Genomic DNA, 72,089 nt, shown 5'->3' on the forward strand with positions numbered 1-72,089 from the left:
TATAATATTAATATTAATGTTAATCTAAGGGTTTATTATATTGGGTTTTATATTATGGTTTAATATTGTGATATTGGAATGGTACAAAAATCTATCCAACATGTCATTGTAACAAAAATTGTCTCAATATGACAATCAAATTTACAATCATTGTCACAATGTTACATTACATTGATATTTATTCAACTTCGCATGGTTACATTAAAAAGTTGGGGTTTAATATTAGAGATTTTTAATATTGGGTTTAAAATATTAAGGTTAAATATTAGATTTATAATATTAATCAATCTCACAATCATTGTCACAATATTTAAAATACCTTGGGTTACTCATATTAATCATAGGGTTTATATTCCTAGGGTTTGATATTAATCCCCTGGTTTTATATTTAATCAAATTTATAATCATTGTCATAATGTTACATTACATTGATATTTATTCAACGCCACATGGTTACATTACAAAGCTGGGTTTAATATTAGGTATAGGGTTTAAAATATTAAGGTTAAATATTAGGTTTATAATATTAATTAATCTCACAATCATTGTCACAATATTTAAAATGCCTTGGGTTTATGATATTAATCCAAGGGTTTTTTATTAGGGTTTAATACTCTGACATTCGAATGGTACAAAAATCTATCCAACGTTGTATTGTGACAATTTTTGTCTCAATATGATAATTAATCTCACAATTATTGTTGCAATGTTACATTACATTACATTGCAATTTGTTCAATGTTGCATTGCTATATAAGAAAATCGGGGTTTAATATTAAGTTTTAACTACTATTGATTTTTAATATTGGGTAGATAATATTAAGGTTTAATATTGGGTTTATAATTTATGATATTAGAGTTTAATATTAATACCTCGAGTTTTTAGTATTAATCCATTAGGTTTATAGTATTAATCCCTTAGATTTATTAATCCTTTGGGTTTATAATATCTATAATCCCTTAGGTATATAATATTAATCTAAGGTTTGATATATTAATGTTAGGGTTTATAATATTAATCCTAGGGTTTAATATTAATTTATTAGGTTTATAATCCCTTGAGATTATAATAATAATCTTAGGGTTTATATTCCTAAGGATATATTGGTTTTATTATTGCTTGGGTTTATAAGGGCTTATAATATTGATCCATTGAGTTTATTATATTAATAATCTTTTAGGTTTATTAACCCTTTGGGTTTATAATATTAATTCTGAGGGTTTATAAAATTAGTCACTTGGGTTTAATATTAATCCCATTGGTTTATTGATCCCTTAGGTTTATAATATTAATCCATCATCTTTATTAATTCCATTGTGTTTATTAATCCATTTTATTTATTAATCCATTGTGTTTGTGTTAATTCATTTTGTTTATAATACTAATCCTTTGGGTTTATAATATTAATCCTTTAGGCTTATTAATCATTTGGGCTTGTGGTTATAATATTAATCTCTCTCATTTATTAATAATAATAATCATTTGGTTTTATAATAATATTAATCACTTAATTTTTTGTTTATAATATTACTTTATTGGATTTATTTTTCCCTTGAATTTATAATATCTATCCCTTGGGTTTAATATTATTTCCTTGGGTTTATAATCCCTTTGATTTATTAAAAGCTTGAGTTTTTAATATTATAAGCACAATATTAAACCATAAAATTATAAACCCATGGGATTAATATTAAAAACCCAAGTGATTAATATTATAAACCGAGGGATAAATGTGGTTGACTATGATGGGGTTTAAAATATTAATCCCTTGGGTTTATAATATTAATCCCAAATGTTTATTAATCCCTTGGGTTTATAATATTAACAATACCTTGTGCTTATAATATCAATAATACCTTGGGTTTATTATATTAGTGATAGTATCAATAATATTATCATATATTTTTTTTGGTATGCGAGAGGAACCTAACAACTCGCCTAAACCTCTAGCGATCTAGAGTCTGTCCTCCTCTCTAGAAATCGAGTTGCAGCTCAGAGGATTTGAACCTTAGATCTCTCAGTTTTTACAAAATTCACATCACTTAAATCACCACCAATTGAGTAGCCTCTTAATACAATAATATTATCATATTATTAAATGTAATAGTAATTATTATAAATTATTATTATAATTTTGATCATAATTATAATAATATAACAATAATAATATGTTATAATATAGTTATAATAATAATAATAATATATTTATTAATATTAATATTAATATTAAGTTCATATAAATATTAAGTGTATATGATTGATATACCCATGTTAGGGTATATCAACAATATTCATTAATGTGGTTGTGCTAATTTTAATGTTTATATATATATATATATATATATATATATATATATATATATATGAAGTGTAATTATGCCTAATGGTTAATTTTAGGAGATTTGAATATAAAACCTCTTAAAACATAATACTTTATTTTCAAAATCATGACTAATTTAGCTACCAAAAAAAACTCAATATTAATATTAATTAATTAATGAATTTTCTATATAGTTAATAATTAGTGTTGTGTTCTATAAAATTTATGGAAAAGCATATGAAAAGTGACAATCACCACAAAATTTATGAAAGGTCATATGAAAGTGAAATCGAGACAAATATGGAGAGAGTCGTACAAGATTTGATGGCACATTTATTTTTAGATAGTAAAATACAAGGATTGGGGTAGACATACGGAAGTGCAAGATGACATATTCCATTTTTATCGTCAAAACCTACAAAGATTGAGGTAGTCTTAATAGGGGTTAAATTTGATGCCTGTATACACGTTTTTCGATTTTTTACCCATTAAATATTATTGGTTTCAAAATCTACATGTCATCCTTGACTTGCCAATAATTTAAAAAAAAATCATATTGACACATGAATTGAAAATTAACAAGTTTTAAATTATATATATATATATATATATATATATATATATATATACATGACAGACTACAGTGACACAACTACCCTCATTATCTCTCATGACTTCATCCTTAATGCCTCCAATCTTGATAGTCGATAGCATGAAAATGTTACATAGTTAAAGCTTACACGACGACGCAATAAATCTCAGCTTTAAGTCGTGAATGTCATCCCAACTTTCCATGTAGTATGAATTAATTGGGTTGGTGACCTCCCAGCTACCAATTATGTTCACAACTTCCAGTTCCAAGTTCCAAATTCTAATTATGTTCATTGTTCTCCTGAGTCTTGCTCACGCGGCTAGTTGGAGCCTGCAACTGCAAGTTATTGAACTTGATGTGAATTCTTGTGGGGAGTAGGGGCTTAGGTATTAGGCATAAGCACCACACTACCTAGATCTTGGAAGGATACAGAACCTGGAGGCTGGAACTCAGCAAATCACTCGCATAGTTTGAGAATAGGCATCTGCTTGGTGGTTCTTTGTTAGGTCCCTATACTACTAGTGTAACCCCTTATTGTTATTAGTACAACCCCCTTATTATATTTTTGTACCCATAGAAGCCCATTATTATTGTTATTATGATGATTATGCCATTACATTATTATTATTATGTCGGCTCTGATTATATTATGACCCCTTAGACTCCTATATATAGAAAGGAGGTCTTGTCATTTGTATCATCCAAGAATTATTCATTTGGGTAATGTAAAGGAGGTTTCCCCCTCGAAGAGGTTGAATTCAAAGGTGTTTATATTTAGTTTCTATCTTTTTGTGAGTTGGTTTCATAACATTTGGTATTAGAGCTTTGGATGCTAGGGTTTCGCTACCCCAAACAGGTCATCATGGCATTTTTTATATAACTTTTTCGCTACAAAGTTTTAGAAGCTAAAAAAAAACCATTTGAGAAGATATCGGTATGAACCTTGGGTCCAAATGTCATATATTGTCTCACTATAGTTTCCAAGATATGATCTAAGGAATTTAGGGTTTTTCCAAGCCCCACAATGTCATCGCAAACCGGTCATCGTGGAATTTTCTCTATAATTTTTTTTCTATGAAGGGTCAGACTCGGAAATTAAAGTCCATTTGAGCTGAAATCATAGTGAAGATCGGGTCCAAATCTCAGATCTTTTCTCACTATATTTTCGGAAATATAATCTGAGGGAGTTAGGATTTTTGCAAACTCCCGAATTACATTCTAAACAGGTGACCTTGGGAAAATCGTCATAACTTTCACTCTGAGAAACAAATTGGAATTTCATAAGAAGTTACAGAAAGAGGATAGACTATAGTTTTCTGTGTATATTTTTCAGATCCAAAGGTCAAAATAATGACACGTGGCTCGTCATACAATTTTTCTCTACTAAAACATTATATAATCATCTCATCTTAGGAGATTGGGCATAATGCTTTCATGGAGAATAAAATTCTTATCAAACTTGCAGGTTTAGAAAGAGGACTTAGAGGGCTACTACAGGATGCAATTTCAGAAGTTGGAGATCTAAAATTACCGAGTTACAGTTGTTTCAAGATAAAGTTCCTAAAATCAAGAAAAGATGATATGAGGAAGTTTGATGGTAAGGATCTGGTAAATTCGATACTACAGATGGAGAAATATTTTGATCTACATGAGGTTCAACTGTTACAAAAGGTACATATTGCATCTTTATATTTAGAACCAAATCAATTTTCATGGTATAAAGGATTTTGTTCTCATAAAGAACTTGTCACTTGGTCAATTTTCACGGAATAAATGATAGCACATTATGAGGATACAAAGTGTAACACCTTCTTTAGCCAATTGATAAATCTCGAACAAAAGGGTTCAATGGCAGAGCACATTGAGGACTTTCAAAAATTGAATATAAGGGTAAATGATATTCCAGAGAAGTAAAGGATTGATGTCTTCATAGGGACTTTAAAGGATAACATTCAACATGAGGTTCATCTTTGGGAACCTAATTCATTAGAGAAGACATTCAGGTTGGAAAGAAAAATAGAAAGCAAAATTATGGAAACAAGGAATCCCACCACTCACGACTATAATTATGGAAGTGTTTTTGCTCTTAGCCTTCCACAACCTACAAGGTTTACATGCCAACAATTGGAAGAAAAAAGAGAAAAAGGGCTTTGTTACAATTGTGATAGCAAATACACTAAAGGTCATAAGTGTGATGAGAAGAAATTATTTTACATAGATTATGAAGAGGAGGAAGAAAAGGATCAAGAAACATAAAAAGAAGAGGACATACAGAAGGAACCAACTCCAGATAAAGAAGAAATGAATCCGACCATATCTTGTAAAGCATTGGTAAGAATTACCACTCCTCAAACTCGCAAGATAGAAGGACATATCAAGAAGAAAAAGGTTCAATAAGTGAAAGATCACATCAAGAAAGAAGAAATGAATTCGACCATATCTTGTAATGCATTAGCCAAAATTATCATTCCTCAAACTATCAAGATAGAAGGACATATCAAGAAGAAAAATGTTCAAGAATTGAAAGATCACATCAAGCATCAAGAAATGAATCCAACCATATCTTGTAATGCATTGGAAGAAATTACGACTCCTCAAACTCTCAAGATAGAAGGAAATATCAAGAAGAAAAAGATTCAAGTAGTGAAAGATCACATTGAGAATCAACAACATGTTCTCCAATTTTTAAAGGATAATGCCACTTTGGTGGAGAATCGAATGAAACATCGGGAAAATCAACATTGCAATGAAAGAATTTTTGATGTAGGCAATTGGGTATTTTTATGACTACATCTCAAGCAAGCTATTTATGAGAAGGAAATGTTGGCAACACTACATGCACTTAAGAAATGGTGGCCTTACCTAATGGGAAGACACTTTAAGATAAAAATGGATCATGATAGTCTTAAATACTTTTTAGAACAAATATTATCTTTACAAGAATAGAAAAAACAGGTCACAAATATGTTGGGTTATTACTTTGAAATCATCTACAAAAAAGCAAAGAAAAATGTTGTTGCAGATGCACTCTCAAGAAAATATGAGGATGTGGAAGCATTATTTTGTTCTATTTCTATTATCCAGATTGGATAAACGAAGCAAGGGATGAATGGAAGAAAGATGAAGAAGCGTGACCACTCATTCAAAAGTTGCAGAAGATCCCAGTTCAAACAATATTGCCAGAACTTGACAAGGAAGGGAAAATCATATTGGAACCTGGAGCAGTCATAGAAACAAGAACCCGATAGCTATAAAATCAATCAATTTCAGAGTATCTCATCAGTGGAAGAACTTACCCTTTGAATATTCCACATGGGAGGACAAGAATTTTATACAGAAGCATCAAGAACTACTCAAGCATTGAGGACAACAATTTTTGAAGGAGAGGGGCATGTTAGGTCCCTATACTACTAGTGTAACCCCTTATTGTTATTAGTGCAAACCCCTTATTATATTGTTGTGCCCATAGAAGCCCACTATTATTATTATTTTGCCCTTACATTATTATTGTCATGTCGACTCTGATTATATTATGACGCCTTAAACTCCTATATATAGAAAGGAGGTATTTTCATTTGTATCATCCAAGAATTGTTCATTTGTGTAATGTAAATGAGGTTTCCCCCTCGAAGAGGCTGAATTCTAAGGCGTTTACATTTCTTTTCTATCTTTTTGTGAGATGGTTTTGTAACATTCTTAAGTTTCTTGCCGGTATATTCCACCAGAGGTAGGCGGTTTCTGTGAAGGAAGATCAAGAAATAAAGGGTTAACAGAATGTGAAGTATATATATGTCAAAATAGAACTCATCCAATTCTCCATAGAGGTGTGCGCTTGATCCTTTTGTGTTTTTGTTTGAAAATTCCCAGGTATATAATGCAATATTGAAATAGTGGCTCCATCGAATATATTTATAGTGACCACTTTTAAACTATTAACGAGATTTGATCAACGTGATTACAATATATGAACATAATTTATATTTCACATATTTGTAATTTAGTCACGTGATCTTCGCAAAATACTCTTCCTTCCATTATTCTTTGAACTTCTTGTGCTTGTTCGTGCCAAAATGTTTATCTACTATTTACATGGATTTAGTAAGACTCAACCCTCAACTGGGTTCTTTATGGACCTCCAGGGTCTTGGTTCCATCAATTTTTGCTTTCTCCACCTTGTTCTCATCATCCTAGTTTCCACTCCTGAAAGTCCTAATTTTACTACCAATCCATTCCATCACATAGTCTTTAGCACATAGCTCGCCACTACCATATTGTTTCCACCACCAATCCTTTCCCCAAGGCTGCTTATTTTTCAAATATTTTCAATTAGAGGGAGATGCTCTAAATTCTTTGCTCCTATCAAAGTTATTGATATTGTTAGTTCCAGCAAATGAAGGGAAATTTTTACACCAATCCTCACCCTCTGTCAGAATCGCTTTTCCATTCATCTGTAACCCAATTTCCTCATCCTCATTCCCCACTATTGACAACCTCATGCACCAGAGAATTATCCCTAAAATATTCAATTTTACTAGAGAAAGAATCTTGATGTTGCAACTATAATGCCAAAGCAAAGTCAACTTGAGATTCCTTGTCAACAGACCTTGGACTTGGACCATATCCATCTATAACGTTTACCATCTTCCTACTAGAGAAATTCCCAATGCTTCCCTCCCCATAGTCAACATCATTTGTTTTAGTATTTGTATATCTCATCTTTCCAACATCTTGGTTTTTATGAAGATCATAGCTTATATTAAAATCATGGTTTATGTTAAGGTCCTGACTTCTGCATTGAAACTCTTCACTTCGCCCAAGGTCCTAACTAAACAATGCAGGCCCATAGTCAGCATCACACGTAAGTCTGGCTAGCCCAAAATCAGGCAGTCTCGCATTGAAACGAGCATCCAAAAGAACAATGATGGGCTTTATATCACCACGAATAATGGGTGGATCACACTCAAGGTGCAAAAAGGCTAGCGCTTGGGTAATGTCTGGAATTATCTTAAACCTTGTTTCCCAATCCAACTTCGAAGGTGAATCATTCTTAAACACAACCTCCTGCAAGACTTTATTCTGCATATGTTCATACACCAACAATCTCATCTTCCTATCAGCATAGTAATCTAATAGAGAAATCACAAAATGAGACCTGAGCCCCCCGATGATCGACAATTCATTCTAAAATTTTCTTTCCCCTAGTAGAGAAGTGATATCCAACCTCTTGACTGCAATTTTCTTGCCATTCCTGAGAACCCCTCTGTAAACTACACTAAATCCTCCCTTCCCAAGCCTATCGCTCGAATTAAATGAGTAAGTAGATGCTTTCAGCTCACGGTATATGAATCTCTAAAGCCTGACAACGGTCAAATAATAAGGGTTGGTTTTGTTGCCATTCAAGTGATTGTACCTCAGGATCAACAACAACACCACTAGCCTCTGATATACAGATTAGAGCATGAACCACCTAACCTAAGACTTGAAGTGCTCTGATATACAAATCAGATCAGAGGATGAACAAATATTAATGATTCAATGAACAAATCAAAGTCAACGGGTGAAATTGAAAGAAATGGCGAAGCCATAACTGTCAAGGTCAACATAACTGTGAATCATATTGATGGATGCCTTGTGTTTCTTGTGCTAAGAGAACTTCCAGAACATACAAGTGACATGAACCGAGATTATACCATACTAGTCAAACATAGAAAAAGCTTTAAGTTGCTCCACTGTCACTCGCCAGAGAAGATGATATAAACATTGGCTACCATATCACAAGCTAACTCGATCTATAAAGTTCCAAGCTTTTCCATCAAACTAGGGGTGTTTCAAATCATTTTCTGTTACTTGTTAGAAAGCTCTCAGATGATTGTTAATAACTTGCAACACCATGCCAAAGGGGCATCCACCTATTGTTAGAAATTGTAATTTTTAATAATTGCATCAATATAAGCCAACTGCATTCAACATTTTAATATGGATATATATAATATGAATTTTGAAATTTGTTTCCCTAGTGTTATTTGTACAAGTTTGTCCACTAGCCTTATGCATATGAATTACACCCATATGAATCCAGTGATAGTAGGATAGCCTTTCTGTTGTACATAACACAGGGATAGTAGAATAGCCTTTCTGTTGTACATAACACAGGGATCGAATTTAATGAGAAAAAGGTTTGCTATTTCTTTCCCATACCGTTAAAATTGGTCAAGGTTCTTTCTAGAAACCATTAAAATGTGTATTGTAATTGTCAAAACCATCAAATTTACAGGGTTGTTCATTTTTGAAATTCCCAACCTGCATGTTAGTGCTCTTTTCTATATGACTTTCATGTTAAAATTCAAATAATTTGTGTACCAATTAATTTAATTTATAGTATCATATAATAAAATAACTTGACATGGAACGAAATGGTATATAAAGATATTTAGAACAAATATGTGCATACTTCAAGTTGATATCAAAATGAAAGTTGAAATCTACCATGTAAAAGTGAACAAACAAAATCCTATTATAATAATAGAAATGAAAACATAAAAAAAATATACTATAACAATTAAAATAATATAAGAACAAAATAAACTATTGTAAATTCATCTTAACTCCAATCCATTAAGTATTAAAAAGTTTAAAGCTACAGTTTCTTTTGTTAAGTGTGAAGCCAAATTCACGCAGAATTCTAGATCCTTTTAGATCAGATCTTTCTCCACCACCATTAGTTTCTAGATCATTCCATATCTCCATCTGAATCACATACAGGATTGTAGATCCTTCTTCTGCCTCTATAAATTTGTAATTTCTCTGGCCAAGGCTCAAGTCTGTTATGTAATGCAAGGTGATTTATGTTCTCCAGTGATTGTTTTATCTATTCCACTGTTTCTAATTGAGTAATCTTGTTGTTTCTCCATTTGTCTGTCTCTGTGAATTATTCTCTGCTTTTTCCATCTAAGTCTCTGAGTATGAATCCGCTGTGTGTTATGTATGCTCTGGTCTAACAACTGGTATCAGAGGTAGGGTTGAATATCCACTGTGCAAGCTGCTTAATGCCATTGCCTTGCTCTGGCAGCGTTCGATAAAACATTGGTTGTTACCCCTGGAGCTGTTGAAGGATCTGTCCAGGAAATAGCTGAGGAACGCTGGAACTAAAAGACAGTTGCTACAAGAAAAACAAGGTCGTGGATCTATGTTGAAACGTGTTGCTGGAGTTTGAAATGTGGAGATCCATGGAGCTTGGAGTTGAAACGTGATGTTCAAATTTTTTTTTTCACATCAAGCTTGCACGTATACGTCAAGTTTTTTCTCAAACCAACATATGTATGTGTGAAATGTGAAAAGGTTAAAACATTATATATGAAAATATATAATTATATGTTGGAATTTTGAAAAGTATATTTTAAAAGGAGTAGGAATTTTGAAAATGGTATTTTAAAAGGAGGAAGGTCATTATTACTAAATTTTAAAGAGTAATAATTAAAGTTTTATTTTTAAGTGGAGTTTTTTGTATTTTGGGGCGTGAATTTGATTGAAAATGGAGACAGCAGTTATAGATATGGAGAAGTTGAGTGGGGCTAATTTTGCCCTATGGAAATCACAGATGGAGGATATACTGATTTTAAAGGATCAATATTTGCCAATTGAGGGCACAACAAAGAAACCCTCATCGATGACAAATGAAGAGTGGAATAAGCTAGATAGAAAGGCGATTGCAACAATCCACCAATATTTAGCAAAGAATGTTTATTTCAATGTGTTTGGAGAAAAGACGGCTGAAGGATTATGGAAGAAGCTCCATGATCTATATGAGAAGAACACGGCATCAAACAAAGTGTTCTTGATGAAGAAGCTTTATAATCTCAAAATGAAGGAGGGTGCTTCAGTTGTTGAGCACTTGAATGCATTTAATATTATTACTAATCAACTTGCCTCTGTTAAAATCATTTTAGATGATGAAATTAGAGCCATATTGCTGATGTGTTCTATGCCAAACAGTTGGGAAAATTTAATTGTAGCTATGAGCACTTCAGCAACTACAGGGACCCTGAAGTTTGATGATGTCAGTAGCAGTTTAATGAATGAGGAGCTGTGACGCAAGTCAATTGTGGAAAACCAGGGAGGAAAGGCTCTAGCTCTCGCTGATCGTGGTAAGAGTATGGATCAAGGCCTGCAAGGGCGATCAAGATCGAGAGGCCGATCAAAATCAAGGAGAGGTAGGATCATCTGCTTTCATTGTGGCAAACCCGGGCACATGAAGAAAGAATGTCGAATCTGGAAGAAAGGACAAAAGGATCAGAGACCATCTAGTACAAATCACAAGTCATCCAACACAAATGAAGGTGAGACTACTGCTGTGGCCACAGATGGTGATGTGTTGTTTACTATTTCAGTAGATGATGCATGTGTATATACATATAGCAGTGGCTTTGATTGGATCCTTGAATCTGGGTCATCTCACCATGTAACCCCATGCAAATATAGTTTTGTTTCATATAATCCTGGTGATTATGGTAGAGTGAATTTAGGGAATAATCATTTTTACAGCATTGTTGGGGTGGGAGATGTCCAGATGAAGATCAAAGATGGACAAGATATATTGTTGAAACAGGTTAGGCATGTACCAGAAATGCGCATTAGTTTAATCTCTATGGGACGACTAGATGATGAAGGCTATTCGACAAGCTTTGGCAAATGAGGCTGGAAAATTAGAAAAGGTGCATTGGTCGTGGCCAAAGGACCCAAGACAGGAACATTATACACATTGAATACACAGATAGGAACCTTGCTGATATGCTCACTAAGATTCTACCACGAAATAAACATGAGTTATGTAGAGGCATGGTAGGACTCAGTGTGACTTGATGACTCTTATTTGGCTTCAAGTGGGAGAATGTTAAGTGTGAAGCCAAATTCACGTAGAATTCTAGATCCTTATAGATCAGATCTTTCTAGATCTCCAGGATTCTAGATCTTTCTCCACTGCGATTAGTTTCTAGATCATTCCAGATCTCCATTTGAATCACATACACGATTGTAGATCCTTCTTTTGCCTCTATAAATTTGTAATTTCTCTGTCCAAGGAAGGCAAGCCAAGGCTCAAGCCTGTTATGTAATGCAAAGTGATTTCTGTTCTCCAGTGATTTTTTTATCTATTCCACTATTTCTAATTGAGTAATCTTGTTGTTTCTCCATTTGTCTGTCTCTGTGAATTATTCTCTGCTTTTGCCATCTAAGTCTCTGAGTATGAATTCGTTGTGTGTTATGTATGCTCTAGTCTAACATATTTTGATCCTACATTCAAACTCCACATCACACACTAGGGATGTTGATGTGGCCATCCACATCAACACCATGTGGCTATGATAGCATATACAAAAATAAATATGAAAAGGACACGAAACTCCACATCACACATGAGGGATGTTAATGTGGCCATCCATGTCAACACCATGTGGCTATGATGGTATATAAAAAATAAATATGAAAAGGACACGAAGTGTAAGAATATGGTATTTTCATAGTGGAAAAGGTGAACAAGTCATTCTTGATGGAGCCGAAGACAAAAAATTGATAGCTACCTTGAATTATTAGACACTTGTAGAAGGAATCCTCGAACTTCATGTTAGCTCTAGTCTCACCATTGTTGCGAGGTAACCCGATTACTATCTTTCTCGTCAATTACTTCATACTATTTGGAAAATGGATAACTTAAATATTCCCTTTATAAGGAAATTCAAAACCACGATAACGCACCTCTGTTAAATAGAGAAGATTCTTAATTAAACTAAGATTGAGATGAATTTAAGATAATGATAGAATTGGAATTTAGAACACGAGTATGGTAAGAATTGACATTCAACAAAGAACATAAATAGATATTAAACCTTATTTGCAGAGCTTTTCACGTCATGAGATGATTTCATTCTGGTATTATGGGTCTATGAATGAAATGTATAAGGAAATTTAAGATAAAACAGTAAGTTGGTTTGAGCATGAATATTGGGGTCACTCCATATACCCAAACTATATACGAATGGATAAATTACTTCTAGTGAGTAAAATTAGTTTCCTAAATGGTACATAATTATGCCATAATGCGTTCCCCTTTGAAATCAACTCCTCCAATTGCCACCGTGTACTTGTTTGAGCCATTAGATCAGATGTTAGACGATTGAAACGTTCCAGACCGTTGGATATAGTTTAAGTTAGTTTCTTATATTCTTTCCGCACAGTTTTTTTTGCTGCTTCAAATCTCCCCGAGCAGGCCGCGTCTCTAGGCATCCCACTCTAGGATGGGGATATCACAACCTGTTTGTAATGCTGATCAATTTCTGGCTGATGATGCTGTAGGTGCAAGGAAGAGAAAAGGATCTCCATAATACCGCACAAAACCGATTTCACAGAGTGCAATATAAAATGAATCCCGAGAAATTTACACACAAAACAAATGAGGCTCTAGCCGCGGCTCGAGAGATCGCTACAGAATCTGGTCACGCCAAGTACACTCCTGTACATTTGGCCATAGCTCTTACCGAGGACGAAGGGGGTATTCTCCATCAAGCGATTTCATCTACTGCTACAGCTGGAGAGGAAACTGTGGAAGCAGTACAGAGAGTCCTTCGACAGGCCCTGAAGAAACTCCCATCCCAGGCCCTGAAGAAACTCCCATCCCAAGATCCTGCCCCCGACAGTATTCCTCCTAACATTGAAATAAGATACTGCATCAACCGTGCTCGGTATTTACAAAAGAGCAAGGGGGACACTCATTTGGCAGTAGATCATCTTATTCTTGGAGTGCTAAAACACTCCCAGGTTTCAGATTGCTTTACAGAGGCAGGTGTGAGGATAGAGAGAGTGAAATCTGAAGTGGAGAAGCTCAGAGGAGAGGGAAAAAAGGTAGATACTGCGTCTGGTGATACTAATTTTCAGGCCTTGAAAACATATGGCTGCGATTTGGTTGAAGATGCTGGGAAGCTTGATCCTGTCATTGGTAGAGATGAAGAAATTCAGAGAGTAGTTATAATTTTGTCTCGGAGGACCAAGAACAATCCTGTGCTCATTGGAGAGCCTGGTGTTGGAAAGACTGTTGTGGTGGAAGGGCTGGCACAAAGAATTGTTCGAGGGGATGTACCAAGGTAAGCTCTTTTGCAAGCACACAAATATATATTGTTTGCAAATTTTGGTTTGTAGGTTGCCTTCCCCAAATTTGGGGACTTTTGTGGGTCCGCACTGGTACAGTGTGTTGGGCGGGATTATCTTCAGAATGCAAGCTTGGTAGAGCCGCTAATTCATTTTGTTTTTCAAATGGTTTTAAACAGCAATTTGCTAGAAGTGAGATTGATAGCCTTGGATATGGGAGCTATAGTGGCTGGTGCCAAATACAGAGGTGAATTCGAAGAGCAACTTAAATCTGTATTGAAAGAGGTAGAAGAAGCTCAAGGAAAACTTATTCTCTTTATTGACGAAATACATTTGGTTCTGGGTGCCGGTAAGAGAAACCTATCTTGGTTACCTACGATTCAATTTTTTGATCTAGCAAATATTATACATGTTATTAGCCTTGATTGATTAAAGGTCCTTTTAAGTGATTGGTTTTAAGCTTTGGTTGTGAAGTAATCGTGTCGAATTGAATTTTGTTTTGTTTCCAGGGCGTACTGAGGGATCAATGGATGCTGCCAATTTATTTAAACCGATGCTTGCTCGGGGCCAACTTAGGTGCATTGGAGCAACTACTCTGGAAGAGTACCAGAAGTATGTGGAGAAAGATGTTGCATTTGAGCGACGATTCTAGCAAGTGAGTGCTTAGTCGAGTTGTTAGACGTATTAAATAGAATAAGCTTCTTCGGGTATTATTGTATTTTTGGAAGATGCGTCATGATTCAATGCTCCGGTGATGATGGAAACTGTGTATGCTTTAGATTAATCGTTCCAATTACTGAATGCAGAATGTAGAAATGAAGAGACATCTGAGGAGCAAGTTTTCAATCAACTACGGATTCTATATTAGTGCTGGATCTCTGATGGTATGTGTTTGTTTGGGTTGTTTTGTTATCATGTTTTCTCTGTTATTACCTGTTTCCTCTTATTTCCTGGGATTGCCCTTTAACCAGTTTTGAAAGTTATGGTCATATGTTTTGTATGTTAGAATGTGAAATGTGTATGAATGTTCAATGCCCAAGAATTTTGTAGTGCATACTTTTAAAATTACCTACCAGCTGGGTAGCTTAGAGTTTCTGCACAGAGAGAAGTGAGATGTCAATGTTTTACAGCTTGGGCATTGAATGAGGATTATGTGTAAACTAAAATACACACTTTTACCTTGACCCATGCCCTCATTGAACTACCATGATATGAGGTGCAATGCTTGTAGCTTCTAACTCTCATAGTTTGTCTTCCCATTTTCGTTCTCGAATCATTAAAAAATGAGTGAGATGGTTACTCAGTTGCCCTCTGTGTAGATCTCCCCTCTTCTAGCCGGCTAGCTAAATGTGGCCATGTTTTCCATATGGAGTGTTTGGATAAGTGGATCGACTATGAGAACTACAGTTGCCCTCTGTGTAGATCTCCCCTCTTCTAGACACAGGTTGGAATCATCATTATCAATGATTAGAAGTCTACTGATTGCTGTTAGTTGTTAATTTAAGTCTAGCAGGATAGATTCTATGTGAGAAATTTACAGTAAATTAATTATGTATAATAGACAGTTGGATTGGTTCTCATTTCTTCTTTCTTTAGGTTTTTATGGACATTTTGCTGGCCGAATGGAAAATGTCTTTTTAATAAAATGTATTGTGGATTTCCTGACCTCTTAATCTTTGTTCCGGACTTTGGTGACAAAGCAATTTTGCTACGTAGAGAAAGGTCATTATCTTTTATTTATTTTTTAGAAATCTTTTTATAAACAAAGATTGTGCAATTAGGCTACTTATCTAGACGATTGGTTTTATTGGGCAAGATTAGGCTGTGATTTTGTGGTAGATATGTGACAGTTTATCTCAATTAGCTCAGGTTCAAATGTCCTCCCCTATTCCAGTATATTAAGCATGACAATTAGCTCAGGTTCAGATCTCCTCTCGCATTCCAGTGTATAAGCATCACAATTAGTTCAGGTTCAAATCTCGTCCCCCATTCCAGTATATATGCTTTACCTGAGAATCCTGGGACAACGTTCCAGGGTTTCAATTCCACTCCAGTCACTTTGCCCGTTGGAATGACCAATCTGGGCCTATGCTGCAATCCTGGCAAGGAGAAATTTGGAGGAAACCTGAGAATCACCTGAGAATCCTGACATTAGCAATGTGAAACCCAAGTATTCCATTAGCAGTGAGGAATTTGGAGGAAACCTGAAAATCCTGGAGTCACGTCTTTGGTTTGATATTCACCCCAGACATTTTGTCTTTTGGATAGACCGATATTGGCCCATCCTCTTGTGTCCATTGCTCAAACCCAACCAAGCCCTAGTTTTCCATTATCAAGCAGAAATTTGGAGGAATGGGAGAAGAAGAGAAGAGGGTCACTGAGAAGGGGTGCTAAGAAGGAAATGTGGGCATCATCTATGTTTTCTGTTTTCACCTGAAAACCAGGGGATCAAGAAGGAGAAGCAAACATCCCAGGTTTTCAATTCCACTTCAGCCACTTTGCAGGTTTTCAATTCCACTTCAGCCACTTTGCCCGTTGGATAGACCAATCTGGGCAATGCCCAAACTCTAATTAGCCCTACTTTTCCATTAGGAAGGAGAAATTGGAGGAAACCTGAGAATCCTGGAATCACGTCCGAGGGTTTGAATCCCAGCCCAGGCACTTTTCCCATTGGATAGACGAATATTGGCCCATCCTCTTGTTTCCAATGCTCAAACTCTACTAAGACCTAGTTTTCCATTGGCAAGGAGAATTTGGAGGAATGGGAGAAGAGAAGAGTCACTTAGAAGGGGTGCTGAGAAGGAAATGTGATCTCTGTTTTCTGTTTTCACCTGAAATCTAGGGGATCAAGAGGAAAAAGCGAGCAGATCTTTATAGAGCTGAAAACCCAAGGAATTAAAAGGAAGATGCTCGCAGATCTTAACAGAGCTGTTAAGGAAGTCAACCACTATCCTCTCAATGTGGTTATTTGGTGCAAAAATAGCCGAGGTGCAACTACGTTACATTTAGTTACCAATTGAGACCATATTGAAGTACAACACTATTATTCTATTTATATTGTTTCTGCTCAGTAATTTCTTTATTTCTTTCATGGAGATGCATGACAGAGACTAAAATAATATCATGTTTATAGATTCGTGGGAGACCTTGTTAGGATCTATACCCTCCGAGGACACACATGCATCTTGTATTGAATTTATTCTGAACACTGATTTTGGATAAGTTGCAATTTGGTCAACCATTTTTTGAAAATCTATTTTCAACATGAAATCTATTTTCAACATGAAATCTATTTCTAATTGAAAGCTGAGATAAAAGTGTTGATCCAAGAGAAAAGCCCTGGTTTTGATTAAAATGGTTCTTACTATGGATGGTGGTATTGATTAAAACATACCAGTCAACCCATTTTAATATTATATTTACTAGCTTACCTTACTGTTATATTGATGTTGTATGATGCTTGATAGTTGCAAAATGACTTGAATTATTATATTTTCCAACTATACACCACCTCGATACACCAAATTTGTCTATTATATATGTGGACACTAGATGCACTAAACTGGATTATGTCTTTTTGTTCAGTGTACCCTTTTTAATCGATGTGTAACAGATACTTATTTTTTGGTTTCTTGGAAGAGTTTCTACAATTCCACAATTCCACATTAGCTGTGAAGATTAGTCGATGGTAAAATATAAGATTCAATATACTATGATTCTTCGGCCAACTTGTCATCCCAAGAGGTATTATGAGGTGTTCATGCCTGCTTGCCCTCTCCTCGATTGTGCTTGGAATTCCTTATCTTGTGGCATCCTTGTAGATGAAAGGCCCTCTCTCTGATTGTGCTTGGGATTCCTCATCTGATGGTGTATTGGTAGATGAGAAAGTAAATATATGGCAATACACAAGAATTCCTAATAAAAGAGAGTTAATATATGTCAATACAAAGGATCCGAAAGTGTTATGATCAAACTTCAAGTACTTGCAGCCTCGTTGGTTTGTTGTTTTTATGCTGTTAATAACAAAGTATGGCAGTTCACTTATGTGTTCTTCACATTCTGAAGTATTTAATCTGATGACATGTTCATGTCACTAATCTTAGATTTTCTATTGTGACACACTGTAAATAGTTTCTGCCTTTCTATATTGTTTAAATTTCACATCTTTTTAATGCATAATGCCCTCTGTAATTTGGTTCATTGAGAAGAAAGCATACGCCCATAATTTTTAGTGTTGTTTCATTCACTTGGCAGAGTACAAATTGATATAGTGGGTCATTGATGAGATGCCATTGCTTTTTTCATTTTCCTAATTAAGTAATAAGTTATGGAAGGCTCCATTCATAAACCATTTTTAAATCAGAAAGTAAAGTTATCCTATTCAGAACTTCGTTATATGGAAATTTTCATCAACAGAACAATACAAAAGAATATTATTTTTTATAATGTGTTGTAATGATAGTCTATTATGTGGACATGTGCTTTACTGGAGCTCCTGTTCTATTGAGATCATGAGGCAATATGCGTACACTGCTTGATCTTTTGTTTGAAAACAATGTCTTTTCCTTGGTGGCTGCGAAGGTTGCTTCTTATTGATTCAGTTCTTGAGATGCACTGACCCACCTTGTAGTGTAAGGGTTTCCCTTTTGCATTTTACATATTTGCACTAAACGTGAATGGTTTGAATGTATCTGTCTATTTTTCTACTTTGATTGAGTATCCAATCAGATAATGATATCAATACTTGAAAATTGTGGAAGACTATCTTCTGCATTTGCCCTGTCTATTGCGTGTCCTTTGACTGTATTTGGAATTTTTGAACGAATATATTGTGCATTGGCTCCAATGAGTAGAGCTTTGATGAAAGCAGTTGACTTATGTGTTCTTCACATTCTGAAGTATTTAATCTGATCTGTAATCGGGTTCATTGAGAAAAAAGCATACGCCCATAATTTTTAGTGTTGTTTCATTCACTTGGCAGAGTACAAATTGTATAGTGGGTCATTGATGAGATGCCATTGTTTTTTTCATTTTCCTATTTAAGTAATAAGTTATGAAAGGCTCCATTCATAAACCATTTTTAAATCAGAAGGTAAAGTTGTCCTATTCAGAACTTCGTTATATGGAAATTTTCATCAACATAACAATATGAAAGAATATTATTTTTGATAATGTGTTGTAATGATAGTCTATTATGTGGACATGTGCTTTACTGGAGCTCCTGTTCTATTAAGATCATGAGGCAATATTTGTACCCTACTTGATATTTTGTTTGAAAACAATGTCTTTTCCTTGGTGGCTACGAGGGTTGCTTCTTATTGGTTCAGTTCTTGAGATGCACTGACCCACCTTGTAGTGTAAGGGTTGCCCTTTTGCATTTTACATATTTGCACTAAACGTGAATAGTCTGAATGTATCTGTCTATTTTTCTACTTTGATTGAGTATCCAATCAGATAATGATATCAATACTTGAAAATTGTGGAAGACTATCTTCTGCGTTTGGTCTGTCTATTGTGTGTCCTTTGACTGTATTTGGAATTTGTGAACGAATATATTGTGCATTGGCTCCAATGAGTAGAGCTTTGACGAAATAATGTCACTGATGTTCATTAATTTCAGTTTGTATATTCAAATCTCAGACAACTTACATGCCACATAGTTTCAATTTCAAGATTTTCCTTCTATCGATTCTCGTTTCATTGAAGATGTTTGTTTGTTATTTTATATTATATTGAAAAAAAATAAATGCTAATTTTTTTTAATGGTTAAAAAATCAAGGCCAGTATGTATTTATATTAATTTATTTTCACGACTTTTTTTAGTATTTTTTTTCTGAATAGCAAGTGGTTTTTTTTTCCTTTATCAATGTATGCACAGATTTCTCCCACCTGGAACAGTGTACATAGTTATCCCACCCTAAACTGCAATAACATTTGTGTGCAGCTATTTACAAATTAGCAATGGAATTAAGAATTATGGCAAATTCATGGAATTTGATTTAGAAATATAAAAATTTATTAGAAATATTTAAAAATGGTATTAGAGAGTTTATTTTTATTTACTATTACACAAATCTGCACCCTCTACCACAAAATCCTTGCAAGGTATTGAGCTTAAGTGTAACATGGAAGAGTTGTCATTATCACCTAGAGATATACCTCCTTTCTGTTAAGTTTAGCCGAACTAAACTTCTATACATATGCAAAGTGTGAAATGTATATGGTTTATAGCATATCATCCATGAACAAAATATTTATCAGGCTAGAAACTGGTTTTGGTGTGCAAGTCCCTGGCTAATGTCATAGTATCCTTCCTCACTTTATTACTAACATTGTCAACGGTTTCAGTGCCATGCCGCATGGGCGATCTTTGGTTTGTGGCTGTTTTCTATGTGATATTTCAGGTGATCTTACTGCAGTGGCATAACTGGATGTCCCTATTTTGGGATTATTGTGTGTATCTTAACATTGCTGTTGGGATTATTTCTATGAAGAATTTTCAACTTCAAAAGAAGTCAAAATGGCACAAGTATTTTTTGTTTTAGGAATTCTCCAACATTTGTACCTCACTCTGCTGCAGTGGGATTATATTAGAATATCTGAAAACAAATATCTAAACATTTTAATACTCACAATAAATTCCATTGTAGACCTTGATATTCTCCCTATGTTTTAGACATTATCCTATGTTAAAATGTCTATTAAGTATCTAATAGAGATGCGAGGAAAGAATTACCGAGAGAAGTTGCAAGTGGGTTAATGTAATGGTTAGAAATTCACAAATTGCTTGTGGAGCTCCCAGGTCACCATGACATCATGGTTGCTGAAGGAGCACATAGTTACATTTGAGCATTTTTCTTTACTGGCTCGGACTCAAAATCAGACATATTAGAGCACGATTCTTACAATTCCTCTACTAATTACAGCAACCATCACTTTGGCAGTGGACTGTCTGCCCCTCCTCCTGCTTATTAGTCTTCTTTTATACATTAGGTATGTATGGTGCTTATCTTACCGTGGTCAAGCAAGTTGTGAAATGTATATGATTTATAACATATCATCCGTGAACAAAATATTTATCAGGCCAAAAACTGGTTTTGGTGTACAAGTCCCTGGCTAATGTCATAGTCTCAATAGTCACTGTATTAACTAAGTCTCATAGACACATCAGCGTTCACACTGGCTTTGACACCTTCAAACCTTACTATACTTCAATTCGTTCTATTATTATAATAAAGTATTATTGTGTGTACTATTCAATTTCTTTCTGGTAAAAATAGTACTGGAGTACATTCCATACATTGCAATTGCATACTGACCTCCCATCGTGGCGTTGTCCTTTCAACCTAAATATGGAGGAGATTAAGCCCTTTCATTGCTTCCACCGACAATGTGTGAAACCATCTAATTTCAACCTAACTCAACATAAATCTCAGGGTCATATATGCACTTCACGTGTACTGCTTGTAGTACCAGATTTCGGTTCCTTACTCCTTCTCTATCAATCTCATTTCAATAAATTGTAAATTACAGAGATTCATTGACTCAGTTTCAGAAAGGGTTTACCCTGCAGATTGGGCTCACATGAATAAATGAGACAGAGCAGGCTCAACTGGGGTGACCTTGCAACACATTCACAGGACTAATGGAGAAATCAAGAGTTTAGAGTAATGTGGATGTGTTCCCAGGTCGTCCTAGTCGAAACCTCCTCTTCTACTGCTGCTTTAATGGTGTCCTCTGCTTCTCTTCACTTCTTATCTCACAGCCAATATACTCAAAGGTAAGGACAAATACTATAACTGCAAGAAAGAAAGAAATAGAATCTGCAACAAGCAACAATTTTTAACAGTCTCTTTCATTTGTTTGTGATTCCTGCAGTCTCCCCTCTCTTTCATAACAGTGCTTTGTTTTCAGGTGAGAAAATGTTGTTTATAGGGGCTTATAGGGGAAACCATGGGCATTTTTATATATTCAGGAATCTGGCAAATAATAGCAAGGTTAATGGTTTGAACTTGCTCTTATTTTTAGGATTGCAAGATATTTTTAGATTCTAATAGTTTTTAAATGTGATTTTTTTGAAAGTTTTCTGGTTAAATTTGTCTAAAATCTGCTAGGGATTCATTGAAATCACATGCTGTCGAGGTGAACTCTTCACAAAGAAAGTGCCCCAGAGATTTTTGAGGGTGCTGAATCTATATATGCACTTAAAAAACTAGTTTAAACAACACGAATCAAGATTTGGCCACAAATTTTTTCACTAGGAAACTCCAAAAAATATCATTTAAAGAAATTGGCTCTACCTATTTGTTATGTAGAATGTGCATTTAATAGCGACCTTGGCCCTTATTTCTAAAAATATTCTTGTTTCTTTGATTGAGAAAATTGTATGTCACAACTGGCATAATTCAGGTGCAGTAAGTTGTTTGTTACTAAATCCTTCTATGCTATCAAAATCTACAAATACAATTACAGCCAAATTATTTGTTTATTTTCATGATCTTACAGAAATAAGGATGCAATATATGTTTATTGCTGAATCCAGCTATACCATCACAATCTACAGTTTTAATCAAATTGTTTCTTTGTTCCATGAAATTGTATATGAAACCCATAGTGCATAATCAGGGTGAAGTAGATATCTGTTACTGAGTCCATCAGTGCCAATCAGGCTCTACAAATTCAATCCATTTAATCATAAATTTCAACAAAAATTGGTCCACCATGTATGTGGATCAATCATTAGTCAGTAACCCTACTCCTTAGGAGCCAACGTGCTTTCAAGGGTTGCAGTTTAATGCACATGCTACATAGGAGATATGTGTTGCCATGGTGTTCAGCCATGGGATGTTTAGCTCACAACTTACTTTCTCTGCCAGCGGGCCATGGTGCCTTGTAATGGTACATTGATGCTTGAAGGCCTCATTCAATCAAATCTGCAGGGAAATATGGAAGGAGGAGTGGCAGCAATTTGACTGTCTGAGCTCGAGTCCTAAAATTGAAAAAATCTTGAAATTCGTCTTTCTCCGAAGAATTTTCAACTTCAAAAGAAGTCAAAATGGCACAAGTATTTTTTGTTTTAGGAATTCATACCATTTTATACTTTAATGTTTATTATTTTTGTTTTATTATTATTACTTGAATTTCTTCTTAACAAGTGGTTGTGTTTCTTTTCGTTTCAATGAAAGTATGGGCTCCAATGTTGGCTCTCTTATTATGGAGTATAATTCATCTTTGAAAATTTTTCAATTATTAAATTAGGTTAGTCAATTGCTTAAACTATTAAATTTATTTCAAAAGGTTTTTGTTACTTTATAAGTTAGACACTGGCTTGAAATATTAAACTTATTTCAGAATGTTTTTGTTACTTTATAGATAAGGCGTAGATTTTTTGGCTCTATGATGAAAATAATGAAGGGAAAATACATGTTAATCTATTACTTGTGCTCTTTGATGGAAGTTTTGTAATGCATGACTGAAAAATACACGGTGAGAGAAAAATGCATATTATGCTAATTGAGGAATGTTTTTCGCTTGTCAAACTTATAGTATTGAATTTAATACACTAACACTTTACAACAATGAACTAACAATATTCATGATGAAAATAGCAATATGGAATATTTATCTGCATAATGAAAAAGACAATATGGGAGATTCCAATCACGTTCCAAGGCATTTTTTAAAATGTGGATGTGACAAAAGGTTGTTGTGGAAGGTGTTGTTTGTATATGGAAAATTTCTTGATCATTGTGTATAATCCTAATGTTGATAGATATGTCTACTAACTAGTTTCAGTTAATGGGGCATTGATTTGAGCATTCAATATATTTTTTATTCTTTATCAAAGTATTCTTTTGTTGTATTTGTGTTCTTCAATTTATGCCTTACGGCGTTTCCTTTGCAACATCTGGTGCAAATGCTAGTTATCTTTGGCCTTTTCAGACATTACCCATTTGACTTCTCTACAGAGACATTGAATTTGCAATATGTTTATTGAAAAATATGAAATGTGGCCATGCAAACCTAGCATTTTGTTTCACTGTTGAGGTACAAAGCGTTAACCTGTCCACTTAGTTGTGGCTTGTCTCATCAGCATGGTATAAGTTTCAAAGGAACGAGGTCAGTGAGAATGGGTCTAAGTCCTGGGGAAATTTAGGTACCACCGAAATTTTGGTGGAATAGATACCTTTCCTTTAAGCCAAAGGAAGCATGTTCCATAAATCCACATCTCCATAGAAAAGGAGATATTTAGGTGTTAGTTTTACTGTTTTATGTTTATAATATTTCTTTAAGTAAAAATGTAAATTTTAATTATTTTGAAAGGAAGCATGTTCCATAACTCTACATCACCATAGAAAAGGAGATATTTAGGTGTTAGTTTTACTGTTTTAGGTTTATAATATTTCTTTAAGTAAAAATGTAAATTTTAATTATTTTGAATTGTATTTTTTAATATATAAATTGATTATTTTAAAAAATTATATTTTTGAAGATATAAATTGATTATCTTAAAAGAAATGTTTTACATTTTTTTTTCTTCAATATTTGGTAGAAATTTACAATTAAGATTTATATGTTGTCCCATATTTTTTGTTCGCATTCCAAAACAATTCAAAAATAACTAAATTTTATGTTTTGATTTTGGCCACAACAGGACAATGACCACAGTGTTGTTGCAATTTTTTTTTTCCAACCTACTCTCTCAGCGAATCACAATAAGTGCTCAAGAATGAGTAAGTCATTTTGTATATAACATTCTTTTATTTTTAATAAGTGAGCAAAAATTTATATTTATATGTCTTTAATACAATTTAAACCAGATAAAAACTTAGATTTTTTTTATTTGCTAAAACATTAGATGACTGAAATGGATAGAAGAAATAGACAATTTATTGTAAATATTGAAATGTTTTTAGAAATTATTAAGCATTATAAAGAATTAATAGGTATATTATTAAATGTTATAAAGAATAAATAGGTATATTCCCTCGTTAATATCCTTTCTTGAAATTAGTGCAAGATTAATTTTTTAATATGTTTTTAATTGATGAATTGAAATTCATATATACTAATTAATTTATTTTTATTATATAGGTATTATATATCAAAAACTGTATTCAAACAAGGGGAATCAACTTTCTATGAAAAATTTCTTTGGATGGTGTAGTACATATCAAGTTTAATTGCATTATAAAGAAGATCATGATTTTGATCTAAATGAAGATTTAGATGTTTTGTGGCATAATGAAGAATTTGATATCTTGGGGCATAATGAATAATGTGATGAAGAATTTCACGAGGGCAAACCTAACACCTAAAAGAAAAAACTATGAAAGTAAGAAGAGATGTTCGTGATCAGTGGAAAACTAAGTGTAAGTGGTTGAGAGGCCAAGCATGAAGGAAAAACATTTATGAAATGCATATATTGTGAAATGCATAAGGAAATGGGGCCATGGGAAACTGGGACTTGTTGCTCAACATTGCAACATGATTCTATAGTTGTTCATGCTAGTTCAAACATCTATACACTCTGAGAGAGAAAGTGGATATGTGGAAATGAGAAGAAATTGAAGCCTATTATATAACACATTACATGCATTAACGATATGAACAAATAAATGGTCATCACTACTATGAAATTAGTGTATTGGATGGTGCAAGAGGATCTAGCACTCTCAAAATATGAATCTCTTTGCTTGTTTACAATGTCCTTTTACACACCAAATACACCAAAGAATAGAGGTTATTCATCATATACAAATGACATCGCTGCAAAATAATTCCTTTTTTCTATATCTCAATATCTTGAAGAGCTACAAATTTCAAAAATGCTAGATAGCCCTTTTTTTTCATTGATGCTAGATGAAAGTACATATTGTAGCTTAGAAAAGCATCTTGTGGTTTATGCCACATTTTTAAACTCAAAAGGATTGGGGCCTCCAATTTCACAGTTTTTAAAGCTCATAAATGTTTGTGATGGAAGAGGGAAAACAACTTATGATGCAATCAAACATTTAATGGAATCAAGGGGTCTTTCAAAAGAAAGATTGATAGGAGTTTCCACAGATGGTGCTTCTTCAATGGTTGGTAATGAAAATGGTTTTATTACTTTCTTGAAGAAATATGTACCTAATCTTGTATGTGTTCATTGCATTGCTCATCATGAAGCTTTAGCCGCATCAGATGCTTCAAAAAGAATACATGAATTATTGTTTGTTGAGAAATTAGCAAATAAGATATATTCTTGGGTGCAAAATTCTACAAAAAGAAATAGTCAACTTATTGCTCTACGGGAACTTATGCAACTTGAAACTCTCCAAGATCTTCAAATCCATGGAGTTAGATGACTTTCAAGGGGACAAGTCATTGAAAGACGTGTTGTACTTATGCCTCTGATATTAACATTTTGGAAAAATGAAAGAAAAGACTCATGGTATGATAAGGCAAGGATCTTTTGAGTACAATTTTATTTACATATGTTTGTAGATATATTGTGTGAATTAAACAAGTTGAACAAGCAATTCCAGGAAGAGTGCATTGATGTTAACTCTTTAGGAGAAGCCATAGATGTTATTGTAAACACTTTAAAAATGTGTTTTTTAAGAAGTGACACATTTGGAGATGGCACATGTTATTTATCTTAATTTATAAATTCTTGTAAATTTGGCTTTCTAGAAATTTGTGATAAAGAAGGGCTTGTTCACAGGCATAAATTACGATTTGTAGTAATTCCACAAGCATATGATGATTGTGCTGATATACAAAAATAAGAATGGAAACCTTGTATTGAAGGTTCAGTAGAAAGTTGCAAAGAACTTGCAAAAGATTATGTTCAAGTTCTTGTAGGGAGTTTGAACGGAAGATTCCCCGATCTTGCATTTTTCAACTCAGCAAAGTTGTTTAGCCCTTGCCATTATTTAGAGGATGTTTATGGAAAAGAACGAAATTCAAAGCGTTGGATTGAAACGCTTTTTCAACACTTACAACATCCTTATTATGAAAGTGAATAAAACAAAACAACATTTGACTTTGAGGCTCGTTTGAAAGAGTTGCATCCATTTGTTGATACTTTCATGTTAATTATGAGGGATCAGCCATGAAAGATTTATGAAGAATTTTTTCGTGTTACAGGGTTGCATACAAATTTTCCTAACATCTGAAATTTATGGTAGGCAATACTTACTATTCTTGTAAATATAGTTGCTTGTGAGAGAGGATTCTCAAGACAAAACATAATAAAGGATGTCCGAAGAACAAAGCTATCATTCAGTGCATTGGATGCCTTGATGGAGTGTCCTAACTGGGCTTGATTCATCGATGGTGGAATGGGATAGGGTATATGACATCTGGAAAGATGCTAAAGAAAGAAGAATCTTAAATATTTAAAGTTGTTGCTTTTATGTTTATGTTTGTAATGGTGTTGTGTTTTGACAATTACCTCTTTTGGTGAAACTATCCAAAATTTAGTTTGTGTACATGTTGATATTGAATGTACTTTTTGAACATTTACATAGTTCATGCACATTATGTTTTTGGTTTGAAATTTATTTCACAACTATTGTTCTTGTAATGGGATTGACATCCAAGTGACTTAAATGGAAAACATGGTATGTGTTTCAATTTCTATTATGCAATTTTTTTTTTGTCTAAGTTAAGTTGCAACAATGTTTACATTCACTATTTTCATAGGAGAGTAATTATGAATATATATTTTTTCTTTTTATAATATTATTTCTTGTCATTTCTTAGAAATAAAAAAATTACAGATATGAAATATATATTTTCATCTATTTTCCCACTATTTCCATCTTAAAAATAAAAACTTGGAAAAATCACATAAAAGTTTCATCAACAAAAGTTTCAAATGAAAGGGAAACAATAAAACTTGAGTGTATTGGTACAACAAAAAATAAAATTGTGAAACAATTATAAAGAAACTTATACAAATAAATATTAAAAATCATATAATAAACAATTTAAAAATAAAACAGGGAAAAATTCCCTAACTAGGCAAGTGAAAGATGGCATATTCCATTTTTATCATGATAACTTCTAGAGATTGAGGTAGATGTATGCAAGTTGACATGATAGACCTACAGTGATTGAGGTAGATACATGCAAGTTGACGGTACGTTTCCTGTTGTAGTGGGAAACACCACAACTCTCGAGGGAGACATTGACTTATGTAGTTGATGCCACATTTGATCAGTGATGTAGACTTATAGAAGTTGATGCCACATTTTATTTTATTCGATTGAAAGGATCTGCAATTGTATGAGACATTATACATTATGGGGATTCGGGAACTCGTTTCATTATCTTTAAAGGATATGCAAGTGGAAGGGGCCACACTATATTATTGTAGACAGCACGATCTTCTGCAGGTCTGCGGGAGAATCTCCTTTGGGTTTGCAAGTAGGTCCTACTCGCCTGCTGTCACATGGGTTGTCTCCAGCAGTAACAACGCATTGGCAGGTTTTCCACACTATTTTTTTTCCAACGTAGTCTAAAGAGGTTGGATTTTGGTTTTTTTTTGAAAATTATATAAATTTAGTCAACAATATTTTGATAAATTTTGGTAGAGATTTTTGTAAATTTAAGTTATTATTGTTAAACTTTAAGATTTTGGGTGTCCTAGAAGTTTTGGATAATATTAAATCTATTTCTACTTTCAAAAACATGATTTAAAAAATATGATTTAAACATTGCTTCACCAAGATTTGGTGAAATTTTTTTGTCCGGATTCCGGCCAAAATTGACCGTCCAGGGAATTCCTCCCCTGGTTAGACTTCTATTTTTTCCATTTCTTTCTTTACCATCCTCTGAATTGATACCTGTTGGCCACGTGGTGTGGTGATTCTGGGCAGAGTAAGTTAATTAGGATACAAATTTGCTTAAAAATAGTGGAAAATTTGGTATGATTTTTGCTAATTTTTTGCAGAAATTTTGGTAAATTTGGGTTACCTCTGTCACATTACATGATTTTGGGTGCCCAGGTATTTTTGATGGTGCCGAATCCATTTCCACTATAAAAAACTATTTAAAGATTCTTGTGATCAGATTTTTTGAAAAAAAATCACAAACAATAATTTTATGAACAATTTGTGGCCTTGGTAAACAATGTCATGGTAATCTAAAATTTAAACACAAATTTAGTATGATTTTCAGAAAATTTTGCTAACTATACTCTGTCAAGCTTCAGGATTTGAAGTGCCCCACTATTCCTAATTTAGTAATTCTTAATAATACTAAATTGAATGCACATTTATTATTAATTTTTTTGAGAAATTTTCTACCGAAAATTTCACGGTACAATGACCTAATTACACCAAGCCATTGGGTAGAAGACGTATACTTGGTGGAATTAGTCCGAGTGGGATGTAGTTCCCCATATTTAAAAACAAATGGGATTTAGCTCTCGCCAAACAGTCTAGTTGAAAAAAACAGAGAATGCATCTAAACCTAGTCTCGTGCAGCCTAGGCTCATCCTAGTGACCCAAAAAAGACAGAATATAAACCGCGTGGAACATGATTGACAAGGTGGGGGGGGTGACCCAAAACAGAAAGAATATAAACCGCGTGGAACATGATTGACAAAGGGGTCCAGCACATCATCTTATTTTATTAATCGGAACACTAGATCTTTTTTCATTATAATCTTCGCAATAATTTCTTCTCGCTCCTCTGGTACCTGGCATATTGGTATATTGTATTGATCCAATCCCATCGCCCATCCACAGCTTCGGATCGCCTAATTTCTATTTCCATTTGTATCCAAGAAATTGGCAATAACATTATACAGTCCCCTCACCACCACCACCAGTTGCATCTTCGATTCCCCTAAATCACCCTTCAGGTTGAAGTTATGGAAGCTCGGTATTCTAGTGTTTCCTCCATGATTGCCTCCTCCTCCACCGCCCCTGATCCCAACAGCAGCGATTACGGTTATGATGTGTTTATCAGCCATTACGGCAAGGACACAAAGAAGACGCTGGCCAGCCATCTGTACTATTTGCTTAAGGCTTATGGATATAGAGCTTTTCTGGACGCGCAGGAAATGCGAACTGGATACCGCGTGGATGAACAATTAGAGGAAGTTATCAGATCAACGTCCTGCCATGTAGCTATCTTCTCGCCACATTATGCCGAATCAATGTGGTGTCTGGACGAGCTTAAGCTTATGTTACAGTCACGGGTTCCATTCATTCCGATCTTTTATCATGTCGAGCCAGCTGATCTTGTAAAGGAAGATGGAGTGTATGCCAAAGGTCTCCAAACACTCCAACAGAAGAAAAAGCATGACTCTAGCCAAGGAACGGAGGAGCCACGATTCGACGAGACTAGCCAAGGAACGGAGGAGCCACGATTCGACGAGACTGAATCAAAGAGTGGAGAGATGCTCTTTCCAGTGCTAAAAAAATAAGTGGGTTAGAACTGACGACCTTCAACGGGTGAGAATCCCAGTTCTCTGTGTGGATGCAATATATGACATGTATTTTTATCTGATACTTTACTTGATAGTTCGATTTATCTTCTTCTGAATAATTACTGATTCCTTTTATTTCTTGCTAATAACTAGCGATGAGGGTCGCCTGCTAGATAAGGTCGTTCAACTTGTGAAGGGAAAAGCTATGGCTAAAAGCATAGCGTTGCCTGTGGCCACATATCCCACGGGTTTGAAAGAGAAAGTTAAAGATTTTGACAGAAAGGTATTGTCGCAGAAGCACAGCGGAAAAGTTCAGATAGTCGGGATCACTGGCCAGGGTGGAGTTGGTAAGACAACTCTGGCCAAAGAGCTCTTCAATATAAATAGGTCAAAATACAATAAATGTGTGTTTTTATCCGATGTAAGAGAAAAGCATGCGAAAAGCTCGTTAGAAGGCTTACAGATGGAACTTCTCAGTCGCTTTTCTCGTTCGGAATTGTCTATAAAGGACATCAATGAAGGTATACAACAACAGCTTAAAAGGTACCTTTCTTCTTCTCAAATCTTACTAGTTTTGGATGACATAGATCACAGGGATCAGCTGGAGGCGCTTTTACCAGTTAAAGTTGAAGACATAAACCCAGATAGCTTGATTTTGATTACATCCCGGAAAGGGGATGTCCTTGCGAAGTCTGGAGTAGAAGAGCAATTAATTTATAAGCTAACGGGCCTCAAAACAGAACAATCCCGGGAACTCTTCTGTTCATATGCCTTTGGCAAACCCTGTCCAAATAAGGGTTTTGAATCTTTGGTAGATGATTTTGTAGAGTACTGCCAGGGACTGCCCTTATCCTTAAAAGTGATCGGGGCACATCTTTACGGAGAAAAGAACACATCGCACTGGAGAGCCGAACTGGATAAATTTCAGCGGAAACTTCCCAAAGACATAAAAGCGATCCTTAAGATCAGTTACGATGCACTGGAGAAGGAGGAAAAAGGCATATTCTTAGACATTGCATGCTTTTTTGTTGGACATAACAAGGAAATTGCAATAGAAACATGGATTGGATCAGGCTGGCATGGCTCGTTGGGTTTTCAGCGCCTGGAGAAAAGATGTCTCGTTGAAGTGGACAGCACAAATGAGATACATATGCATGATCATCTTCGCGACTTGGGAAGAGATATTGCCATGCGATCACACCCGCATCGTCTCTGGTGTCCGAAAGAGAACATTGCAGACCTCCGAAAGAAGTCATTAGTAAGTGCTGTTCTTTTTATACAATAAAAATCAGTGTTAATTTTTTAATTCATCATCATTTTCTAAGAATTAACAGGTGATAACCAGCATTTTTCAAGAATGGACAGGTAATATCCACGGCCGTCCGGGGAATTAGGCTGCTTCGGAGCGATGTGGAAGTTGCAATTCCGAATTTTCCTACGAATATGTTGGAAATTGTGGATACTGAAGATACTCTATTGGAACGCGTTTGCGGAACGACGGACTTCGGAGAGATCGTATGGGTCCGCTGGAACAAGTATCCCTACACTTTCCTACCTTCATGGATTTTAGCGCAGAAACTAAGGGTTCTACAGGTGTTTGGAGGAAAATTAGAGACCCTGTGGCGAGACGATTCTCAGGTAAATACAAGTTTGTGTTGCCATAGCTATTATAATATAATAATTTTAATTTTATAATTGGGTATTGAATTATCAAAGTTTTGGTTTATCATACATCAAACTGTTTTCTGCCCTGGCAATATCAAGTTTATAGCATATAAAGACGGCTCTTTCCCGCGTTCTGTGAACATCAAAATATGAAGACTGTAATCGTACCTTTTAGAATACTGTCTTTTTCGGTTTTGGGTTTAATTTATAAGCTGATTCCATTCTACATGCTTTTGATACACTGCAAAAAGATATCTTAGACATCCTTTTGATAGAAAGTCAGTAGTAAAGTTTGTGACGGTCAGATTGAGAACAAGATGATAAAGGGATAACAAAAATCTATGTATTCAATGGAAAAGATATGGAAAACCATAATTATTTTAAATATTTTGAATTATAATATTTTAAGGAAGTAGAGATGAAGTATGTATATCTAAATAAATTTTAATATTTAAAAAATAATTTTATATTTCATATTGAAAATATACATATTTTTATAAAATTATTATAATAAAGTTTATTATATTTATTAAGTGTATAAAGTTTATTATATTTATTAAATGTATAGTTAATTTCTATTACTTTTTTATTTATATATATATAATGATTGGTATATATTTACGTAATTTAGAAAAACTTAATTAAAATTTATAGTGTTTATAGTCCATGGAGTTTAGACGGTGGCACAGTGCTCTATTAAGACACTGTTGGAGAAAAAGGTCACTACACTCAGGTTAAGGGTTAGTATGGCCCATGCTCGGTGAGATCTTTGATGGTTTTAGATGCCCTTGGGTCAAGGCTACTCAAGTCAAAGTTAGACATGGCAATCATGCCACTCATGTTAAGAATCACATTACCTAATAAACAAACAAAAAAATATCCCGTTTATTAAATTTATTGGGTAGAATATTAAATAATTTTTTAATTATTTCAGATGAACTCAATAACATAAGGTGACGATAATGATTAACATACACATACCTATATGGTTTATGGGACCTTAAGAAGATAAAAGATTAATTAGAATCCTTTAACTTCTTATTTCTATTCTAAAAAAGAAGTGAGGGAAACACTCTCAAATTGCCATAGTTGTGTTGAGTCAAAACATCAATAAGCTTAGTAATGTGACAAATATTTTAGAAATTAGATCTAATGAGTATAAGATAGACAATCTGAGATAAGTGCTAATCATCTTCAACCATCTTGAGTCAAAACATCAATAAGCTTAGTAATATGACAAACATTTTAGAAATTAGATCTAATGAGTATAAGATAGAGAATCTGAGATAAGTGCTAATCATCTTCAACCATCCTAAGATTACACAGGTGACAAAATCTTATCTCCCATGCTATTTTGAGAATTAATCAAGTACCAAATTTACCTGAACTAGTTCTAGTATTGGCAATGTTCATTAGTTTTCTAGATTGAGGTTGAACACCTCCTTAGTTCGCTAATGAGCTAGCCAAGACTGAGCATCTTTATGTCACCCTTGCTCGAGTCTAATGAGAGTTTTGGAGTTAAAAGAAATTTTAAAAAACTTCTTCACATCCTTATTATATAACTTCATATATCTATATATATATGAGATACTTTGTTATAGCCATATTTTCAATGAAAAAAACACACATATAAATATATAAACATTTTTAAAAATTAAAAAATTTATATTTTTAAGAGATTAATGAAACACCCAAAATATTTAGGAATATCGGAAAATTATATATTTGACTTTAATTTTTAAATCTATGGTCAGTTTTTGGGTTTTTGGGATTAAATTGGTAATTCACCGTTTCAGTTATTTTTAAAAAATATACCTAAAATAATTAATATCATATATAATTTAATTTAATTATATATTTCTATGAATAATAATATTGATTTAATTTGAATTTATAAAAACATAAAGAAAAAATTAAAAGTAGAAAACAATTATAATCCATCACGAAATACTCAACAATAAAGTAATTAAAGTTATTGAGCACCTCAAACACAAAGCAATTGATATATGTTTGGATAAATATTATTAGATATGACTAAGAGACTCATCATTTAGAACAAGTACTCGCATAATACTTATTTAATTAAAACTTTAATAAAGGTTATACATAATATTCATGTAATTAAAATGTCCAAAAGAATCATAGCAATATAAGGCATATTTCTTCTATACTGAAAACATGTGAACATTTTGCAGGTACCTAAAGAGTTGCGGCAGCTAGAGATACATGCTCCGATATGCAATATCCCAAAGTCCATAGGGCAGCTGACACACCTCGAAAGGCTTGTTCTCGTCTCTCATTTGGAAGAACCGATCAGTCTCGAAGAATTGCCAGCGGAGTTTTGCGATCTGAAGTCGCTGAAGGCATTGGTTTTAACAAAATGTTCCAAAATCAAGTCATTACCAGAACTATTTGGTAACTTAACAAAGCTGGAACACATAAACCTCTCCTGTTGCCGCAATTTGGAGAGATTTCCAGATTCATTTGGGAAGTTAATCCGCCTTAAACATCTTGATTTGAGTGGTTGTTGGAAACTAACAATTTCCAGCATAACACTAAAATGTATAACGACACTTGAATACCTAAATCTTTCTGATTGTGAACAGATTCAAGTATTACCACCGCAAGTGGCAAATCAAAGATCCCTGAAACACTTAGATTTGAGAGGTACAAACTTGAAAGAATTACCAAGTTCTGTCGGAGGCCTAAGCAACTTGGAAACTCTGGAAGTAGGAAACCTTTTGCCGGAAACACTGCCGGCTTCTCTCAGCCAGTTAATGAAGTTGAACAAATTCGCGTCCTTCCGTTGCCCAGAATTGAAATGTTTGCCCCATTTTAGACACTTAACTGAGTTGATAGTATGGGATTGTCCAGTACGAGAACTGAACTTGAGTAACTTGGACTCTTGCATTGGGCTTCAGTACTTAGAATTGTTCCAGACAAAGATGTCAGAGGTATCATTTGATGACCATGCTTGTCCCAACCTTCAGCGTATCAAAATCCACTGCTGTAAAGATTTGGTGAAGGTTGGAACATTGCCAAAGACATTGATACAACTCACGCTGCAGTATTGTTCAAATTTAAGGGAAATAAGTGGGTTATGTGGACATCCAAAACTTGAAAGGCTACACATTGAAAGATGTCATAAAGTCGAACACCTACAAGGGATTGAAGCATTGGAATCTTTGACGCATTTGCATGCAATTAGTTGTAAAGGGCTAGAAAGCAGATGCGGGTCGGCTCAATTGACAAAGCTTCAATCAAGACTTCAATCATATTTCTTTAGTTAGAAGAGTGAAAGATGTTTGAAAAATGTAAGCTTTTGAAGTGGCAAACTGGTGTGAGGTACACAATTAACAGTATGATGTAAGTAATTAACATTTCATATAATATTAATTAGCATAGATCCATATTAAATATGGATAAATAGTCAAGTTCAATTTTTTTTTATGAGTGGACATTATTTCAATGTTTTGTACAGTTATTTTTTAATTTTAATTTTTATTTTTAGAAATTTTTATTTTGGTATATATAAACAAAATTTCAATTTTGATGACCCACTGACATCTTTACATATCACACTGGGCTATAGAATGAGCATCTCAGTTCAATGAACAAAATTTCAACATCTTTACATATCACATTGGGATGTAGAATGAGCTCTCTCAGCTCAATGAACAAAATTTCAAGTTTAATGACCTAAAAACATCCTTACCCATCATACTGAACTGTAGAATGAACTTTTCAGCACAATAAACCTCTCTAAACTCAGTAATAATAATTATTATTATTATTTCAGCACAATAAACCTCTCTAAACTCCGTAATAATAATTATTATTATTATATTTTTTAAGTAATAATTAATTTTTTTTTTTTTTTTGGGTTAAATTATTAAAAATTATATTATTTTTCCAAAACTATTTTTCCATTTCGAGGAGTTGAGCCAGAATGTACAGAGAGCGCTATTGTTGGAAAGATTTAGAGGGAGCTTTGGCAGAAATTTATTTGTGCTTTATTTTTTGATGCTCTCGTTTTTGTTTGGGGGAAAATAAAGAAATGTATGAGAAGAAATTAATTTTGCCACGAGAATTTTCCTAAAAGCTTCAGGATTGCGATTGCGTTTCTTGGAGATGAAATCTGGTTTTGTTGAATTTCTCTAAATGCTATGAGATTTAACCTCGCCTCTGTTTGAATTTCTTTAAATACCAAGGGATTTGAACATGGATTGGCTTGAGTTTTTTTAAACGCCCGGCTTGCTTAACTTGACCGTCTCACCCAAAAGTAATTACAGTGCGGTTTTGTAAGGGCTCTGTAAGATTTGCATACAATGCAAGTGCGAACTCTTGATTTAACCGCACATGTCTAAACCAAAACCGCACGGCCTCTGCGGAGCAAATATTTAAGCATTCAAGTTCATCTAGGCTTTGAGTTTAATTCAGGAATTTGAAGTCTCTGGTTGTTTCAGTCTGTTTCTCCATTGCTTTTGTTTTCAGTAGCATTGTTGCCCACTGTGGGGGCACGCGTAAAACTTCGAAGAACGGAAAACGCTCAAAATGCCGCCAGAAAAACTTGTGAAATTCCCAAGAGCAATGGAACAATTTTTTTTTTTTAAAGAAAAAACGACTTACTTTCGTTAAAACAAAAGCAGTTACATTATCAAGTGATGCGTGATGGGAATTTCGTGATGCGTGATGGGAATTTCTGGTAATTCCAAAAGACAAGAACAGGGAAAATGCTTTGTTTTTGACACAGAGAAACAGAGTTTTAATTCGTATCCCAAAATCTCATCCACATTTACTTTAATCCATAGAAATGGAGATCAATTCACATAATAGATAACAAAGTTTTTATATTAACCAAAAACAGTATTGCGCTGCCATACATAAATGCATTAAGCAAAAAAACATTGAACATCATACTATCTCTGCAGTGCGGTGCATTATGAGGGGAAAAATACTTTCTCAACGCTGCTATCTATTACAAAAGGAGAACTATGTCTCTGTTTTAACATTGACACTACTGTGTATCAATTTCATTTTCTTCACACCTTACATTGGCACGGCTATGTGTACAATTTTTTTTTTTTTTTACTTCACGCTGGTGCATTTACACTTTTTTATGTTCAATGAACAATAAAATAGGACATTACATTTTCACTGTGCCATACTCCCGTGAAAATAAAAAAACAATAAAATTAAAGACCTACATTTACCAATCACATTAAATTTCATTAATTACTTTTACTGAAAACACTGGCGGTCAATGAAACTCCTAGTTCACGTCACGTAAATTGTTGCACCCCTGTACATCAACCGTTGAATTATGCAATTTGCAATTTGATCACATCGCGCAATCGCATTCGGTGCAAAACAGGGGGGAGCCTTGACACTCATGAATGCGATTTGCGATATGCGATTAGATCGCATCGCGAAATCGCAATCAGAATACATAGGGGTGCAATGGGTTAAAGTGCGATAGCGATCAAATCGCATCACAAAGTAAAGAAAACTGAAATAGCGGGGAACTCCCATGGCGGTTTTCTGCTGCAGTTGGAATTAGCATTTCAACACTCCCCTTTAATTTCAATTGTTGGGTTATCAGTCATACCCAGACATTTCTTCAAAGACTCAAAACTTTTCTGCCCCAATGGTTTGGTCAGGATGTCTGCAACCTGTTCCTGAGTTCTGCAGTGTTCTAAAACAATTTCTCCATTGTTTACCAATTCCTTGATGTAATGAAACTTTGTGTCAATGTGTTTCGTTCTCTTATGAAACACAACATTTTTGGGTAATGCAATAGCTGAGCTATTGTCACAAAAAATCACAGTTCCTTTTGTTTGCTCTTGGCATAAACTCCTTAACATCCTTCTCATCCAAATTTCTTGACACGCTACTGCTGTAGCTGCCACATATTCTGCTTCCGTTGTAGATAATGCTACAATAGGCTTTTTTCTGCTGCAGTTGGAATTAACGTTTCAACAATCCATTGTTCTGTATCCTATTCTCCAACATTCACGGTGGTTATAACAAAATCCACATAATGTTCAAAAACCTATGAAGTACTACTATCAGGAATGCACTAAAATATCAGCATAAGATAAACAATTCCTGTTCCATATAGGAACGGTTACCATTAAAAAAAACTAGAAAATAGAAAGATAGTGATCCTAACAAAAAAAATGAAAAAAGTGGAGCAGAGGGTTGCTTTTCTCAATATTATGAATTAGTTAAATAAAATTATATTATTATGAATCAGTTAAATAAAATTATATTAGGGACATCAATAATAAATAATTGCAGTGAAACTGATTTAAATTAGACTAACTGAAACTTAACTACCACATGTGGATGGACCGTTTAGACACCTACCAGGTAGTTGGAATTAGAATTTCTAACAGATCCATCATGTCAGGATGACACTAAGCCACAAAGAAAAAGAAAAATGTTTCTCAAGTTCTTTCTAAGTGATCTTCCCCAGTGCCATGAAAACATACAAGCCATAATTTACTTGATTTTGCTCTTAATCAATATAGGAGAAATAAATCCCCTTGAATAACATGATCAACATGTTAGAAAAATTTGCAGGGGCAAAAGGTTTCACTCGGGAATCGGTTGCGGCAAGTCAAAACTGCAGTTATGACAAGCAAATCACAACCACACATAGACTTGATTAAAATATAAATTTTACACACAACAAAATAGTGAACCACACATAGACTTGCGGCAAGTCAAAACTGCAGTTATGGGAAGCAAATCGCAACCACAAAGAGACTTAATCAAAATAGAAATTTTATGCACAACAAAACAGTGAACCACATAGACTTGCGGCAAGTCAAGACTGCAGTTACGGCAAGCAAATAGCAACCACACAGACACTTAATTAAAACAGAGATTTTACGCACAACAAAATAGTGAACCACACATAGACTTAAGCAACCACACAGAGACTTAATTAAAACAGAAATTTTATGCACAACAAAATAGTGAACCACACATAGACTTAATTAAAACAGAAATTTTACGCACAACAAAACAGAGTAAGGCTTGGAGCAACACAATAAAAACTCTTGTGGAGTAACACACAGCAAAACACAGTGAGTGTCGTTTTCACGCGCCCACCAAAATTTGCGTCATGATTTTCTCTTCACCTCTCAGAGTTTGACCCTCTCTCTCGCTAAACCTTGCAAATGACTTTTACATTCATATTTAACGAAACATACAATTTGACTCATTAATTTATGTCAGAGCAAATATCTCTCGCTCAACCTTGCAAATGACTTTTACATTCATATTTAACCAACCAAACATACAACTTGACTTATTTATTTATGTCAGAGCAAATATTTAAGACACGAGATGCGCAATTATCCAAAATGGATGATTTTTTGAACTTGCAGAGGTTGCGGACTGCAACTAAGAGTTGTGTAGTAAATGTTTCACCCATATATATCTACCAACCCTTGTTAAGTGTTTTAACTCTGTGATATGTTGTGGAATGGTCAGCGTTGTACTACTGCTCAGACTTTCAGTCCTTCTGCGTGCAAACAAAGTCGTAACCTGCAAAATAATTCTGACCAGTATGGTTGTTGTCAGAGGGTTTAACGTGGTGGTTGGGATTAATTTTCCAACACTCCCCTTAATCATGACTGTCGCCATTGACAATTCCAAAACAATCTCTGAGATAAACAAAATTCCCACATGCTAATGGCTTTGTGAAAATATGAGTAAACTGTTCTTGTGACCTACAGTGCTGCAACACAATTTTATCATTGTTAATTAACTCTCTAATAAAATGGTATTTAGCATCAATATGCTTGGTCCTCTTGTGAAAAAAATATAATTCTTTGACAATGCAATTGCGGAGGTGTTGTCGCAGAAAATAGTTTTCGTTCTTTCTTGGTCGCGGTGAAGATCCCTCAACATTCTTCTCATCCAAACTACCTGACACGTTGTTGTTGTTGCGGCGACATATTCAACTTCTGTTGTTGATAATGAAACTCTCATTTGCTTCTTGGAGGCCCATGAAATGGCTCCAGAACCCAAATGGAAAACATATCCTGATGTGCTTTTTTTGTCATTGACACTTCCTGCCCAAGCACTGTCAATGTAACCAACCATCTTGAAATCATCTGATACGGCGTTCAAAATACCATACTGCTTTGTCCCACTGACATACCTTAGAATCCTTTTTGCTACTTGCCAATGTGTTTCCTTGGGTGTCTCCATGAACTTCGACACCAAGCTCAAGGCATACATTATATCTGCCCTAGTGGCGGTCAAATACATCAAGCTGCCTATCATGCTTTTGTATAATGTCAGATTGACATTGTTGTTGCAATCTTATTTTCTGAAATTCAACCCCATGACAACTGGAGTTGGTGCAGGCTTGCTGTTATGCATTTTAAACCTCTCCAAAATGTTTTCCACATACTTTTCTTGAGAAATAAAAATGCCATTTTCTGTTTGCTTCACTTCTATGCCAAAAAAATATCTTAACAACCCCAAACCAGTCATTTCAAATTCACTTTTCATGACTTCTTTGAAATCCGTGATGAGGAAATCATCATTGCCTGTAAAAATAAAATCATCTACATATAAGACAAAGATAAGAATCTTACCGTCACTCTCTTTGATGTAGAGAGTAGGCTCACCATCACATTTGTCGAAACCATTGTCCAACAAATAGGCGTCTATTTTTCTATACCATGCATGCGGTGCTTGCTTTAGCCCATAAAGATCTTTCCTCAATCGATACACTTTGCCTTCTTGGCCTTCTACATCATAACTAAGTGGTTACGCAACATACACTTCCTCTTTCAGCGTTGAATTCATGAATGTTGATTGTACGTCCATTTGATACACCTTACATTTATGTTGTGTGGAAATCGCCACAACTGTGCACACTATCTCCATCCTTGCGACTGGCGAAAATGTCTCAGCGTAATCTTTTATGTGCCGCTGCTTGTATCCTTTGACAACTAGCCATGTTTTGTGCCTTTCAATCTTACCATCGACATTTCTCTTGGTCTTATAGACCCACTTCACTCCAATGACTTCTTTTTCTTGCGGCAAGTCCACTAACTCTCAAGTGTCATTCTTTTCTATTTCTTCTATTTCTTCTTCCATTGCCGCAACCCATTTTTCTTCTTTGACTGTGTTCTCAGAATGGATTGGGTCATCTACATGATAAAATAATGCAAATAAGGAATTTAGACCAACGTTACTATCAACTTAATATTGCTCATAAATCTAATTTAAATTTTTGAATTTTGGTCTTCTTATGCTTGCTGAAGATGGGCTTGATAAATCACTCGGCGTTGCACCTTTGCACCATGCTTGGAGAATCACTTGCTTGACTGCATGACGTTTTCCTATTATTTGTTGACGGTGTTACTTGTTGCCTGCTTTGTTGCACTTGAATAGGAGTAGAGGGAGTCATTGTTGAGGAATTACTTGTTGTTGTTAATTCCACTTTGTCCTCATCTGGTATACATGATTTGACATTGACTATCTTCTCTAAACTTACATCCCATGCTTCCTCTTCTATGAACTACATATATCTGCTAATTAAGACCTTCTTGGTTGATGGATTGTAGAGCTTGTACGCCTTGGATTCATCACTATATCCAACAAATATGCATTTCTCCCCCTTTCTATCCAACTTCTTCCTCAACTCATCCGAGACATGTGCATATGCCACACGTTCATAGACTCCCATGTGAGTGACGCTATGCTTTCTTCCACTCCATGCCTGTTCAGGAACCACATTCCGGATGCTTTTGGTTGGACATCTATTCATGATATACATTTTCACAAGCGATAATTTCAGCCCAATATTCATTTGGCAAATGATTTACCTTCAACATACTCCTTGCCATTTCCATAATAGTCCTATTCTTCCTTTCTGCTACACCATTTTACTGAGGTGTATATCTTGTTGTAAATCTCTTGTGGATTCCATGCTCCCTACAAAAACATAGGAAATCATTTGAGATGTATTCACCGCCTCTGTTAGTCCTAAGGAATTTTATGTAGTGTCCACTTTGCTTCTCAAAAAGAGACTTGTATTGGCGAAAGCACTCAAACACTTCACTTTTCTGTTCTAGGAGATAGACCCATGTCTTCCTTGTGTAGTCATCTATGAAGGTCAATAAATAATGGTTTGCACCAATTGATGGTGTTTGCATTGGTCCACATAAATCTGAATGGACAATCTCCAAAGGTGCCTTTGCCCTTATTGACTTTCCTATTGGAAATGTCTCTTTATGTTGTTTTCCCAAGATACATCCTTCACATAGGTTGTCTGATTTTTCTATGAGTGGCAATCCCTTCACCATGCCTTTCCTATGCAGCAAAATCAAACCTCCAAATTTGAGATGACCGAATCTCAAATGCCATAACCAATTTTCATCCTTGACCTCTGCTTGAAAGTTTACTTATGTGATAGTTGCAGCTTTTCTTTCATCCTCTTGTGAATTCATTGACATTTGTGCTTGTGCACCTTCTTCCTTCCAATCTGATCTTATCTTTAGGGGAAAAATTCTATTGTTTTTCATCTAAACCTTTACAATCAACTGTCTGCTTGGAGGCCTATTCAAAATTGTGCACTCATAGTTTTTGACAAAAACATTGTAGCCCTTTTGCATGAGTTGTCCAAAGCTTATGAGGTTATGCTTCAAACTAGGGACAAAGTAAACATTTGAGATGTACTTCTCCTCCCCCTTCTTTGTTAGTATATTAACTCTTCCTTTACCCATGATAGAGACTTTGCTATCAGTGCCTAATGTCACTTCAAATTTCATACTTTCATCTAGATTGGAAAACATTTCTATGTTCCCTCACATGTGGTTGCTACACCCTGAATCTAGATACCATATATCATTTTGTTTTTCTTGTGCAATATTACAAGTTAAAAACATGTTATCATGGTTCTAATTTTATTTTGTGAAATTTACACTTGGTTTGTTACTAATGACATATTTCTTCTTTCTACATTCATTTTCATAATGACCATACTTCTTAAAGTAATGACATTGGACTTGAGATTTATCATACCTCTGACCTTGTGCTTGATTTTGGCTTGGGCCTTGACATGGATTTTGATTGCTGCTTCTTCCACTTGAGCTTGAAGAGCTTCTTCTTCCACCTCTCTGTGGCCTTCTTCCTCTTCCTCTAGCATATGATCTTCCTCTACCTCGACCTTGATCAAATGAAATTTGTGTATTGAATGTGTGCTCCAATGAGGATATTGTTGCTCTATTCAGTCCATGTTCATGAGAAACCAGTGATGCATGAAGTTCATCCACTAAAAACTGTGAGAGATCCTTTGTCTCTTCTATGGCCACAACAATGGCATCAAACCTTTCTAGCAGACTTCTCAAAACTTTCTCAACTATTCTCCTTTCCTCAAGTGTCTCACCATGAGACTTGTTTTGAGTAACCAGTCCAATTACATGTGCGAAAAACAAGTCTATATTCTCAGAATCTTTCATACAAAGTGTTTCAAAGTCTGTCCTTAGCATTTGAATTTTTACTGGTTTCAATTTTTCCATGCCTTGGTAGGCTGTTTGGAGGGTGTCCCATTCTTGCTTGGAGTTTGTTGCTGTTGAAACCCTTGGGAAAATACTTTCATGAACTCCTTGAAAAATATAGAAGAGGGATTTTACATCCTTCTTCCTATTGTCCCTCAATAAATCCCTTTCTGCTTGAGACAAGGCATTGTATGTTGCTGCATCTGCCAGTTCTTGAAAACCATTCTCCACCAAATCCCAAATGTCTTGAGAAGAAAACAATGCCTTCATTGTAATAACCCAATAATCATAATTTTTTCCATTAAATTGAGGTATTTGAGGATTGGTGAAGCTTGTGCTTTATGTTTCCATTTCTGAGTGTAAAAAAAAACTTTCTACCTACCCATAAATACACTTCAAAAATAAATCTTCCCTCAAAACAATTTTTGACTCCTAGTAAAATACTTGTTTTTACTCTAACAGAGTTTTAACTTGCTACGATACTATGTTAGAAAAATTTGCAGGGGAAGAGGAGAGGATTTTCACTTAGGAATCTGTTCCAGATCCCCCTTTGGGATTGATGGAAACAATACAAAAACTCCAGACCAATCTCCTCTATAACTCCCCCTTTTACATCAATGGAAAAGGGACAACTCCATCTGATAAGGTAGCAATAACTAAAGCAAAAATAGTGAAGTAACTTATCTCTACATCCATGGCTGTCATATCAGTAGAAACAAGCAGCAAACATACCAATCATCATCCAGAGCATCATACCAACCAACAACCTCTAGCATTAAAAAGAAATATTCCAACTTGAGGCAACCACAAGCAACATCAATGAGCAACAATATAATAATAACCATGAGAAACATCAAGTAAATGTAACAATATGCACATGAGAATCAATCAACACTCTTCATAGAAACCACATAGCAACACATCAACTAAATCCCAAATGTCTTGAGAAGAAAACAAGGCCTTCATTGTAATAACCCAATAATCATAATTTTTTCCATTAAATTGAGGTATTTGAGGATAAGTGAAGCTTGTGCTTTATGTTTCCATTTCTGAGTGTAAAAAAAAACTTTCTACCTACCCATAAATACACTTCAAAAATAAATCTGCCCTCAAAACAGTTTTTGACTCCTAGTAAAAACACTTGTTTTTACACTAACAGAGTTTTAACTTGCTACGATACTATGTTAGAAAAATTTGCAGGGGAAGAGGAGAGGATTTTCACTCAGGAATCTGTTCCAGAAAGTCAAAACTACAGTTGCGGCAAGAAAATTGCAACCACACAGAGACTTAATTAAAACATAAATTTTACGCACAACAAAACATAGTAAAACATATTAAGGCTTGGAGCAACACAATAAAACTTTAGATTATAATTCAAATGCATGAAATTACATTCATATGAGATTGCGGCTCATTGACCACGTAAAAACAAAGGTTTACGATGATTTACTCTTCATTAGGGGTTGTGGAGTAACGCACAGTAAAACACAGTAACTGTTGTTTTCACGCGCCCACCAAAATTTGGGCCACGATTTTCTCTTCACCTCTTAGACTTTCACCCTCTCTCTCACACTCAACCTAGAAAATGAATTTTACATTCATATTTAACCAAACATACAACTTGACTCATTAATTTATGTACTTGACTCATTGATTTATGTCAGAGAAAATATTTAAGAAACATGATGGGTGATTATCCAAGATGGATGATTGTCTGAAGTTGCAGAGGTTGCAGACTATAGCTAAGAGTTGCATTGTAAATGTTTCACTCATACGTATTTACCAACCCTTATTAAGTTCTTTAACTTTTTGATGTGTTGCAGAATGGTTAGCGTTGTACTACTGCTCAAACTTTTAGTCCTTCCGCCTGCAAACAAAATCACAACCTGCAAAATACTTCTGACAAGTATGGTTGCTGTCAGAGTGTTTAATGCAATGGTTGGGATTAATTTTCCAACACAGTTGTGTGATATTTCTATTCTAGTATGAAAGATATGGCCGATGGAATACTGATTTCCTCATAACCTAGTTAATGACAATTTTTTATTGTTGACACCTAATCATAGGGATTGGGTGAACAACTGTAAATAGTGTAAATAAATAATAGAGAAAATGGAGATTCATCAGAAGATGAAACTCAACAGTCACTCCCTCATGTATATAATAATGAACAGCCTAAATGAATATAGTATCTCATTTTGAGGAGTTACCTCCTGGCCTGACATGGTATCAGAGCACAGGTCCCATCCTCTATCTTTGGCATCCCATTATGCCCTTGTAACTCCCTTCTGCCAATTTTTTCTGCAGTCTATCCTCCGCCCCTCTGTCACGCTGAACTCTCCTATCTATGTTCTGCATATTTTGTAAAATTAACACCTCTGGCTCATGGTTCATGGTGTTCTCTTAATGATGTCTACAGATATGTTTGTCTCTATTGGTATTTTTTTGCATGGAGGATTGTGGAGAAATGAGTTACAAACCAGGTGAAATCTTCCCTTTTGGCGCTGCGATACTCACATGATTGTGTTTCATGCCTTCGTAGTGAACGTTGCTTGACATTAAAACCTCTATTTCTCTATATCGTGATTCCATTTGTTTTTGCAACGTTTGCAAGTTCTCTTTCAAATCCCGGTAGCGAGGAACCCGACATTCATATTCCTTGCAAGCTTGAGCATGTTTCCTCTCTATGCATACGTCGCAGAATTCTGAGTTGAATTTCCAATAACACATGGGCCAACACACCCCTTATTGTTGATCCGGAGCAGTGGATATCATCAGGCCATATCTTATGCAGGTAGGCCTTTAGTGAGACCACAGGCCCCTGCAGTCAACGTGGCCCTCAAGAGACTGACTAGTTATCAAGCGCAGAGGCTATGCTGGAATCTGAAGGTTGAGTACGCACTGTCTGGAGGAGGAGCAAGTCTCGGTCACTAAGCTGCCACCATCAAGGAGCAAGTGTCATTTGTAGATAGTCAAGTGAAGTGTGAAGTGCCAATCTATTGTTAAGGTAGATTGGGCATAGTTTAGTGCGCAAGCTGGGCAACCATAGCACTCCAACGCAAAAATTGAAGGTCAATCGGTCTTTCCCTATGGCACCACCTGGATGCCCTTCATACATAGATCGACAACATTCTCGAGTGCAACAGTTGATTTGGTTACATACCAAGGCCAACGGGTCGTATCCTGCCGCACTCTTTTTACACTCTGGTCAATACACAGTTAATACTTTTTCCCAAATTCTCCCTCCTCCATATACACCTTTCCCAAATATCCCCTCCACCACATAACCCCTCCCTCATATATACCTCTGTTATATACATTAGAATTGCAATTTCTTACAACATATTGGTAGCAGAGGTACATTTTTTTTTATAGTACACAGATTTTTTAAAATGAATTCATTGATATCTATTGTGGGATTGGTTCTCACCAGCAAGGAGAACTATCCAGAATGGTCACGGAAAATCAAACACACTCACATTTTTAATGAGCTGTTGAAATGAGTGTGTGTTGGAGACGGAGACAAAGAGCGAGAACAACCTACCTCAGACAAGGAATTCACCATTTGGGAAAATAATAACAACAAGGCTTATGCATTGATTGTAGCATCAATAAATGAACAGGTGAGTCTCCATATTTCTCCATTTTCAAATGCTTTCAAAGCCTTACAAAAAATAAAGGAACTCTATGACTCACACTCTGCACTTGAAGTTGTTCAACTCATGATTAAATTGTTCAACCTTGAATTACAAAATGATGATCCTCTTGCTCTTGCATCAAAAGTAAAATCTATTATGGACGATATCAAAGTCACTAATGTTGAATTGGACATTCCTCTGATATCTTTTCTCAAGGAACTTTATCCCACTTACTCAAATTATCTTGAGTCATTGCAAGCAAATGGAAACCTCAAAGATATTACCTTTGAATCCCTTGTGAAAAAATTGCTAAAAGAGAGAAAGCTTTTGGGAAGAAGGAAGCTCCTAAGTCTTCTAAAGAGGCTATGTGTCTTGCACATAGAGAGAAGAATCTTTCTCAAGATTCTTCCAGAGGAAGAGGTGGTCGAAGAGGAAGAGGAAGAAATTTCAGAGGCAGGGGGGGCAGACACTCTTAAGGAGAAAAGTTAGATTTTCATTGCAGACAGTGCAACAGAGATGGATCACGTGATGCATCCACATGCAAGTTGCCTTGGGATAGAATTGAGCAGGAAAGAAACCAACCCAGAGGTAAAGATAATGACAAATAGAAAGTTAAAGCACCTGAATCCTCTCACTATGTTGTGGCACACTGTAATATTGGAGTAAATGAAGACTTATTTAATGCTTCACTTGCTTCTTGGAAAAATGATTGGTTGCTTGATTCAGGAGCAACTTGCCACATGAATTTTAGAAGAGATTTTCTTGAAGAATTTACTAACAATGTTGATGGAGTAGTATACTTTGCAGACAAAATCAAAATTCAAGCCATCAGGGCTTGGTGCAATCAGGATTAAATTGCGTGATCTTCCAGACTTTCTTCTGCATCATGTTTTATATCTCCCACAGCTGAGGAGAAACCTGTTGTCCTTGGTCCACATCCGCCAGCAAGGACACTCCATTCATATGTTTGATGGCAAGGTTGAGGTGAGAAAAGCATCAGACCACTCACTTGTCATGACGGGGCTAGAAGAAGAAAGGCTTCTCAAGCTGCAGGGTACCTCTGCTTGTGCACAAAATTTCTCATACAATTATCATTATGAAGAAGGTACATTTCCATCAAGTTTATTATGGCATGCTGGATTTGGACACTTGAACTATGAAATCCTCTGCTTGTTCAAGAAAAATGGTGTTATTGGTTTGCATACAATTCTTAGGAAACTTAAGCAATGTGATGCTTGCATTCTAGGAAATCATAGCAAATAGTCTTTTCATGATTCACATTCCAGAGCACATAGAAAACTTGAACTCATTCATTCAAGTTTATGTGGTCCAATGTCTGTTCCTTCTGCAAATGGAAATAAATATATGATGACATTTATTGATGACTACACCATAATGTGTTCGGTTTATTTATTGAAGAACAAATATGATGCTTTTCGAACATTCAAGAACTTTCATACATGGATTGAAAATGATGCACACTATCATATTGGCTCTATTTGCACTGATAATTGAAAAGAATACACTTCAAATGAATTTTAAAACTATCTTAACATGGGATCAAACATCAAACAACTGTGCCTTATAATCTCCAATAGAACAGAGTAGCTGAAAGAATGAATAGGACAATCTTAAGTATGGTGTGCTCCATGATGTTTTTAAAAAATGTAAAATTCATGTTTTGGGCTGATGCAGTTCTATGTGCTATATATGTAAAGAATATATGTCCATCTAATGATATTAGAAACAAGACTCCTTATGAAATGTGTTATGGACACATTCCTTCGGTAAATCATCTCAGGGTTTTTGGCTCCACGTGTTATGACTTGATACCAAAGGTACATAGAAACAAACTTGGTGCAAGAAGTTGTAAGTGTATCTTCCTAGGGTATTCAAAAACCTCCAAATCATATCGTCTCTATGATGAAGTCAATAAAAAGTTTGTTGTATCTAGAGCTGTAATCTTTCTTGAATCATCCAAATATGACAATGTTGTTAAGCTGCAACTTGATCGCTTGGATAGATTCGCAAATGCAAAATCATTTCAAGAATTCAATAATCAGATTCCACATCTTGAAGGGGGTATTCCTATACTAGATCAACTTGTGGAATCTTCTCCTGAAGCACTCTCTCCCCCATATGAAACTCCATCATCGGATGATACTTTGAGTGATGTGATTGACAGAATTGGGAGACTCAATCTTGATTCAGTCTCAACTCAATCAACTGGGTAGTCCGGACCATCTCAGAAAGCTCCCCCAAAGTGGCTGACAAAGACACTTGAAAGTGTTCATCCTAATGAGGTTGGAAAGATAGGAACTAGAAATTCAACTAGGCAAAATGGAGGTGATGTAGATGACTCTAATTCACTTGTTGATATGGATGTTTCTTAGGATTGTGAATTGAATTTGTCTACAGATTTTGAACCAAATTCCTTCAAAGAAGGTACTTCTCATGATGAATGGAAAGAAGCAATGCAAAAGGAGTATGATGCCTTGATAAAGAATGGCACTTGGAAGCTGGTTGATCTTCCATTGGGAACCAAATCAATTGGCTACAAGTGGGTCTAGAAGAACAAGTATAAAGCTGATGGCTCACTTGACAAGCACAAGGCAAAGCTTGTGGAAAAAGGTTTTGCACAGAAGGAAGGTGTCGATTATGAGGAGACTTTTGCCTCCACAGTAAAATGGGATCTGAACACTCTTTTCCCTAACAACTCAGAACGGTTAGAAAGTCCATCAAATGGATGTAAGAACTGCTTTCTTGAATGGAGATATAAAAGGGAATGTTTTTATGTCCCAGCCTAAAAGATTTGTTGTGAAATGACATGAACATAGAGTATGCAAACTTGTGAAATCCATGTATGGCCTCAAACAAGCACTGCGAGCTTGGTATGAAAAACTAATTGAGCATCTTCTGAAACTCAATTTCAAACATTATGATCTCGACGATGCAACTTTGTTCATCAATAAAGTTGGAAAAATAGTTGTATATATTGTGGTATATGTAGATGACCTTTTGATGGCAGGGAACAATGAGAGCAACATTGCATCCATAAAGAAGGAATTGAGGAAAGGTTTTGAAATGAATGATTTGGGCTATGTTCATTACTATCTTGGTATTGAAGTAAGTCAACATCCGATGTCCATAATCCTTTATCAAAAGAAGTACATTTGAGATTTGTTGAACAGGTTTGGCATGGCTAAATGCAATCATCTGACTACTCTAATGGAACAAAACTTAAAGATCACATCCATTGAAGGGAAAGAATTTGAGGATGCAACAAAGTATAGACAACTTGTAGGAAGTCTCGACTACCTGATTACTACCAGACCAAACATTTGTTTTCTATTGGAATCCTCTCCCAGTTTATGCAAAATAGTTGCGAGGGACATTGGTCTGCTACAGAAAGAGTTCTAAAGTACTTTAAGGGAACTCAAGACTTTGGAGTCAAGTATACACAGGTGGGAGACTTCAACTTGATTGGATACTCTGATTCAGACTTCGATGGAGACAAAGAAACTAGGGTATCTACTTTAGGTTATGCTATGAGTCTTGGATCAAGAGTTGTCTCCTACAAATCACGAAAACAATCAGTTCCAGCAGATTCCACAACAGAGGAAGAATATGTGGTAGCCGTTGAGGCAACAAAATAAATTGTGTGGCTCAGGAAAATTTTGGATGATTTGTAGGTAAAACAAGTCCATTCGATTCCACTCATGATTGACAATACCTCAGCAATAAAGTTGGCCAAGAACCCAAATTTCCGTGATTGAACGAAGCACATCAATACGAAATAGCATCTGATTCGACATCATGCTGAGGCAAAAACAATCCATATTTGCCATTGTTCCACTAATGAGTAGATTGCAAACATCTTCACCAAAGCGCTTGGAAGAGAAAAGCTTGAAAGATTCAGAATGATGGTTAGACTCAGCAACATCCCTTCAAATTAAAGGGGGGAATGTTAACACCTAATCATAGGGATTGGGTGAACAAATATAAATATTGTAAATAAATAATATGGAAAATGGAGAGTCACCGGGAGATGAAACTCAACAGTCACTCCCTCATGTATATATTAATGAACAACATAAATGAATATAGTATCTCATTTTGAGGAGTTACCTCCTGGCCTGACATTTATTCTCCCATTATATCGATCTCCTCAATCCCAAACAGAATGATAATTTTTTAGTCTCCCATTATATCAATCTCAAGCCACTTGGTGCATTCTCAAGAACATTTAAAAAAAAACTATATTATTTCAAACCCTCTAATGCTTTCATCTGACTTCATATATCCATTTCTTTATAAGTATCATTATGATTTTATCTTGTTTCCTTTCCTAGCTTTCAAGGAAGTTTTGCAGCTACTGTACTTTGATTATTGTTATGTAATGTGAAACAACTTGTGTAGCAATCACCCTCCTTTTTGTTGAAAGATGTGCAACTGGTGCATGATTTTCAACAAGGTCTTGAAAATATATTTCATTTTGAAATTGGAACTGAATATAGTCATCAATTTTTTTCTTCAAGATTTATTTGCAAAGACATTTCAACATATATTAAATTGTCAAATAACTATTGGAGTTTCTCTCCCCATGAGATAAGGCTAAATTCAATTTGTTATTGAAGTTAAACACTGTCCTTCACATCCACTGAAGGAAAAGAATTTGAGGATGCAACAAAGTATAGACAGCTTGTAGGAAGTCTCAACTACTTGATTACTACCAGACCAAACATTTTTTTGCTATTGGAATCCTCTCCAGGTTTATGCAAAATCGTTGTGAGGGATATTGGTCTGCTGCAAAAAGAGTTCTAAAGTACTTGAAGGGAACTCAAGACTTTGGGGTCAAGTATACACAGGTGAGTGACTTCAACTTGATTGGATACTCTGATTCAGACTTCGATGGAGACAAAGACATTGGCGTATCTACTTCAGGTTATGGTATGAGCCTTGGGTCAGGATTTGTCTCTTGGAGATCACACAAACAATCAGTTCCAGTGGATTCCACAACAGAGGAAGAATATGTGGCAGCAGCTAAGGCAACAAAATAAATTGTGTGGCTCAGGAAAATTTTGGAAGATTTGTAGGTAAAACAAGTACATTTGACTCCACTCATGATTGACAATACCTCGGCAATAAAGTTGGCCAAGAACCCAAATTTCCATGATCGAACGAAGCACATCAATACAAAATATCATATGATTTGGCATAATGTTGAGGCCAAAACAATCCATCTTTTCCATTGTTCCACTAATGAGTAGATTGAAAACATCACCAAAGCACTTTGAAGAGAAAAGCTTTAAAGATTCAGAATGATGCTTGGACTCAACAACATCCCTTCAAATTAAGGGGGGAATGTTAACACCTAATCATAGGGACTAGGGCAACAACTATAAATAATGTAAATAAATAATAGAGAAAATGGAGAGACACCGGGAGATGAAACTCAATAGTCACTCCCTCATATATATAATAATGACCAGCCTAAATGAATATAGTATCTCATTTTGAGGAGTTACCTCTTGGCCTGACATTTATTCTCCCATTATATCGATCTCCTCAATACCAAATAGAATGATAATTTTTTAGTCTCCTGTTATATCAATCTCGAGCCACTTGGTGCATTCTCAAGAACATTTTAAAAAAACTATATTATTTCAAACCCTCTAATGATTTCATCTGACTTCAGATATCCATTTTCTTTATAAGTATCATTATGATTTTATCTTGTTTCCTTTTCTAGCTTTCAGGGAAGTTTTGCAGCTACTGTATTTTAATTATTTTCATGTAATTTGCAAGAACTTGTGTAGCAATCACCCTCCTTTTTGTTGAAATATGTGCAAGTGGTGCATGATTTTCAACAAGGTCTTGCAAATATATTTTATTTTGAAATTGGAATTGAATATAGTCATCAATTTTTTTCTTCAATATTTATTTGCAAAGACAATTCAACATATATTAAATTGTCAAATAACTGTTGGATTTTCTCTCCCCATGAGATAAGGCTAAATTTAGTTTGTTATTAAAGTTAAACACTGTCCCTCACATCCATTGAAGGAAAAGAATTTGAGGATGCAACAAAGGATAGACAACTTGTAGGAAGTCTCGACTACTTGATTACTACCAGACCAAACATTCGTTTGCTATTGGAATGCTCTCCAGGTTTATGAAAAATCGTTGTGAGGGACATTGGTCTGCTGCAAAAAGAGTTCTAAAGTACTTGAATGGAACTCAAGACATTGGAGTCAAGTATACACAGGTGGGCGACTTCAACTTGATTAGATACTCTGATTCAGACTTCGACGGAGACAAAGAAACTGGGGTATCTACTTTAGGTTATGTTATGAGTCTTGGATCAGGAGTTGTCTCCTAGAGATCACGCAAATAATCAGTTCCAGTAGATTCCACAATAGAGGAAGAATATATGGCAGCAGCTGAGGCAACAAAATAAATTGTGTGGCTCAGGAAAATTTTGGAAGATTTGTAGGTAAAACAAGTACATTCGACTCCACTCATGATTGAAAATACCTTGGCAATAAAGTTGGCCAAGAACCCAAATTTCCATGATCTAACGAAGCACATCAATACAAAATATCACCTGGTTAGACATCATGTTGAGGCCAAAACAATCCATCTTTGTCATTGTTCCACTAATGAGTAGATTGCAAACACCTTCACCAAAGCGCTTGGAAGAGAAAAGCTTGAAAGATTCAGAATGATGCTTGGACTCAGCAACATCCCTTCAAATTAAGGGGGGGAATGCTAACACCTAATCATAGGGATTGGGTGAACAACTGTAAATAGTGTAAATAAATAATAGAGAAAATGGAGAGTCACTGGGAGATGAAACTCAACAGTCACTCCCTCATGTATATAATAATGAATAGCCCAAATGAATATAGTATCTCATTTTGAGGAGTTACCTCCTGGCCTGACATTTATTCTCCCATTATATCGATCTCCTCAATCCCAAACAGAATGATAATTTTTTAGTCTCCCATTATATCAATCTCGAGCCACTTGGTGCATTCTAAAGAACATTTAAAAAAAACTATATTATTTCAAACCCTCTAATGCTTCCATCTGACTTCATATATCCATTTTCTTTATAAGTATCATTATGATTTTAGCTTGTTTCCTTTTGTAGCTTTCAGAGAAGTTTTGCAGCTACTGTATTTTGAATATTTTTATGTAATGTGCAACAACTTGTGTAGAAATCACCCTCCTTTTTGTTGAAAGATGTGCAGGTGGTGCATGCTTTTCAACAAGGTCCTGCAAACACATTTCCTTTTGAAATTGGAACTGAATATAGTCATCAATTTTTTTCTTCAAGATTTATTTGCAAAGACACTTCAACATATATTAAATTGTCAAAGAATTGTTGGAGTTTCTCTCCCCCTGAGATAAGGCTAACTTCAATTTGTTATTGAAGTTAAACACTACCCCCCACAACACCCCCCCCCCCCCCCCCCCCCCCCCCCACACCCCCCCCCCCCCCCCCCCACACTTCCCCCCTTTTTGTTTTTTGGTGGTTTCTTCTACTTGATATTTTAGTGGTATCCTAGACCCAATTTCCTTTACTCAGAAAGTCATGTTTGAATATGCACAGGGAACTTCTTATATTGATTATCTCTTCCAAGATATTTTTGGTGTGCCTTTTTGATGTCCTTTGAGGTTACAAGAAAATCCACAAATAACACTTGCTCTTTATTTTGAGCTTCTCAATCAAGGCTATTATTGGATACATAATGCAACAAGTATATCCTCATGATATTTCCACTCCCCTTGTAACATTGACTAGATGATTTCCATGCTGCTTAGAGTAACTCCCCTTGAAATTATGATGACTTCATTATGTTATTGAAGTAACACAATCGTTCTTTTTCTTCCTCTTCCATATTTTGGTAGGTTTCTTTCTACTATCTACATTTCTTTTAATTCAAATTTTGGTCTAGCTTGATTTTCTTTCATCATCCATTTAGGATTCTTTAGGGTATATGGTAGCCTACATTCATTGGATTTCTGTCAGAGTTTGTGACATAAATAACATGCTATTTGACCAAGGTATGATTGATCTTGTGTGTGGTTTCTTGTGCCCCTTTTTGCATATAGTTTACATTCAACAAGTTTATGTCCAAATTTATTGCACAAATAACAGTGACTGTGGAAATGATTTGTGTACGTGGTAAATGACTGCCTTTTTTCATTTGCTTTCTTGAGGGATTCTTCTAATTTGTTGCATATTTTGTTGATTAGTCTTGATCTTCTTGTTCTTCCAGCTTGTGTTGGGTCCCTATAATACTAGTGATTACCCCATTACTATTGTAGTTATACCCCTTATTTATATTGTTGTGCCCCTATTACCCCCATATTGTTATTTCTGTGCCCCATAGAATCCCTCTATTGTTATTTTTGTGGCTTTATATTATTATTGTTAGGTCGGCTGGATTATATTGTGACTCCTTAGACTCCTATATATAGAAAAGAGGTTTTGTCATTTGTATCATCCAAGAATTGTTCATTTATGTAATGTAAAGGAGGTTTCCCCCTCGAAGAGGCTGAATTCTAAGGCGTTGATCTATCTTTTCTATCTTTTCTTGAGCTGGTTTCATAATAGCTTGCTACTAGATGTCCATGTTTATGGTAAAAAAAACATGCAATTTTTTTACTAGGAGAAAAAAATCTCCTTTGAGATCTTCTAAACTTGTTCAAATCATTTTCAAGAGAGAATGATATTCTTGTAGTGTACCCTTTCTTTATCTCATACATTGGCTTTTGATATTGTTGTTTTTGTTTTCTTTACAGACCATGCTCGTGTTAGACTCTTTTCCTATAGGTTCTTTTAGAGATGCTTCATTATCATTGTCAATGGTTGTCTTTGTTGAGTTATTCATGGAGCCAAGCAGGGAAAATTTTAAGAACCCCCCCCAAATTTATAAATATAATAATTGGGCGAATCTCCATGGTATATAGGAAAAATGGAAGGCGATTTTATCAATAATATAATATGTATATATAATTTTCTGGCGAATCTCTCACCAGGCATGGCGAATATTTTACTCAATTATAACATGAGCAACATCAAGCATGAACACATATAACTCATAAGACAGAATCAATCACACATAACACAGAATATGTCACAGGGGAAAGCACCAGCATAAAACCCCAACTCTGTATTATCAATCAAGTGGAAATCTTCAACAACTTACAAAAAGAATCAGCTCAAAAGCTATACTACTCTCTCTGTACTATGATGATGAATATCATAGACTACCTAGGCCTCAATATATAGGCCACAAATCCTCCAGTCTCCTATAATACATATTTCTCTTGGAAATAGATCCTTCTCCATGCAAGGAATACTTACTAGAAATATCCAAGCATCTGATAGTACACTATCCCTCATCTGATCTCAACTGGGTCTCTGTCTGAACTGACATGCATCAGTGATCCATGAGGGAATGCTCAATTATCTGAAATATTAGTTGTCACATGCATGCAAGCATTAACATACTATATTTCATTATTTTAACAACTTGTTCAAATAATCTAACTGGACTTGACTAAGTTAAACTAAGTCAACTGATCCTCTCAATATAGAACTGAACCTTATCTCCTTTAATCAAGGGATAAATTCCTAAATCAAGGGAGAAATTCCTTTAATCAAGGGATAAATTCCTAAATCAAGGGATAAATTCCTAATTGCATGATCTCACAAAGACTTCAAGTTTAATTTTCCATAACTAATTAACTCATGGAGATTAATTAATTAATATTTTAATCTGCTGTTAAGACTAAATTTGTTTTTACTTCCTATAGTTAGACCAGGGGCTGCTAAAAATAGGAAGGGACCCAGAAATGCTATTTTTAGAAGATTCTGTTTTTAGCAGTTTCACCTTTCACCCAAGGTGGCCAAAATGCTCAATCGCCAAATTGCTATTTTTAGAAGTGTTATTTTTAGGAGTTCTATTTTTAGCACTTTCTAAATTTAGCATTTCCTGTTGAACACTTTTCAACATGAACTGGACATGAGCTGAATCTGCTTGAGTAACTGCAAATGGTATGGTCACATCACTAAGACATAGTGGCTGGAATCTCAACCCCACCTTAAAGGGGCTATGACAAGTTGAGCTATGGAGAGCTCTATTTTAGCTATGCAGGACATAGGGGAGATTTTCATCCCATGTGCATGGATGCTTCGAGTTGTACAAGCTCAAAATATTCACAATCATCCTATTGATGACCTATGTTTGGCCATCAGTTTGGGGTGGAAGGTTGTGGACTTAGTGAGCGTGGTATCCAACATCGACCAGAGGCTTGACCAGAACGTACTCATAAACCTATTGTCTTGATCTAAGATAATGGACGTTGGGATCCCAAAATGTACCCACACTCATTCAAAGAAGAGCTTAACAATGGCTTGTGCTATGATACTCTTCTTGTAGGTCACTAGAATGACCATCTTAGAAAATTTGTTGATGACCACGGACATGTAGTCATTGTCATGCTTAGTAGAAGGAAGGCTGGACATGTAATCCATGGAGATGGATTCCTAAGGCCTACTAGGATTAGGCAGGGGTGTATATAGGCCTTGCTTCTTGATTGTTGGTTTGACAATGGTGTAGGCAGTGCTTGATATTGTGTACTTCCCAACATCCCGTCAAAGTTTCAGCCAATAAAAATACTTCTACAACACTGCCACTATTTTCTCTACTCTGAAATGTCCAACGACCCAAATGTAGTGCACCTCCAAAATCATCTTGGAATGCTCACTTGTAGGAACATAAAAGGTGTGCAAGGTGGCATAACATGTGCCCTGGAGGTGAAAATCTCGAACTTGTTTGCCTTCCAAGAGCATTTGGTATGTGTTGCCGAATTTTGGGTCACTCTTGTAAAGATGCGGCCACTCCGAAGTCTCGTGTCCACAAGAGTCGAGCACAATGGTCAGCGCCATAATCGGTGGTCAGCTGAGACAGTCTGCAACATTATTAGTGTTTCCCTTCTTATACTTGATGTTCAAATGGAACTATTGTAGATATGTGGACCATTTTTAATGGCAATCGTTCTCTAACTTCCCGTGTGTCTGTATGAATTGCAGGGATCGGTGGTGTGTGAGGATGACTATTTTGTTCTCCATAATGTAATGCTTCCATTGTCGGCAGACCTGAACAATAGAATACATCTCTTTGTCATACGTGGGATACTTTCAGACTGTATCTGAAAGTACCTCATTGTGATATTCCCCTGCTGGGTAAGAATTGCACCAATAACATGGTTAGAGGAGTATGTCTCAATTTCAAATGGTTGTTATAGATCTGGGCGCAGTGGGAGGGTTCCAAGGGGGTTTGTAGGGGGGCAGTAACCCCCTTGCCTCGGGTTCCGGGGTAGCGCCCCGAGATTTTTTTATGCAAACCCAATAATAGTTGGGGGACCCAAGGATGGTGGGCGAACCCAAAGATGGTGGGCAGACCTAGCCATAGTTTTGTGCATGGATTTTACACATGGTTTTGTGCATATATTCTACACATGATTTTGAGCATGATGATTTTCTTCCCATGATATTTTGTATATCTGGTCAAGGAAACCACAATTATGTTCTAATCTAAGGTTAATGGATTGGGGTTTATGAATGCTTCGACATGTATATATGTATTGTGACATTAAAACGAATATAATGAAAAATCAATCTGATAGTCCTGGTTTTGGGATCGAGCGGAAAATCTTTGTGTATATATTTTTATGTTCTCGCCATTGTATATTTTTTGTTTTAAGAATTTGTTTGCAGGTAATTTTTGTGCAGGGTTAAAAACCTACAAAACATTAGGTATTTTTTGGTTTTCACCTTTACCAAGGACTATAGCCTACATGGATTGATAGGGTACTTCGTCTCTTAGGCAATTAATTTCTTGGGAACATTACAAACTAGATGTATGATGTGCATTAATTTCAAAGTAATAAAATTAATAGTGTGCATTGAATTTAGTGTAAGCACAAAAAAATTATTGACGACATGCTTTGGTTTCCGTGTTACATTTTCAATCCATAAATAAAATACTTCAATTTTCATCTTAAATAAAATGTTCACTTACCTTAAATGTTTTCTTCTTGAAACTATAAACTATTGTAATTTACTACATTTTTATTATTCCCATTCTTTATCATTCAACATTGTTAGTTACTTTGCATTCAAACTAGGCAATAGAAAACAACTAACATTGACTTGGTGTTTGAAACTCCATAAGTCACAATGATTGACTTTGGAGAAGACTACTATTAATATTGGAGAACAACAAAGACAAGGTATGGTGTTTACTATAATAGCTCAAGTTAAAGGTTTGATTGGCCTATGATTTCAAACACCATTTTTATATGATCGATATGAAAAGATGGAAAACCTATCATATATGGCAATAAGAACACAAGAACAAAATAGTTTGAGGTTTATCACAATGAAAACTATTTATAACTAACTACATCCTTATTATTCACATTTTCTATCATTCAACGTTGTTACATTGTCACTTTGCATTCGAAAATTTTATTTCATCATTCAAGTTATAATAGTCTCCATCAGCTCGACAAACTGAGGTAACTGAGCAAATTTAAAACTAAAATGGTCAGATCTATAATACACATATTTAGCATATTTAAATGATCAGAATAATTAAATGTTTAACAAATTTTGTGTGATCCTGCATCACTGAAACCACTCTAGATCCATCTTAATTCTGGATCTATAAAGCAATGAGAGACATCAAATCACTCGAGGTGCAAACATTTCCTAATTTTGCATTAAAAAAATGTTTTGCACCAAAAAAAATGAATCCCATAGCCTTTAATAGATTTAAAGTTAAAATAAATTTAAATTAATAAATAATTTAAGTAATTAATAATTAATAAGTAACCTATAAATTTTTAGTGAATTTAAAAGTTTGAATCAAAACTGGTACGGTTTTTATGATTATGTTTTATCATATCTTTTATGATTATGATTTATCAGGTATAATAATATATTTTAAACGTAAATATGTTAGTAAAATTAAAATAAAATGAAAAAAAATGAAGAGAATGAAACATTCTCAATTGTTACTTATATCGAACAACAGCATTTAAAACTGACATCGCTCTGAAAACAAAAGCCTATGAATTTAGAAAGTATTCTTATTTGAAATTAATATGATACGTACATACAATCAAGAAAAATTTCCGTTAAGATATATATGCTATGAAAATCAATGAAAATCCTGTAGCTCGTAATACTTCATTAAAAAAAAATGGTAATTAGGAAAAACTCTATCTCCTCATTTATCTCAGAATTCCTGAATTTTTTTGATATTTTAATATGTTGTACTCGCACCTGTAGGTGGTTTTATATGCCTCCAGCTTTCATAGTACCTGTGAATGAACATTTACTTGACCAACCTCCCAATTTTTTAGTGAAATTTGGGCCAGCCATTCAAAAGATAGTAATACCTGTGAATAAGCATACACTTTGAAAGTGATACTTTGTGAATAAACATCTCCCAGACATTTTAAAAGGGAAATATTTTTCCTTCCACTCCAATCTCCAACCATCTCAAATATTATTGATTCTCGTGAAAGTTGATGGTTCACTGTTCCTCTTACTGCCGTTTGTTGCCTGCTACTCATGTGGAAGAAAGTTAGAATGGAAGCTAATGTGACGAATAATTGGCTGTTGCTAAAGCATTATTACTTCTATGCAACAATCAATATATTGACATCAGCATTATGCTCTGATTTTAAATCAACTGAGCTGTGTTTGAGGGCCTCAACTACACCACCACCCCATAACTTGATACGATTCTCGGCAGCAGAGGCCTGCATTTCCACGGAGATCAAGAACTGAAGTGTTCAACATATAAACAAATACAAAATAAATACAACTATTCCATCAGTTCATCTCCAGCTTTCATAAGATCATTTCATAGTTCATACCTCTTTGTTCCAGTTTGTGAAATATACAATCAATAACAAAATCAAGGTTTGCAGTGCAGTTCCACCAATCATCCCACTCCAAATACCCTGCTCACTCATTTCAACATCAAATATACACAAAAAGTTAGATGGCTGAACAAACTTTTGCTTTCACTGAAGGCAATGCTTACAACAAGATCAATTTTTAAAGCTTGGAATAGAGAGACCAGAGAAGGCCTACTAGTCTTGCCTTCTACTCCAATAATGGTTGCAATGCTGAAATCAGTGTGTTGGAATCATAACGAACAAAGCATAAAAAACAAAACATGGGAATGCCTAGTGCACCTTTACTCCTAAGTCAAACTTGTAGCCCAAAAGTAGACCAAGAGGTACACCAAAAACATAATAGCATCCAAAGTTTATGTAGGCTATCAAACCTTGCCACCCTCCACCAACAGCCACACCTGATAACATTTCCAAGAGAAAAACATGAGTATCTTGAAAACATTACACCTTGAAACCATTAGGGTTGACTGCTAATTGTTTGGTTTGACTTCAAATCACTAATCTACTTTCTTTGAGCGTTATGAGGAGAGTGCTCTGGATCAGAGGGACCATTATGATTGAAAAAATGTGATGATTGAAAATTTATAAGCAAAGGTGAAAACCTCCCAAGCATGTAGGTGGTAATAAGCACGGAATTATGTTGGAGATATGAGCTTTGCCCACTCAAATCAAAATCAAATATAAGAGGATTGAATGCAAATCACATACAAAATATTACCTGATAGAACTGGCTGTACACTATTTAGAAGCATTGTTACTGCAAGAAAGATTACTAATTTAGACACTGCTCTCATGATCACCTCGCTGTCAGTAAATAGTACGGCAAATTTGTTCTTCACGAGAAGAACTATAACCATGCAAATAATGCCAATCAATAGTGATTGTGCAACCACAACCATAACACAGAATTTTGTAGCTCTTGGATGGCCAGCACCTAGTTCATTGGAAACTCTCACGCTGCAGAAGATGTGTTGAATAGAGTAAACTTAAAATTGAAGTTTGAAAGAGAGAAAAGCAGGATACAACATCAAAACTACAGATAAAAATAAACAATTTGTTAGCAATGTGCTTCCAAGACATGGGAAAGGCCATCATTTCTTTGTAGCTTAGAACGTTCTGTTGTCCCATCTACATAAGGTCTGACATGCCATATTTCAACATGTTTCAGACAAAAACAGAAAAAATAATTGTAAAATAATATTGTTGAAATAAAGAGGGTATGTGGAACTAAAATAGCTAGCTTACCTGATGGCGGCATTAATTCCAAAGAAAATCATGGCTTCCCATTCAGTCAAATTCATGCTGAAAGAAGATTAGTTAGAAATACTTAAATGTAGTAATCACATTCAAATTCATGCTGAAAGAAGAATGGTTATAACTTATTCAATGAAAATCATGTCTTTCCATCTATTCAAATTCATGCTTAAAAATACTCAAAAGGGGAGATCGCATTCAAATTCATGTTGAAAGAAAGAATGGTTAGAAATACTTAAAAAGGAAAATCACATTGAAATTCATGCTGAAAGAAGTAATGGTTTTTCCAATGAAAATCATGGCTTCCTTCCATTCAAATCCATGCTGAAAGAAGAATGGTTAGAAATACTTAAAAGGGGATATTACATCCAAATTCATGCTCAATGAAGAATGGTTATAAATACTTAAGAGGTGAAACAACGGTCAAACTTGAGAACAATCGCTTGAAACTATAACAAGGTTACCAGAGAGAATCCTATATCATTTGGAAAAAGGTGCTAAAGAACCCATACATGGCCTATGGCTTAGCTTCTGTTGAGACACAAAGGTTAGACTAATTGGCTTCTGGTGGCCATATGCACTTCCCACTGCTTTGTTCTATATCTCTTGTTGCAGGGTAATTCCACATCTTATGGAGATCTTCCTCTTCTAGAGTGGCTCTATAAGGGAAGAAAATGTGCATATTCCTCAAAGCCATGCCAGAACCTGGGCCAGTAAAGAAGTGCAGGTAGTGTATTTGAATGTCGATCCTTACGGAGAATAGCCATCTCGATTGTCCTTTGAACCTCCTTCCAAGCCTGTTGACCTTGCAAATTTCCAGTGCTGTTTCTATATGGTGATCAATTTTGGACATAACATCAGCTTGAGTGAGTATGCCATTGCCAGGGTCTTGATAGTTTCTTGAGCTAGGTGTCTTCACCTATTTTCACATTCAATCCATTTCCTATTCTCCACATTGCCAATTGCCCAGCAGAGGAAAAGATTGAACAAGAGCCTTTTAACCATTGAGACATTTGTAATAATTTTATTTGGAAGTCTAATCCATTCCTCCAAAGATCATAGGTCCACATATTTTTTCCCTATGACTTGATGGCACAAACTTGCCCCTGTATTACTTTCCATATGCTCTTGGAAACTACAGCCTTGCCATAATAGTGTGTATTTTTTTAAACTCTCAAACTACAGCCTTGCCTTATTTTGGAAACTACAGCCTTGCCTTATTTTGGTTTGGCTATTTCTTTCCATTTTATGAGGGAGCATCCTTGATTTTAATTATGTAACTTACACACACATAAGCTATAAATGATAAACTTGAATTTTATTAGGACAATAAGTAATATAACTTTAGATCGTTGAAAGTTGCAGTTTGAGTAATGAAGGCATTTCATCCATTGATGAATGAAGGAATTCCTCCATTGGTTGTTGGAGTATATGTGATTTGGTTCATAGTTCTTTTGATGTTTTAAGCCCACAAACTAAGGTTCATCATCAGGACTTTAGTGTCAAGATATTTCATCTTTCCTCGGTATATATATTTACATGCTTCCTTAATTTGTTAATGAACTAATTTGTTAATGAAAGATCAGGCCAAGCAGTTAGACCGGATTTTAATCAAAGTCAGATATACAGCCAAGCAACCCATCAAGAACCTTGCTGATATCTAGTGCTGTTTCTGCATGGTGGTCAAATTTGGATCCACAATATCAGCTTGAGTGTGTGCCATTGTTATGCAGGGTCTCAATAGTTTCTTCATTAATCTCCTGGAGCCTTTTAAACCTCACCTAGGGATCTTCACCTATTCTCACTTTCTCTCCATTTCCTATTCTCCACATTGTACTTAGTTGTAATATGTTAACATAGCCATCTCGATTGTCCTTTGAACCTCCTTCCAAGCCTGTTGACCTTGCAAATTTCCAGTGTTGTTTCTATATGGTGATCAATTTTGGACATAACATCAGCTTGAGTGAGTATGCCATTGCCAGGGTCTTGATAGTTTCTTCATTAATCTTGTGGAGCTAGGTGTCTTCACCTATTTTCACATTCAATCCATTTCCTATTCTCCACATTGCCAATTGCCCAGCAGAGGAAAAGATTGAACAAGAACCTTTTAACCATTGAGACATTTGTAACAATTTTATTTGGAAGTCTAATCCATTCCTCCAAAGGTCATAGGTCCACATATTTTTTCCCTATGACTTGATGCCACAAACTTGCCCCTGTATTACTTTCGATATGCTCTTGGAAACTACAGCCTCGCCATAATAGTGTGTATTTTTTTAAACTCTCAAACTACAGCCTTGCCTTATTTTGGAAACTACAGCCTTGCCTTATTTTGGTTTGGCTATTTCTTTCCATTTTATGAGGGAGCATCCTTGATTTTAATTATGTAACTTACACACACGTAAGCTATAAATGATAAACTTGAATTTTATTAGGACAATAAGTAATATAACTTTAGATCGTTGAAAGTTGCAGTTTGAGTAATGAAGGCATTTCATCCATTGATGAATGAAGGAATTCCTCCATTGGTTGTTGGAGTATATGTGATTTGGTTCATAGTTCTTTTGATGTTTTAAGCCCACAAACTAATGTTCATCATCAGGACTTTAGTGTCAAGATATTTCATCTTCCCTCGGTATATATATTTACATGCTTCCTTAATTTGTTAATGAACTAATTGTATAACCGGCTGAACATGAATTATAATAGACTTTTGTTATCATTATTAAACCACAGTAAAAGGGGTAAGCTGATTATGCTTGTCATGATATAAAATATTCTAAGATGCAAGTGTGAGAACCCAACCTACAACCTAGACTACTGAGCACAGGGAAAAACTTCAGTTGTTGCTTTGCACTTCATTATTCCTAAGAGATGAAAGCCAACTACAAGTCTACAACTAATCTTTAATCCATCATCTTGCTAAAGACAACTTGTATTAGTTTCTATTTTGATGGCCTCTTTGATCCTTCTTTCATAGTAGTTGTTCCATCAACTAGTGAATGTGTGAACATCTTTGAACCAAAAAAGGCCAGCAATAATTTCTCTGTATCGTATGTAGATCCAGTAAACAATGGCTTCATGCATGGTTCTGAAGGACATAATCCAGGGCCTGGTTTCACAGCTACTGAAGCTAGCCTATCCACTGTGACATACCTGAATGACAATACCTACAAAGGTACAAACACATTACCCTATCAGAATCCTCAAGAGGTGGCTTCAAACTATGGTTACAACTCAGATCCAAATGATTGGGAAAGATCAGGCCAAGCAGTTAGACCGGATTTTAATCAAAGTCAGATATACAGCCAAGCAACCCATCAAGAACCTTGGGCATCCCATTATTACACAACTGGTCAAAACTCTGAAAGGGAGGAGGAACCTGGTAGTTCAAGTTACATGCAGAATCTGCCATATCCATAAGGCACCGCCATTTTTAACTTTTTCCAGAAGGCATGATTACCACGCAGATGGAAGATAAGGGTTTAGACAGAATGGTGTTTCAATTTCAATAATCAAAGAACGGAGATGATGATTTAGATGGGATGGAGGGTAAGAATTATTATTATGCTCAGGGGTCTGGTTATGCTGGGTAATACAATAAGCCTGACAAATAAGGGAGGGAAATCTGAAGGCTATTATTGCGTTGCCTGCATGGTAGCATTCTTATCTTTTCACTCATTATACATTTTACCGGAATTTTTTTTCTTGGTTTGATCCGGTGTTTCTTCTTCTCATTGCCTTAGTGGAGTGTAAGATATCTGGTCAATATTAGAGTTGTTCCTGTCCTCTATTCAAGCAAAATCCTACATATTAAGTGGGTGTCTTTTTTCCCAAACTCAAAACATAGTTCTTCATAGTGTAGGCACTCCCATAGGTTACCAGGTTCTTAATTCTTTATTGGTGCAATCTTGCATCTTATGTCACTGGCAAAGTGATTATCACCGAACAACTGCAGGAGGCATGAATCCACCTAATTTGGCCTTCCAGAACAACTGATAATCTGTATCATACTCAGCAACTATCTTCTCTTGTACTTCAAACTTGAAGAAAAACAAGACATATGAAGCCAACTTACCCTGATTCAAAAGCTGGCTACAGATGGGCAGGACCTGCATAAAGGGGCCTAATTTCTCGCGCTCAGCCAACAATTCTGTCAAGTACCGACTGTTGTTGTTGCTGCTGCAGTGGCATGAGCCGTTCAAATCCAAGAAACCATGGATACCAAAACAAGAGAAGAATAAGCGGATTAAACAATGAAAATGCAAGAATATCGCACTGAAACTGCTGCTGCTAACTAGAACATTTAGATTTGTGAACTATGATGAAAAAACCTATTTCAAAACCATTTTTATACAGGACCAGGGAGCCATATACACCCTGAATCCGGAATTCATGAAAACAACGGACTGAATCCGTGAAAACAGGGAGCCGCCCTCCATTTGAAAAGAAATTAAGCTCCGCCCTCCATTTCAAAACAAATCTAACTTCCCAGGACCAAATCGACCCTCACAAACCACTGCCAGGACCAAATCGACCCTCAAAAACCACTCCCAAACCAGAAAACCCGAACTGTAAATCAGAAATGGCGATTTTGATCTGCCAAACTGGGAGCAAATATCAAAATGGGGCGATTTTAAGAAAATACGATTCGGTTAGTTTATCCGCCCTGGGCTAAAATAAAAAAATAAATTAATTTTTAAATAAAATGAGGGCTAATTATATAAAAAAAAATTATTATTTTAATTAAAAATTCGCCCCATTAAAATATAAAAAGCCTTAAATTTCGCCTTTGGGCTATTATTCGCCCCTAAAATTAACCTTGGAGCCAAGATCCTTTTCTAGCTACTTACACAACCTATTCTTTTCTTCTAACTTAATTCTAGTTGAATCAACCTCAGCTTCTAATCTTTTACATTGTAGTCCCTCTCCTTGAATTTACTTCTGATCACCTCTTCTAGTTTCCTTTCTTATTTAAGTTGTGCCTTTAGGCTCACAATTTCCTCCTTGTACTCATGCTCTCACTTATCACATATCTGCACGAGTTTCTTCAGATCTTTGTTTTCATTCTTCAATCCTTCTATACTAGCTAATGATAAATCAAGCCTATATTTATTTTCATTTCTATTTTCTTCAAGAGAGTTAGGCGCATTCACACAGGTAGAGGTTTCATTTAACTGAACACTTTCCCTTTGACAGGTTTTCTTCTCCTTCCTCTTCCTCTTTCATTTCTCTACATTGTTGCTGCTAGCCTCTTCATGCATGAGATGCAATCCATCCTATCTTTCATTTGCAGAAGTTAAATATATTATTGTATCAAGATCCTTATTATGAATATTGTTATACATGATACATTTTGCTTTAGCATTCCACTATTTTTCTTGCAAAGAGGGAGAAGCTTTGCAGTAACCATCACATACGAGTTTCCATACATCAGACCCACAAGCTATCAGTTCATATTTTACCTTGTCTCTCCATTCATGAAAGTTTGTTGTACTCAACACAGGTACACTTTGAAAGTCCATGACTCAACCATATCTACTTCAAGTTGTTAGACTTACACAAAAGGAGCCTCTCTTTGATACCAATTGATGAAAGCTTGACTAAAATGAGAGAGGGGGGGGGGGGGGGGGGGGTGAATTAGTTTAGTGTATTCATGGACATTGAAATTATCTTCATTAATCTCATTAATTGAACCATTACATGAGAAAATTAAAAAATGATAACTAGGGGATTGAATATGTGAACAAAAATTAATATGTAAACCAAAACATCATATCATCACATAATAATAACACATATTGACACCAGATATATGTGGAAACCCATAATGGAATAAAACCACAACTTTATTATTTTTGTGATGCAAAGGAAATCTACTACTTCTTATTACATCTAATTTTCCGTAGGCTCCAACTTATAGGAGGCTGCTACCTCAATTTCATGCAAGTTTCCACATGTAAGGAAGATCCAACTATCATATGTTTTCTGTAGGCTACAACCCATAGGAAGCTCCTACCCCAACTAACCCCAACTCGTTATTTATCAAGCCACAACTTGAAAGGAGACTACCATCCCCTGATGCAAAAAAGAAACAACAAAATGTTGGTTTACCTGCTCATAAATTTATGCATGTCTCCCTCTTCATTTTTGCTTGTTCTTACCTTCAAATCTGCATCACACATGCTTCAAATTTACTAGGTAACTAATGCATAATAGCTCAATCAACTCTCTCACATTCTCTAGCCTCTCTATCCCTTCCAAAATCACATATTTTATAGAAATAGTTTGTTGGTTGTTTGTATCCCACATAGGAATATGAAGTGAATAGGCTTGATTCTTTGCCTTCCACTCATTCATTTCCAAACTCTTCAGATCTTGAATATTGGAACACAAAAATAAATATTAATTGCAGCCATATCTAATGATTAAATGCATCAATATAATGTCAACAAAAATAATAATATTGATCCTTAATGCATCACAACAATCTTTGCAACATATTTGCCTTTGCCTTGGAGTCTTGCCTTTTCATCACAACAATTAAGCTTAATCAACAATTTCACATCACAAATTATTCATTAAACAATCCCTGCAACATTATCCAAGCATCAAGCCATCAACATGCCATCAAGGTATTTGTTGCTCCTTTGTCCCTTGCTCTGTTTCTCCTTTTCTTACTGTTCATGTGTTGCTCCTTTGGAATCAATGACAATATTTCCAACAAACACCACCATGTCAATTAAGACAATCTTCCAACCTAGAGTGATAGAAAATTGAGGAAGAATGCCCATAAATTCACCAAGTCTTCTATCATAGGCTAACAACTGACTATCAGTTGCCAACAAGTTTGGAGAACCCAAAGCTTTCCAAGCCAAGGAGGATATAATACTTACAAAGTATCCTTCATCCACCATACATCGATAGACATTTGTGGAATTAAATTTAACCCTTATTTGGTAAGGTGCAGAAGAAGGAAGGCAAGGTTCAACAAGATTATCCCAATCAAAGGAAACACTTCTAGAAATTGGAGGGGGTACACTTGAAGAGACCGGTATGCCCCTCCACCCATAAGACTTTGTAATAGAAATAAAACAGACTCTATTGGTAGGAACTTCACCCCCAAAAAGAGGAATAGGATTGGCCAAATATTGCACTTGCACGACCACTTCATCAACCAACGGTTGAGTATATTGGTGAGAAACCATAACAATTTCAGGAGTATAAGAATCTTCAAACTCATACAACAACCTTTGTACCACTAAAATATTAGGTCACAAATGAGTAAGATGATCTCCCTTAAATATCCTACAAGTAAAACTAGGTTTAAATCTTCTACACCTAGGTCTCTAATCAACATCAATGCCCCCAACATGACTAAAAGAGGTTGGTTGAGAGTCTCCAACATGACTTGCAAAGATTAGTGACTCTTTCCCAAGGGATATGGTTTTTGTGCCCCCAACTTGACTCATAGAATCAAGTGAGCTATCACCAACACGACTCACAGAGGTAGGCGACCCATTGCTAGTATGACTTGAAGTGACTAGAATTATGCTCCCAACATGACTTTTAGCGGCTGAAGGCTCATCTCCAACATGACTTGTAGAGGTTTGTGATGATTCATGGAGATAATTCTTCTTATTAGTATTCATCCTCTTTCTCTTATTTTTATATTTCTTATTACAAGAGGGAGAAGAAGGAGGAAGCTTAGATTTCTCTTGCAAGGAAGATAAATAATTAACACCCATTTGATACCCTTGAAATAAATCATTCAATCCAGGAATAATCAAAGTGGTGATCAAGCGATTACCAATATTTCCAAAGAAAGGAAAAGCACATGGATCCCTTTTTAGAGGGGTCCCTCAGTTGGAAGCCATAGGAACATTGGCCATACCCAACTTATACATAGATCCTTCTCTTATAGGATTATTCAAATGACTTTTTAAGGAAGAGAGATGCACAATCAAACCTTTTCCCTTAAGGAGGAAACTCCACATTTTCAAGAAAAATATCAAAAGCATTTCAAGACCAGTGGAGTGGTTGGTGAGTCACTCAGAATCAAAGGTCCCAAAGTGACAAAACAAAAATCCACCGAAAGCCAACTAAATACAAAGAGCAAAGAGAACTCCACTATAAATTCCTAAAGATACAGATAAGCAAGAAAATTTCAAAATTTTTGCTTCGGGTGGTTAGGATTGTACACCAAAATACAAGAAAGGGAATAAAAGGACCTCTCAAAAGTAGTTTAGGATGATGAGGGCCCAAGCCTACTAGTGGAGGTATTAGAAGCAGTTAAGGTGACCTCCAGATAATAGCCTTTGTCGGTGCAAGTACCCAGGCTTTGTGAGGCCACCCTTAGGAAGTACTATGAAAGTGATATAACATCTACCTCAGGTACCTTGGGCGTTCAGCCCCATTGTCACCCTTTGTGGTCCCTAAGAAATGAAACTAAGGTCACCAACTTGCGATCATAAGTCGGGCAGAAAAATCGTGGGCGTGTGATACAACAAGTAGGAGAGGGGGTATATCTCTTTCCTTATCTTAACACGTCATCATGCTTGACTCTTGTGTTAGAGAAACTATCCTATACAACTTAATGAAACTAGATTTTCACTCATCAGTCAACTTCTATACTTTTTAGCTTTAGTGGCCTTAGAGAATTTACTCTCCACACAGCTATTCGAAGGCCCTAAAATTCCATAAACTAGTTGATGTTACTATGACAAGAAGAAAAATTATAGTACAATTTAATTCAAGAACTCATTTGAATTGTCTGTTATTTTGGTACAAGGGAAACAAAAGTGAAACTGATGGTGTTATGATGCAAAAGAAATCAAGAAGAAAACCTAAGCTACATGAAAATGCAACTCTTTTTCTTCAATGAAAAATGACTTTTACAAGTGTTATATGATAAAATTAATAAAACATAACTCTTTCTTTCTTTCTTTTTTTTCAATTTGGCACTCACACATTCAAAATCTAACAAAAATAACTAAATGATGTCCAAAATGCATATAACCTAATGCACACTAGCATGCAAATGCAAGATTCAGAAAGAGACTTAAAGGTAAACAAATGTGATAAAAAAGGTAAATTCAATTTTAAACAACAAAGAGAAGCAAATCCCAAATAAATAGCATTCCTCAAATCATGAAATATTTTTAACCTTATAACAACAATTTGCACATTTGTTAAAAACGCAAAAGACTATTGAAACGAAATGAAAAGAAAAAAACAAAGAGAATGTTTTTCTTTTATTTTAAAGATTTTAAAAACTAAAAATTCAGAAAGGGAAGACAATCAAAGATATTAGGACTAAGGCATGAATATGACTCAAATCCACCTAGTCATAAATGATCATAAAGATCAAAAGGCTAGTGAAAATGAGAGAGTTAACACTTGAAGAAATTGGGCAGAAAGATATAAAAGACTCTAAAAATGAGAAAGACTCGAGAGAACTGAAATCTCTCACTCATCCAAGAATCTCAATAGCCTTTCGAAAAGAAGAAAGAG

At 35.2% G+C, this 72,089-nt stretch overlaps 3 protein-coding genes and 2 pseudogenes across 6 annotated transcripts; 3 read left to right on the forward strand and 2 right to left on the reverse strand.

Annotated features, from left to right (window-relative positions):
- Positions 1-6,914: 6,914 nt before the first annotated feature.
- LOC149243763 (putative receptor-like protein kinase At1g80870) lies at positions 6,915-13,287 on the reverse strand (annotated as a pseudogene).
- A 39-nt stretch (positions 13,288-13,326) lies between these two features.
- LOC149243764 (chaperone protein ClpB1-like) lies at positions 13,327-15,073 on the forward strand (annotated as a pseudogene).
- Positions 15,074-29,914: 14,841 nt separating this feature from the next.
- LOC149243765 (putative 2' cyclic ADP-D-ribose synthase BdTIR) lies at positions 29,915-30,472 on the forward strand. Its single transcript, XM_089371304.1, has one exon. The coding sequence runs from the start codon at positions 29,915-29,917 to the stop codon at positions 30,470-30,472; it is 558 nt and encodes a 185-aa protein (XP_089227430.1).
- LOC149243766 (disease resistance protein Roq1-like) lies at positions 30,366-35,495 on the forward strand. The gene is made up of 4 exons (XM_089367857.1): positions 30,366-30,500; positions 30,629-31,733; positions 31,841-32,113; positions 34,336-35,495. Exons 2-4 carry the CDS (start codon positions 30,681-30,683, stop codon positions 35,428-35,430), a joined length of 2,421 nt encoding a protein of 806 aa, XP_089223983.1. The 5' UTR covers positions 30,366-30,500; positions 30,629-30,680; the 3' UTR covers positions 35,431-35,495.
- Positions 35,496-60,464: 24,969 nt separating this feature from the next.
- On the reverse strand, positions 60,465-63,541 carry LOC149243767 (protein DETOXIFICATION 34-like). 4 transcript variants are annotated; one of them, XM_089374611.1, is made up of 4 exons: positions 62,568-63,541; positions 62,041-62,279; positions 61,278-61,364; positions 60,465-61,184 (listed from the first exon to the last, which is right to left on the reverse strand). In XM_089374611.1, exons 1-4 carry the CDS (start codon positions 62,621-62,623, stop codon positions 61,111-61,113), a joined length of 456 nt encoding a protein of 151 aa, XP_089230737.1. In that variant the 5' UTR covers positions 62,624-63,541; the 3' UTR covers positions 60,465-61,110. The 4 variants fall into 4 exon arrangements, with proteins under 4 accessions (XP_089230737.1, XP_089230738.1, XP_089230739.1 ...); XM_089374612.1 differs by having other exon boundaries at positions 62,123-62,279; positions 62,568-63,539; XM_089374613.1 differs by having other exon boundaries at positions 60,465-61,160; positions 62,568-63,531.
- Positions 63,542-72,089: the final 8,548 nt, after the last annotated feature.

The sequence above is a fragment of the Pinus tabuliformis genome, chromosome 8, assembly GCF_031772625.1.
Source record: "Pinus tabuliformis cultivar Carrire ecotype Pingquan chromosome 8, CPIR1, whole genome shotgun sequence".
NCBI lineage: Eukaryota > Viridiplantae > Streptophyta > Pinopsida > Pinales > Pinaceae > Pinus > Pinus tabuliformis.

What these genes read in the sequence shown, in the direction of transcription:
- LOC149243765 (XM_089371304.1), top strand. Translation starts at nt 29,915, where the DNA reads ATGGAAGCTCGGTATTCTAGTGTTTCCTCCATGATTGCCTCCTCCTCC.
- LOC149243766 (XM_089367857.1), top strand. Translation starts at nt 30,681, where the DNA reads ATGGCTAAAAGCATAGCGTTGCCTGTGGCCACATATCCCACGGGTTTG. An exon ending in ACCTCCGAAAGAAGTCATTA is followed by an intron (nt 31,734 to 31,840) that starts GTAAGTGCTGTT and finishes AAGAATGGACAG; the next exon opens with GTAATATCCACGGCCGTCCG. An exon ending in TGTGGCGAGACGATTCTCAG is followed by an intron (nt 32,114 to 34,335) that starts GTAAATACAAGT and finishes AACATTTTGCAG; the next exon opens with GTACCTAAAGAGTTGCGGCA.
- LOC149243767 (XM_089374611.1), bottom strand. Translation starts at nt 62,623, where the DNA reads ATGAATTTGACTGAATGGGAAGCCATGATTTTCTTTGGAATTAATGCC. An exon ending in GGAATTAATGCCGCCATCAG is followed by an intron (nt 62,280 to 62,567) that starts GTAAGCTAGCTA and finishes CATCTTCTGCAG; the next exon opens with CGTGAGAGTTTCCAATGAAC. An exon ending in TGTACAGCCAGTTCTATCAG is followed by an intron (nt 61,365 to 62,040) that starts GTAATATTTTGT and finishes ATGAGTGAGCAG; the next exon opens with GGTATTTGGAGTGGGATGAT.